We start from the raw sequence: 72,089 nt of genomic DNA, 5'->3' as shown, positions 1-72,089 counted from the left end.
ACACACTCACATCTACAAGCATGGAAAAGAGCAGCAGCAACACCAAAAATACATACACCATCACCAGTCCATGACTGCCCAGGGATCCTGGGTCGCTCAGACCCAGGACCCTGACAGTTTCAGTTGTTTTGTTTTTTTTTCTTTTTTGACTTGCTCTTTCTGATCATGAAAAGCATGTCTAAAATACTCGTATGAAAGCGTATTCTGAGTGAGTTTAACTGTGTGAATGCTGTCAGTATTTGATTTGAGTGACTCTGTGTGATTTGTACCAAATAAGTAAATAGGTAATAATAACATTAAGGAGGTTTTTTAGTAGAGTGAGTGAAAAGATGAGGTTTGGAAGAAAAGGCAGTATGTGAGACGATTACTGAATGACAAAAGAGCTCTGTTTAAAAGTGTGCATCAAATAAAGGTGTATTGTTTTCGGATAAAGAGTTAGTAGAATTACAGAGGGTTTGTAGACCTTAAAAACAAAAACAGTTTGATTAGACTGGAGAAACAGGAAATATGGCTCTGTGTGCCTGTGTGTGTGTGTAACCGGAGCTGCATGCCCATAAAAGGAACGGAGTGTGTGAAGGGAGAACGAGACGAGTTAAACTCTAGGTGGAGAAAGCAAAGAAAAGAAAAGAAATGAAAAGGATATTAATTCCACGCTTTAGTGTGTTAATACAGGTGGACTTCTCTCAACCTGGAACCCTGAGTACAGCGGCAAAAGCATAGATCAACACAATTGGGAAAACAAGCCAGTTTTTGGCTAAAAGTTATAGCTTCACCTGTTACTTTGTCCGGACTCTGAACAGAAGTTCAAAGGCCAGTTAATCTCCGGATGAAGACCGACAGAACATCGTGGATCAACAGCAGACAAAAGACACCGAACCATTAACACTGACGACACCAGCAGCAGCATGTAAGAAATTCACCTGATGACAACATGTACTGTGAATTACAGGCTGGGCAGTTGAACAGTGGGATAAAGAACTGTGGAAAAGCATTGGGCATTGAGTTTCATATTTGCCATGCTTGAAGTAATCTTGAAAGAGAAGACTGAAAAGATGACTGGAGAAGAACGAGAGAGCAAATGAAAATAAGACTGACTGACGACTCGAGAAGCAGAATGAAGGAAACCCCGTGATAAAACATGCAGGGGGAACTGGACGCTGGTCAAGAACAGTGTCACATGACTGGGGGGCACTGAGCTGAAGGCACTGAATGTGATATTTTGCCAGGCTGGAACTTAACGTAAAAGAAGAATACTGAAACATCAAAACAGAGAAGAAACAGACTGTGTTTGCTGGAGATTTGAAGGCCACACAAGGACACTGTGGGAAAAAAAAGGGACAAGGTGTCAGGTGAAGCCGGACGAGTTTGACTGCAAGAATATAGGGTATAATTGGATTGAAAATTGAAGCCGGAACTAATGATTGTTTAGGGGTGTCCACCACATCACAACAAAGAGGTAAACAATACAAAAGGTAAAAAGAATGAAAGAAAATGACTGACAACTATATTAATGAAGAGAAAACACACATGCACAAATTGTTACATGTGAAATTATTTTGAAATGAATCAGAAGTGCGATAGTTTGAATCTAAAGCTCAGTGAAAAGATGCATAAATTAAACATGAATACATAAAAATGCAATGAAGAACACAATATAGAATGCAATGAAGATGCAGCTTACACTTCATTAACATGATCACATGACATGCAACGAAGAAAGCAGCTTACATTCAATTAACATAGATTGTAAGAAAGAAGACGCTTATATTCATATTCATGACATAAACATGACATAATTGGTATTTTTGACCAGAGAAAGAGAAATGGGTCGTTTAGGCACCCGTGATAATAATGAAAATGTCTTAGTTTTGTTATTTTCAGGGGCAAGCAGACCTGGATCAATTTTCCACTCCCGCGGTCGGAAGAAAATTATAGGTTAACATCAATGGATATGGTAAGGCAAGTTTCTGGGTGAACTGTTCACAGAATGATGTGTCCAGGAACCTGAAAAGCAAGCCCTAACTCCTGGCTGAAGACCAGGAGGGCTGTTATTTAAGGTGGGAAATCGAAAAGTTTGTGCTAGTAATTCGGGGAAGGAGAAAACTGACTGTTTAACTGGAGAATTGTGAAGGAGTCTGAAATACTACGAAGCCACATATGCAAAAATAACACACACAAAGGGAGAATGCATTAACCTTACAAAGACAAGCTCATGAGGATTAATGCATAGACATTGATGAAACTTGGCTAAGAACACAAACACATGCAATTAAATCAGCTTGTTAATTGGATGAGTGATAGAATGGTGTGAATGTTTAAAAAAAATAGACTTAAATGCTTGAAGTTGACTCAAAAAAGTTATATGACAGGGGAGTGGGTTACGGAAAAAACAAAAGAGAAGTGATTAAAGTAGTTTTTAAAAGAGTGACTTAGGAGTGCTCTCGTATTGAGTGATCAAAACCAGTGATTATTATAGAAAGAAAATGAAAATAATGTGTTAAGGGTTAAACAGGCATTTCTCTTGTCACGGCAACCTGTTGAGATATGACTCAGTATGCAAATTAGCTGGAGTGAGATTTTGAGGTCGTTGTGTTTTATTTTTAATAGAGGGAGCTTTAATAAACATGGAGATGTGTAAGGGGGGCCCTTAGTTTTGTAACAGTGCACTTAGAAAAACCTGTCAGGTGATTTTGTTTTGTGTTTTGATGAGCTAATAATCAGCTCTCTTTTTCTCATTTTTTGTTCTGAAGCAGGCCTGGAAGAGGGTGAACAGCGCTGACAAAATTCTTGGGAGAACAAAATAAGGTGGGCTTTACAGATTGCAATTGGCGGAGGAGGAGACCTGATTGGCTGTGAGTCCCTGTCTAAAAGGATTGTAGCGATTCAATCCAGTCAAAAGCCTAAAGGACTATTTTCCTAAAAAGGAAAACGAAATAAAACAAATGATTGAGCTCATTTTGCTGATGTGGAGTATCTTATTATTTGCGTGGAAGGCCCCATATCAGCAAATATCTCGTGTGAATGCGTGTGAATGAATGTGAGGGACTGGACCAAGGTGGGGGTGAATAAATGTGGACAAACAATTTACCATGCCAGGAAGAGAAATGGGATGCTCTGGGACTCTCGGCCATTTGACCTTAGAACTGAAGAAGCTTCTCGGATGAGAGGTGAAACATCTTCAAGCAACTCAAAGAAGTCCAGACGCTTTTCTTTCCAAGCTCCTTAGACTACAATGACCTGGATGACTGAGAACCTTCACAGACATATTGCCGTACATTTTGGGAGGAACACCCTTCAACTGGTGCGGGAGTATGAAAGGGAATCTAGAAAACTAGCGGATTATAGGAACCATCTCCGTTTCAACCTGAGATGCAGACAAAGCAGTGTTGTTCCTAAGAGCCTGCGCCTTGGATCCACTGTCAGAGGACACAGAGCGGACTTGATTCTACGGAGAGCACAAAATCAGCTTCTAAGTGAAAGGATAAGACAGGTCCATTTCACTATAGATGCCCTCCAAAGCAAGATTAGCCAGACTCTGCAGGAACTGGAAACCCTTCTACCCTCTCCAATTTTAGAAGAGGTTTACAAGTTTGTGGAGAAGGCTCAGCGGGCCCAACACTCTAAAGGAAAAGAAAGACAACGCAGGAAATTCCACACCTTACTTTCAAAAACACTCACTCACTCAGTCTGAATCTACACAACTCAGAGAAGAACATACACCTAAGGACAGTCAGGAAAAATGGGTGAAGAACTTTTCAGACCGGAATCTCACTGAACCTGAAAAGAACGTTTTAGCCAAAGGACTAAATTTTGCCATTGCTCCGCAACAGTTGCCCATAGTGGACCTCATCACAGCCACAGAAACTGCCATACGGATCAACAAATTATCACAGACAGAAGCAGAACAGATCAGGATGAAAGTCTCAGCCACCCTCTTGTTATGGTTCAAAAATATTGAGGGGGAATCTAAAAATAACCACAGATCCAGCCGGGTGCAATTAGACGACATTTTAATGAATACACATGTGTGAGTCCGACCGCTGTGCAGATTTCAGCGTCGAACTGCTTTACAATAGTCAGACAAAGGCTTTATAGGGTTTCTGTTGTCAGGCAGACTCAAACAAAGCATACGTTACTCCAAAACCACAAACGTTAAGTTAACTTTGAACACAGTTTTAAACAGAACATCATCTTCGCGTCGAAGCCAGGTGCTTCCTGTCTCCATCCTCGAACGCTCGCCTCCGCTGTCGCTTATCTCTGGGACATCTGGTGTACTTCCTGGAACAGACTAACACGTACGCTACACCTTGTAACCTTTCCACTAGACAGAAGGCCAGCACAACTGAAACTCTGTGTGTGTATGTCTCGTCTGTCTGTGCGTGCACGCTGCATGTGCTCTCTGAACCTTAGTTGACCTCAACTTAGGCAACCAGGCTAAGGCCATCCTGTGTGTAATGATCTTGACTTATATGTAAAATATATAAAACAAATGTTTCAATCTAACACAACTACTCAAAGCTTAATCCGCGATAAATGCATAAAAACACCCTACTCTTAACTTGCACTCACTCTGCTTTCGGTTTCACTTCTGCAGAAGCCTGCAACTTCAAAAGCATGTAACTTCAAAAACATGTACTTCCTGTCTTACTTTGGCACAGAGTTACTCTACGTGGGGCCTTTTCTTTCACCATGCCGTCTGCATACAAACAATTAAGATTATAAATTCAACTCAACAGTTTAAAGTGGTTATAACTGCCCCTGTAATAAAGACTAATATAATACCAATATGTTTGAACATCTGAATGCATCTGAATGCAACATCACTATTAATAATGAAATGGTAATGATGATTATAAAAATAGCAGCAAATAATAGCACTAAAATATTTCTCCTCTCGACACTCTCCAGTGCCAAAGTCCCTCCGTCTAACCTCACATTACAAGAAAAGAAGGCCGTCGCATCACTGAGCAAAGACCACAACATCACTATATTGCCAGCGGATAAGGGAAGGTGCACCGTGGTCCTAAACACAACGGATTACCACGCAAAGATCACTACTCTCCTCAGTGACAACAATACCTACGAAGCCTTAAAGCGAGACCCCACAAGCAGCTACAAAAAGAAAGTTATAGCTTGCCTTCAAGACCTTGAAAGGGACAAAATCATCGACCGCCTTACATATCACCGCCTTTATCCAGGAGATGCCATACCCTGCATCTACGGACTTCCCAAGATCCACAAGGAAGGTATCCCTCTCAGACCCATTTTCAGTAGCATAAATTCAGCCACCTACAACATCTCGAAACACCTTGCTACCATCCTTGCACCTCTGGTGGGGAACACCCCACACCACATCAAGAACTCCACCGACTTCACTGACAAGGTCCAGAAACTTACCCTGGATCCAGATGAAACCATGGTGTCCTTTGATGTAGTCTCTCTCTTCACTTGCATACCCACCACGGAGGCAGTGGAGACTGTCAGAAAACGACTACAAGAGGACAGCACCTTGGAGGACAGGACCAACTTCACACCCGATCAGATTTGCACACTGTTAGACCTCTGCCTCACCACTACATATTTCAAATACAACGAAGGCTTCTACAGACAAAAACATGGCTGTGCCATGGGCTCCCCTGTGTCACCTATTGTAGCCAACCTTTACATGGAGGAAGTGGAAAGGAAGGCTCTTGGCTCTTTTACAGGGAGAGTACCCAGCCACTGGTACAGATATGTAGACGACACCTGGGTCAAAATCAAGACACGAGAAGTGGAACCCTTCACTGCGCACATCAACGCCGTGGACAAAAACATCAAGTTCACCAGGGAAGACACAAAGGACAACTGCTTGCCTTTCCTGGACTGCGCTGTGCACATTGAAGAAAATGGCAACCTCAACATTGAAGTGTACCGGAAGCCCACACACACGGACCAGTACCTCCTCTTTGACTCACATCACCCTCTGGAACACAAACTTGGAGTAATTAGGACCCTACACCACCGAGCAGAACATGTTCCCTCTAAGCCAGAAGGGAAAAAGAAGGAACACACACATGTAAAGGAAGCACTTAAAACATGTGGCTATCCTAATTGGGCGTTTATAAAGTCAGCAAAGATGCACAGAAAAGAAGATCAGACACCAGCGAGGGAGGATAAGAAAGACAGACGCAACAACATTGTCATCCCCTATGTAGCCGGTGTATCAGAGAAACTCAGGAGAGTTTTCTCCAAACACGACATACCAGTGTACTTCAGACCCAGCAACACACTCAGACAGAAACTGGTTCACCCGAAAGACAAAACTCCAAAACACAAACTGAACAATGTGGTGTATGCTGTACAGTGCAGCGAGGAATGCCCAGACCTCTACATCGGAGAGACCAAACAGCCACTTCACAAGTGCATGGCACAACATAGAAGAGCCACCTCCACAGGACAAGACTCAGCAGTCCATCTGCAGCTTAAGGATGAAGGTCACTCTTTCGAGGATGCCAATGTTCACAATTTGGACAGAGAGGACAGATGGTTTGAAAGAGGAGTGAAAGAGGCCATCTATGTCCACTGTGAGCGACCATCTTTGAACAGAGGCGGTGGTTTACGACATCAACTGTCTGCCGTTTATAACCCAGTTTGGAGTTCCCTCCCCAGACGCCTTAATGCCCACTCACATCCTGGGCCATCTGACCTCAGGAATTCACATGACAAGGTGGGGCCAGGTTTCACAATGAGCACACCCGAAACCCTGGCTGATTAGGTCCCACACCCACTTTCACACCTTGGCTCATGTGATTAGAGGATCACCAGGGGGTCCTTTGTCCCTCTTTGGGGGGACACTCCCACTGGGTTTAAATCTGGGACTCTCGGCCATTTGACCTTAGAACTGAAGAAGCTTCTCGGATGAGAGGTGAAACGTCTTCAAGCAACTCAAAGAAGTCCAGACGCTTTTCTTTCCAAGCTCCTTAGACTACAATGACCTGGATGACTGAGAACCTTCACAGACAAATGGGATGCTTTGTTTTGCTTTTGTCATAAACAGGAGGAGTGGAAGACTTAATTCTGGGGATGCTGATTTTGAGTTGCTTTGAGGGAATTTCTGTTCAACTGACTGGGGTTAGATTTTGGTATTACATTATATTGTTGGGTGAAGGCTTGATGCTATAGGGGAAACATTTTTTGATATAGCTCATGTTACCATTAACGGAAGAAACACATGTTTCATATTTTGCTGCTATTTCTGCTGCTATTTTTTATAATCTATTCGTTTGATAATTGTGCTGTTTTAAGGTTTCTTTCTTATAACACAGATGGGATCATAAAGGGGAAGTTGGTTATGAAATGTAAAGTACAGTTCTGTTTCCAGGAATTTCCAAGGATCCAGATTTCGAAGGAGCAAGGAGTTTGAGGAGATGTGTCATGATGATTAAATTGATTTTATTCCTTGAACACAGGTTTTAGGGCCGGAGGAAAATACCTGAGAGGAGGATGGCTGAAGTGTTTGGAGAGATGATAAGCCTAACCTTTTTTCCCTTTTAATTTGTTAAGCCCGGGTGATGCATTTTGAGTTTTTATTTGGACACACATGTGATGTGTTCAAATAAAAAAGGGCGGATTGAAATGGGTTTTACTATGATTTTCTATAATTATTGGGGTTGGTTGATAATTTAGACATGGTGGTACTGAGGCAGAAATGGTTAATTCTAAAGAAAGGATTAAAATGAACTGAATTCGGTTTAGAAGATAAATTGCTGATGTTCATAAGAAGTTGTACACCAAACTTAAAGGGAAACTGTGGGAATAATAATAATAATGGGGAAGATTAGTGAAGATTTTACGAGCAAAAAATGTGTGATTTCTTTTGATTTTTAGAATAAGCTGTTATAATGTAGGCTTTAGAAACAGATAGTAAATAGATTTATTTCTAGGGTAGAGGAGAGCTTTTTATGAGGTGCCGCTGTCCCAAATGAATAGATTACACACATAGAAATGATTTCATACACATTGCATTCTGTGCCTTTAAAGGAGTTGTGGCTCAGAAAGTCGTCTCTTGAGGGGTATGAACTTTTGGTTAGCGTTAAGCCAATCTACTGTGAGAATGACCTGAGTTATTGAAGGATTGCACACGCTTACAGACATATGGAGTTCTTAACACACATGACAGTATTGATTTGAGGCCAAGGGCCTGAAATTCCTTTAGCTTCTATCTGAATTTGAGTTGGCCCACTAACAAGTGACAGAAAAGAGGAACTGAATAGGAGTTTGCTTGTAACTAAACTGTGTGACATGTAAAAGATTGAGGTAACACATGCAGCCCCACATGAGTCTTATTATATGAATGCAGTTACAGAATAACAAATGCTTGCTTAAGTGACAAAGTTTTTTGCTTTAAAACAGAAGTAAAGAGGAGAAAGCTTAGATATTGTGGTTAAGTCTGATAGTATGAGTATGAGTATAAATTAGAATGTACCATTACATTAAGAGCAGCAAAATGAAATAAAATGTTATACCAAGAACCGAAATAACACAGGAAATGTGAGTTTTTAAAAATGAAGTTAGGGTTAACACATAGAACTTGTTTTTAGGGAGCTTTTAGCTAGGATGAGTAATTAAGTATATGCTTACACTCACTTGAGTAAAGTGGTTGTTTTTTCTTGTGAAAGGTGACTTTAGGTGAGAGCTCTGTGCAAGCAGTGACAGTACAGGATGTTGATGATCAGATAAGGCGAGCAACAGGAAATATATGTGAAAGCAGTGCTGTAAGACTGTTAAAGTGCTGTAGATTGAGATGAGTGATGTTTAAGATTATATAGGAACAAAAGTCAGAAAGTTAGAAGATAATTACGTTCATGCTCATTCATTAAAGAATCCCAAACATAATAGGGTGAACCAAGGTTGAATAAAGAGAAAAGTGACGAACATAAGTTAGGGAAGTGCATAGTAGGGAGAAGGTGTTTTTATACATAGCAGGAGGAGATTTTCACAAGAGAGGAGGACCAACCACTTAAGCATGAGTGTTCTCAAGTGGGGGTTGGCGTTGTATTAGTGGACCACTTAGGTGACCTGAGGTTGTCTGATTTGCTGAGCCAGAGGATGCCTAGAGAGGGTCAGAGCGAAGGCAGTGGACCTGGGACTGGTGATTTCGGTGCCCATGATGCCATTAATGGATCTAGAGGTGACAGAGTGGGCCGAGGAGTGACCCAACACAATGTATGGCGACCTCTGGTGCGCCAGAGGTCGAGGGAGGGAATTGTAGAATTAAAGAAATTATTTTACTGCTATTGTTCATATTACCATGGCATTTAATCACATAATCTCCAAGTAGGGATAGTGCATTTAGATGTTTAAACATATTGGCACCCAATTAAGCATTTATTGCAGGTCCAGTAAGAACCAATTTAAGCTGTTGAGGTGAATCTATAATTTTAAAAGGCTTTTGAATGTTTTTATATTCTTACACTGAAGACTTCAGTGGGTGAGAGACTGAGTTGCAGGCTGACAGGAAACGCCAGGCTTTGCAAAAGTGAAACCGAAAGCAGAGTCTGAGTGCAAGTATTTTGAGCAGGTTATTTTATTATACATTTATATCTTTGATTAAGCTTTGATTAAGTTTTAAGCAGTTGTATTAGATTGAAATATTTGTTTTATATATTTTACATATAAGTCAAGATCAGTACACACAGGATGGCCTTAGCCTGGTTGCCTAAGCTGAGGTCAATTAAAGTGCAGTGTGAGGATCACACATGCACAGACATACACTCACATACAGACACATATAGTTAGAGAGGTCAAATAAGGTGCAGAGTGAGGGCAACACAGCACACACACACACACGGTAGTAGACTCATTTAGTAGGGGAAAGTTTAAGCATGTTTTGCCAGGGCTGCAGCTTTCAGGTTGTACGTGACTGTTTGAGAAGCAGCTGCTGGATGTTGCAGAGACAAGCGACAGCGAAGGCGAGGATGAGGGGAGCTCTGAAAGGAATCGCAATACCCCTGCTTACATGACATATTTCTCAAGTTATGTTATTATCCTTTATTACTTAGATTCTTTAGAGTCAAGTTTTAAGTTTTAAGAGTTAAGTAGTCTAGTTCATATTTGAGTAGCATCATTTGAGTGTGACATTTAGTCTAGAACTTACACATATGGTTTCAGCTGTGTACGTGCAGGCCTTCTGTCTCAGGATGTCTGTAGGTGTGAGGTGCAGAAGAGGTCACGACACGCATACAGCACTCACACACATACCCACACACACTTACACAGTAGTAGAATTATTTTAGTAGGTTAGAAGTTTAGATGTGTTTTTGCTGTAACCACAAGTGTGCCGAGGCTGTCAGTTGAAACAGGAAGACGCTAGATATGTCATCGAGATAAGAGCGAGTTTGTGGGACGACACCTGGATGGAGACGAGACGTGATGTTCTTTTAAACTGTGTCAAAAGTTAACTGAACAGTTGTGGTTTTGGATTGACGTAGGAGATCTTGAGTCTGCCTGGCAACAGAAGGGGGCTGTACTATTTTACCCCTATAAAGTCTTTGTTCTGACTACTGTAAGTTAGTTCAATGCTGAATCTGCACAGTGTTGGACTCCATTCATGTAACCAATAAATCTCCGTTTTGATCATACCTCGTGGACCAGAATTGTTATTTGCTTGAGAGCCCTCCGTACTCTTTTCTCCAATTTTTGAACCTTAACAGTACTTGGACGCGTGTGATGGAGTATTTTCCTGCATGAAAATCATGTTTTTCTTGAAGGATGCATACTTCTTCCTGTACCACTGCTTGAAGAAGGTGTCTTCCAGAAACTGGCAGTAGGACTGGGAGTTGAGCCTGACTCCATCCTCAACCCGAAAAGGCCCCACAAGCTCATCTTTGATGACACCAGCCCAAACCAGTACTCCACCTCCACCTTGCTGGCGTCTAAGTCGGACTGGAGCTCTCTGCCCTTTACCAATCCAGCCAGGGGCCCACCCATCTGGCCCATCAAGACTCACTCTCATTTCATCAGTCCATAAAACCTAAGAAAAATCAGTCTTGAGATATTTCTTGGCCCAGTCTTGACGTTTCAGCTTGTGTGTCTTGTTCAGTGGTGGTTGTCTTTCAGCCTTTCTTACCTTGGCCATGTCTCTGAGTATTGCACACCTTGTGCTTTTGGGCACTCCAGTGATGTTGCAGCTCTGAAATATGGCCAAACTGGTGGCAAGTGGCATCTTGGCAGCTGCACGCTTGACTTTTCTCAGTTCATGGGCAGTTATTTTGCGCCTTGGTTTTTCCACATGCTTCTTGCGACCCTGTTGACTATTTCGAATGAAACGCTTGATTGTTCAATGATCACGCTTCAGAAGCTTTGCAATTTTAAGACTGCTGCATCCCTCTGCAAGATATCTCACTATTTTTGACTTTTCTGAGCCTGTCAAGTCCTTCTTTTGACCCATTTTGCCAAAGGAAAGGAAGTTGCCTAATATTTATGCACACCTGATATAGGGTGTTGATGTCATTAGACCACACCCCTTCTCATTACAGAGATGCACATCACCTAATATGCTTAATTGGTAGTAGGCTTTCGAGCCTATACAGCTTGGAGTGAGACAACATGCATGAAGAGGATGATGTGGACAAAATACTCATTTGCCTAATAATTCTGCACTCCCTGTATAGAAATCCATTATTGTATATAGTAATTAATAAGTCTAATATATACCCTAGTAAGCTACAGTACAACTTCCTTTGGGAAGGTACCATCTGTGCAGTCTGCAATTCTGTTGAAGAAAGATGTTGAATTTATTTAATTATTGTAGAAAAATAGTTGATTTCTGTGCATTTGTTTTACTTTTGCATCAAATTAAAGTTGATTACATCGATTAAGCATCATGAGGTGGACGGTGGGGGGTGGTTCCCCAATATTTTTGCTGGGAGTTGGCAACCCGATTAGTTAGATAGGTAAGTACTCTTTAAAATACCAGAATAGGGAGGATGGTGTAGGTTTAAATTCATTAGATTGATCAGTGTTGCTGTACTATAAAATGTTTTGGGTGGAGTGTATTTTTTGCATACAGGTATAACAGAATAGCTTCAGTCTCTTGTTTTTTAAAACTTGAGAATGAACTTATACAAAATGCAGCAAGATATTTTTAAAGAAAAAAAAAGTTTTATTGATTACAAAAAACTCTATATTGGATTTATTTCGGTATCGGCAGATATCCAAATTTATGATATCGGAATCAGGACATTAAACAGTGGTGTCGTGCCATCTCTTCTTTCAACACCATCAGGCTGACCCTCCTGGATATTAAGTTAACAGCGATGCAGGTGGATGCTTCTCTGGTGTCCTGGATAGTTGATTACCTGACAGGAAGACCACAATAATCAATTCAATTCAATTTTATTTATATAGCGCCAAATCACAAAAATATATATTGTACGCTTTATATTGTACAGTATATCCTATAATAATAGATACAGAGAAAAACCCAACAATCATATGACCCGCTATGAGCAAGCACTTTGGCAGTGGGACAGTGGGAAGGGAAAGTTCCCTTTTAACAGGAAGAAACCTCCGGCAGAACCAGGCTCAGGGAGGGGCGGGGCCATCTGCTGCAACCGGTTGTGGTGAAAGAAGGAAAACAGGATAAAGACATGCTGTGGAAGAGAGACAGAGATTAACAATAGATATGATTCGATGCAGAGGTCTATTAACACATAGTGATTGAAAAATGTGACTGGAAAGGAAAAACTCAATGCATCATGGGAATCCCCCGGCAGCCTACGTCTATTGCAGCAAAACTAAGGGAGGATTCAGGATCACCTGGTCCAGCCCTAACTATATGCTTTAGCAAAAAAGGAAAGTTTTAAGCCTTATCTTTAAAGTAGAAATAGTGTCTGTCTCCCAAATCCAAGCTGGAAGCTGGTTCCACAGAAGAGGGGCCTGAAAACTGAAGGCTCTGCCTCCCATTCTACTTTTAAATACTCTAGGAAAAACAAATAGGTCTGCGGTGCGAGGGCGAAGTGCTCTAATCGAGTGTTATGGTACTACAAGGTCATTAATATAAGATGGGGCCTGATTATGTCATGGTCCCCGTGTCTGCCCGGCCAGCTCCACAAGGCCACATGTGTTTTGTGTACATTCTCCTCTCTCCTCCCTGCCAGGGCGGAGCTCACTGCAGGCTCCCGCCCTTGGCACACACCTGCATCTCGTCAGGCTCTGATTACGGGTTGGACTCTTAAGGCCGGGATGCAGACAGCTTCACTGGTGGATGATTATGCTAGACACGTTAGTGAACCTCTGCCTTTAATCCTTAAGCTCTGTAGACTTGCTGCGATCTCTGTGTAACCTATTTTCTCCTGTGCACAGTTTTCCCTGGACCCGTGCCTAACCTGTTATTTCAACTGCTGTAAAGAAGAAGAGCTAGCGTGTGTGTGACTCCAATCCCGGACCTCCCTTTCGGACCTAGGACCCCCGTTCCCCTCACTGTATATATCTGAACCTGGTGATTGTGTAAATAAACGTTGTTTTTCCCTGAACTCTGCTCTGCGCCTGAGTCCTACTACACCGCATGACAAATTATTTAAGACCTTGTATGTGAGGAGCAGGATTTTGAATTCAATTCTGGATTTAACTTGAAGCCGATGAAGGGAAGCCAAAACAGGAGAAATCTGCTCTCTCTTTCTAGTCCCTGTCAGTACTCTTGCTGCAGCATTTTGGATTAACTGAAGGCTTTTTAGGGAGTTTTTAGGACATCCTGATAATAATGAATTACAGTCGTCCAGCCTGGAAGTAATAAATGCGTGAACTATTTTTTCAGTGTCACGCTGAGACAGGATATTTCTAATTTTAGAGATGTTGCGCAAATGGAAGAAAGCAGTCTTACATATTTGCTTAATATGTGCGTTGAAGGACATGTCCTGGTCAAAAATGACTCCAAGGTTCCACACAGCATTACTGGAGGCCAAGGTAATGCCATCCAGAGTAAGAATCTGGTTAGATACCATATTTCTAAGATTTTCAGGGCCGAGTACAATAACCTCAGTTTGATCTGAATGAAGAAGCAGAAAGTTAGCGGCCATCCAGGTCTTTATGTCTTTAAGAAATTCCTGCAGTTTAACTAAATGGTGTGTGTTTTCTGGCTTCATGGATAGATAACGCTGGGTGTCATCTGCATAGCAGTGAAAATGTATACTATGTCTTCTGATGATACTGCCTAGGGGAAGCATGTATAATGTAAATAGAATTGGTCCTAGCACTGAACCCTGTGGAACACCATAATTGACCTCAGTGTATGAAGAAGACTCTCCATTTACATGAACGAATTGGAGTCTAATAGAAAGATATGGTACAAACCACTGCAGTGCAGTACCTGTAATACCTACAGTGTGCTCTAATCACTCTAATAGAATATTATAATCAATAGTATCAAACGCTGCACTGAGGTCTAGCAGGACAAGCACAGAGATGAGTCCACTGCCATAAGAAGATCATTTGTTACCTTCACTAAAGCTGTTTCTGTGCTGTGATGAGCTCTGAAACCTGACTGAAACTCTTCACATAAGCCATTCCTCTGCAGATGATCAGTTAGCTGTTTAACAACTACTCTTTCAAGGATGTTTGATATGAAAGGAAGGTTGGAGATTGGCTTATAATTAGCTAAGACAGCTGGGTCTAGAGATGGCTTTTTAAGTAAAGGTTTAACTAGAGCCAGCTTGAAGATAGGTTGATCATATTTAAGATTGAAGCATTAATTAATGGCAGGACTTCTTTGAGCAGTTTTGTAGGAATGGGGTCTAAAAGACACGTTGATGGTTTGGAGGAATTAATTATTGAAGTTAACTCAGAAAGATCAATTGGAGAAAAACACTCTAAATGAATATGAATGGTACTGAAAGTAGCTGTAGATATTATTACATCTGTGGGATGATTATTGGTAATTCTTTCTGTAATGATAAAAATTTTGTTTGTGAAGAAGTTCATGAAGTCATTACTACAGGGAGTGCAGAATTATTAGGCAAGTTGTATTTTTGAGGAATAATCTTATTATTGAACAACAACCATGTTCTCAATGAACCCAAAAACTCATTAATATCAAAGCTGAATGTTTTTTGAAGTAGTTTTTAGTTTGTTTTTAGTTTTAGCTATTTTAGGGGGATATCTGTGTGTGCAGGTGACTATTACTGTGCATAATTATTAGGCAACTTAACAAAAACCAAATATATACCCATTTCAATTATTTATTTTTACCAGTGAAACCAATATAACATCTCCACATTCACAAATATACATTTCTGACATTCAAAAACAAAACAAAAACAAATCAGCGACCAATATAGCCACCTTTCTTTGCAAGGACACTCAAAAGCCTGTCATCCATGGATTCTGTCAGTGTTTTGATCTGTTCACCATCAACATTGCGTGCAGCAGCAACCACAGCCTCCCAGACACTGTTCAGAGAGGTGTACTGTTTTCCCTCCTTGTAAATCTCACATTTGATGATGGACCACAGGTTCTCAATGGGGTTCAGATCAGGTGAACAAGGAGGCCATGTCATTAGTTTTTCTTCTTTTATACCCTTTCTTGCCAGCCATGCTGTGGAGTACTTGGACGCGTGTGATGGAGCATTTTCCTGCATGAAAATCATGTTTTTCTTGAAGGATGCAGACTTCTTCCTGTACCACTGCTTGAAGAAGGTGTCTTCCAGAAACTGGCAGTAGGACTGGGAGTTGAGCTTGTCTCCATCCTCAACCCGAAAAGGCCCCACAAGCTCATCTTTGATGACACCAGCCCAAACCAGTACTCCACCTCCACCTGGCTGGCGTATGAGTCGGACTGGAGCTCTCTGCCCTTTACCAATCCAGCCACGGGCCCATCCATCTGGCAAATCAAGACTCACTCTCATTTCATCAGTCCATAAAACCTTAGAAAAATCAGTCTTGAGATATTTCTTGGCCCAGTCTTGACGTTTCAGCTTGTGTGTCTTGTTCAGTGGTGGTCGTCTTTCAGCCTTTCTTACCTTGGCCATGTCTCTGAGTATTGCACACCTTGTGCTTTTGGGCACTCCAGTGATGTTGCAGCTCTGAAATATGGCCAAACTGTTGGCAAGTGGCATCTTGGCAGCTGCACGCTTGACTTTTCTCAGTTCATGGGCAGTTATTTTGCCCCTTGGATTTTCCACATGCTTCTTGCGACCCTGTTGACTGTTTTGAATGAAACGCTTGATTGTTCGATGATCACGCTTCAGAAGCTTTGCAATTTTAAGACTGCTGCATCCCTCTGCAAGATATCTCACTATTTTTGACTTTTCTGAGCCTGTCAAGTCCTTCTTTTGACCCATTTTGCCAAAGGAAAGGAAGTTGCCTAATAATTATGCACACCTGATATAGGGTGTTGATGTCATTAGACCACACCCCTTCTCATTACAGAGATGCACATCACCTAATATGCTTAATTGGTAGTGGGCTTTCGAGCCTATACAGCTTGGAGTGAGACAACATGCATGAAGAGGATGATGTGGACAAAATACTCATTTGCCTAATAATTCTGCACTCCCTGTAGTTAATGTTAAAGGGATGGTTTGGCTCAATAGAGCTCTGACTTTTTTTCAGCGTGTCTACAGTGCTGAAGAGAAACCTGGGGTTGTTTTTATTTTCTTCAATCAGTGACGAATAGTAAGATGTTCTGGCTTTGCGGAGGGCTTTCTTATAAAGCAGCAAACTATTTGTCCAGGCTAAATGATGATCCTCTAAATTTGTGACACGCCATTTCCACTCCAGCTTATGAGTTATCTGATTTAGGCTATGTGTTTCAGAATTATAGCATGGAGTCAGGTACTTCTGATTTGAGGCCTTAGTTTTCACAGAAGCTACAGTACCCGGAGTCACACGTAGTGAGGAGGTAAAATTATTAACAAGATGATCGACCTCTGTTGGAGTAGTGTTCAGATAGCTGCTCTGCTCTATGTTGGTACAGGGCATTGAGGTGATAACAGTGGGTGGATTATAATGTTAAACTTAGTTACAGTGCTTTCAGAAAGACGTCTACTGTGATAAAGTCTACTCTCCACTGCTGTGTAATCAATTATTGTAAATGTAAATGTTATCAGGAAATGATCAGACAGCAGAGGGTTTTCAGGAGTCACTTTTAAATGTTCCGTTTCTATGCCATATGTTAAAACAAGATCTAGAGTGTGATTAAAGTGGTGGGTGGGTTCTTTTACATTTTGAGAGAAGCCAATTGAGTCTAATAACAGATTAAATGCTTTGTTGAGGCTGTCACTTTTAGCATCTACATGGATGTTAAAATCACCCACAATAATTATTTTATCTGAGCTGAGCACTAAATCAGATAAAAAGTCTGAGAAATCAGAGAGAAACTCTGTGTAAGGCCCAGGTGGAGGATAGATGACAATGAATAAGACTTTTTTTGTGAGTTTAACAGCTAGGGTGGACAATGAATGAAAAGTATGTCTGGGTCTTTGGTTTATTGATAGGCTGCGGTGAAAAATTGCTGCCACACCGCCCCCTCGGTCTGTGCTTCGAGGTTTCTGGTAGTTAGAATGACTCGGGGGTGTTGATTCATTTAACCTAACATAATCATCCTGCTGCAACCAGGTTTCTGTAAGGCAGAGTAAATCAATTTGTTGATAAATTATTAAGTCATGTACTAACAGAAACCTGGAGGAGAGAGACATAATATTTAATAATCCACATTTCACTGTTTTACTCTTTGGTTCAGATGTGGATACTGTATTGTTCTTTCTTTGTGATTTGTTATGTTTAAGTTGTTTGTTTCCTTTTTTAGTTTGCTTTTTGTCTGTTTGGGAGCTGACACAGTCTCTGTGGAGATGGGATTCAGAATCACCCCACCAACTACACATGTTTGGACTGTGGGTGAAGCATGGGGAGAGAACCTCCACACTCAACAAACACATGTACACTCACACATACTCTCACTCACACACACACACACACTGAAAGTGAAAGTAAACAGTGCTGCTGAGAAGTACAGGATTTACTGTAAATCACGTGGTAGACGTGTGTGGGGGTGGAGTCGGGTTTTCTTATATAAGGAGACACTTTGAGTGACTTTGAACAGAAGAAGATCAGTGTTCAGGAAACGTCAAAAGTAGAAGAGCATAGCTTCTGAAGGCTGCAGGTAAATCTTTCTGTCCTCACCATAAACTGCTGTACTGGCTGTATAGGAACATGCATGCTGTCAGATCATTTCTATCTGCAGAGATCTGTTGATTTAAAGCTATTATGTTACTGATTAGCTCTTTAGAGGGCCGCAAAATGTCCTCACCAAAAGGTGTCATGTCATGATTTTTTTAAGAGAGAAGACAAAAAAAAACCTGACAGTATCTATTTTCTTCAATTTATTAAACAGTTAAAGAGAACGAGAGCGATAGTGATCTCTCATGCTCTGTTTGTGTCTAGGTTTTTTGTTATATGTCTACTTTCAACACTCTATTCTATAAATATAGATTTGTGCAGTTAAAGGCATAAATGTCTAATAAAATATTATAAGGTTATTGGGAAACATAAAATAATGAGCTATACATATCAAAGATAAAAAAGTAAATTCTAACAGGCCCCACAACACCCATTAGTATAACTGTATGGCAGTTTTAATACTAAATGTTGACACTTTTCATCTCATACCACCAATAAGCTAGATGGGGAATTTGAGTGTACCTGCACAAACCTGTTCATTCTGTTTTACCGGTTTAACACCTGCTTCTGATTTAGGAAATGCATACACACACATTAATTGGTGGCAGTCGGAGTTCAAAAGCTGTCAGAAGGATATTACCCCCCATATCATTTATATTTTTGACTTTTCCATATCATTTATATTTATAAATGTATATATATATGTGTCATGAAAAGTATATATTGTAAAAATTTTGCTTTTGTAACAGTGAGGATCGCGAGAGTTATAGGACGGAAAACTTTATTACATTTTATTTACGTTTGTTCAATCCGAACTAGGAAATTCAGAATCAAAGTCCGAGTCACAAACTCACATGATCCCGAAAAAAAACCCTAGGATAAGCTCACACCTTCTCCCCGCTAAGCCTTAGGCAAGTTAACAGGCATCTCCCTGCAAAAATCCTCCGTCTTCGTCCAAACTCACAATGCTCCTAACCCCCTAGGATAGCTTCCTATGCTCTCCCCTCTATCCCCAAAACCTTATGCAAGTTAACAGGGTCCCCTCCTACAAAAACCGTAGTCTTTCTTCACAGGATCTTTCTTCTCACATCCAGCGCTCAGGCCAAAACAAGCAATAAACAGAGTTTTCATTTATATAAGATTTATTGCCAGGGAGAATAGGTAGGGCCATAATCCACCAAACAGACATTTCTGGACCTTTTCTTCTACAAGTACATCGTGTTTCACTGTCATATCTCTATAGAACCTCATAATGTGTGTTCTTTTCTTCCATGTGAACCCTTTGTAAAGATGAGGAGCAGATAAGATGGAGCTGGATATCACCACAACAGCAGAAGGTGGAGGACAGCCTGAAATCAAACCTCAGACGCCACCTATCATTGATCCACAAATGAAATGTTGCTATTAAACATTGATTATTAACCAAACATTGATTGTTAACCAGACATTGATCCTGTGTTTTCTTTTTCTTTCTTCAAGAACTTGCAGTAAATTGGAAGAAGGAAAACTCCAACCAAGGTAAGACAGTCTTGCCTGATTAGCTGTAAAATATATTTACATGATTGTGTGGAAGTAATCTGATTTATAGTTGTACATATTGTGTCTGCTGGAAAATCTGAATTGTTGTTGCTGTTGTTGTTTTTTTAATTTGAGTGCTGATGCAAATGTTTGGACACATTGGTTGATAAACTTTAATGCGTTTTATTGACTTCTAAAAAAACATATGATTCGAAGTATGTTGTTTGACACTATGAATCATATAAGAAGAAAAATGCATATATATTATTGTTTAAAGTTATTAATCTCAAATCAGAACAACAGTCACCTCAAGGTATTTCCTATTGGAAGGTTAAGACCCTTCGGTGATATTATAAAAATCTTGAATCATAAAACCTTGTGGGTGACAGCGCTTGGTCATAGTGGATAGGAACCTCTAGCAGAAACAGAAACATTTTGATTTTGATGTCTTTAAAACTGTGTTGCAGCCATCTTTTTCAGAACTGAGGGTTGAAGAAAGCATAAAAGTGTGTTGTGTGTGCTGAGGCCTTTTATCTGGCTACAGTTGTATTTTTTAGTTGTGATTCCCAAACTGCAGGATTGAGATCACAGGGCCAAAATAAGAATTAAGCTGAATGAGTTTTGCATTAAACACTTTGGACCAGATTCTCTAATGCAAAACCTGCTTTGGCATTACAAAGCAAGTTAAGATTTATGGAAGAAGTGCAAGGAAATTTACACAGGGGAAATGTGTGAACAAGAACATTTTCTCAGTGTTATTGTAGGAGCTTTACCTTAAAATTTAAAGATCCTTGAGGCAACTGTGATTGGCACCATACAAATAGAACTGAAACGAATTTATAATTCTTTTGGTAGTATTCATCATAATTAAATCTCTTCATCTGTTAAAATGTAAAAACTGTAACTTTTTTCTTAGCTTTAAGTTAAGACTTAAAGTTAAGAAGAAAATGTAAAATAAATGAACCTACTTCAGACAGTTTGAGCTGTCAAGGTGACTCATGCATGAAAAAAAAGAATTACCATCTTCAATTCGGCCAGCTTCTACCTACCATATGTCAGAAAAAAACAGTCAAAGTTACACATTCCTTCTAATTGTGAAATCTCAAAACAACTAAAGTGCATCAACTAGTGATGGGATTTCCGTCTCTTAATAGAGAACCGGCTCTTTCGGCTCGGCTCACTAAAAAGAGCCGGCTCTTTCGGCTCCCAACCGGCTCTTCAGGTTGTTTTGTTGCTTTAATTAATTAATTATTAACAACAATATAAAATTATGCACAAAAGGAATTACTGATGTAAAAAAAAGTGGTTTTATTTATATATGTTTATATATAAATATATACGGTGGCCCCTAGAGACAAAGGACATACAAACTCCAAAAAGCACGTACAAACTCCAAAGCACGTACAAACCTCCACACACATTTCTAGCGTTAACTGAATTTCCAAAATAGAGCTACCTAGATAATTTAAATTACACAATTGAAAGCATACAGTGGCTTGCAAAAGTATTCGTCCCCCTTGAACTTTTTCACATTTTGTAGTGATGGCCCGCTTGAAGCTGACGCTCCGGTGCGTGTGTCAAAAAAATCAACATGCTGCTTCAGAAGCACTGTGTCGAAGCTTGTTTCGTTTGGCCAGAGTCACATGATCAGTGACGTCCGAAGCTTCCTTTAGAACCTAACTGCTTCGGTATCTTATTCAATGGTTTACAGGGAGTGCAGAATTATTAGGCAAATGAGTATTTTGTCCACATCATCCTCTTCATGCATGTTGTCTCACTCCAAGCTGTATAGGCTCGAAAGCCCACTACCAATTAAGCATATTAGGTGATGTGCATCTCTGTAATGAGAAGGGGTGTGGTCTAATGACATCAACACCCTATATCAGGTGTGCATAATTATTAGGCAACTTCCTTTCCTTTGGCAAAATGGGTCAAAAGAAGGACTTGACAGGCTCAGAAAAGTCAAAAATAGTGAGATATCTTGCAGAGGGATGCAGCAGTCTTAAAAATGCAAATCTTCTGAAGCGTGATCATTGAACAATCAAGCGTTTCATTCGAAATAGTCAACAGGGTGGCAAGAAGCGTGTGGAAAAACCAAGGCGCAAAATAACTGCCCATGAACTGAGAAAAGTCAAGCGTGCAGCTGCCAAGATGCCACTTGCCACCAGTTTGGCCATATTTCAGAGCTGCAACATCACTGGAGTGCCCAAAAGCACAAGGTGTGCAATACTCAGAGACATGGCCAAGGTAAGAAAGGCTGAAAGACGACCACCACTGAACAAGACACACAAGCTGAAACGTAAAGACTGGGCCAAGAAATATCTCAAGACTGATTTTTCTAAGGTTTTATGGACTGATGAAATGAGAGTGAGTCTTGATTTGCCAGATGGATGGGCCCGTGGCCGGATTGGTAAAGGGCAGAGAGCTCCAGTCCCACTCAGACGCCAGCAAGGTGGAGGTGGAGTACTGGTTTGGGCTGGTATCATCAAAGATGAGCTTGTGGGGCCTTTTCGGGTTGAGGATGGAGTCAAGCTCAACTCCCAGTCCTACTGCCAGTTTCTGGAAGACACCTTCTTCAAGCAGTGGTACAGGAAGAAGTCTGCATCCTTCAAGAAAAACATGATTTTCATGCAGGAAAATGCTCCATCACACGCGTCGAAGTACTCCACAGCGTGGCTGGCAAGAAAGGGTATAAAAGAAGAAAAACTAATGACATGGCCTCCTTGTTCACCTGATCTGAACCCCATTGAGAACCTGTGGTCCATCAACAAATGTGAGATTTACAAGGAGGGAAAACAGTACACCTCTCTGAACAGTGTCTGGGAGGCTGTGGTTGCTGCTGCACACATGTTAGGTGCAGGCTGTGTGCAGACAGGAATAGGACCCAAGGTGCAGACTCCGGAGACCAAAGGTGAACTCAAAACAGCTTTAATACTGAACTCAGAAAGGGGTAACATAACATGACTGGAAAAAATCAAAATAAACTTAAACCAGAGGATTAACAGAACACACAGCTAAGTAAACGGTAGATCGCGACAGAGAGCACAGGAAAACACAGGGCTTAAATACACAGAGGGAGCAATCAGGGAATGGGCAACAGGAGGGAAACACAGCTGGGGCAAATCAGGACTAACGAGACAAGGAGAGCAAAACCAGATACACTAACATGAGACATGGACTTTCAAAGTAAAACAGGAAACATAACACAGACTCACAGGCAGGCATAATAACAAAGGGAACAAAGACGTGGGACCAGGGCAGACACAGACACTGACTGGACGTGGGGATACAGCAATCAGGGGAGACAGCAACTCAGAATCACAGACAGAAAACCAGAACACTAAAACTCTAACAGAACCCACCCAGAGAACCTAAACTAAGAATAATCCAAAAACCCAAAAAGCAAAACAAGAATATAATGAAATAACAAACTCAAAGAACCAAAACATAACCCACTGGGTCGATGACCCAGGGATCCTAACAACGCAATGTTGATGGTGAACAGATCCAAACACTGACAGAATCCATGGATGGCAGGCTTTTGAGTGTCCTTGCAAAGAAAGGTGGCTATATTGGTCGCTGATTTGTTTTTGTTTTGTTTTTGAATGTCAGAAATGTATATTTGTGAATGTGGAGATGTTATATTGGTTTCACTGGTAAAAATAAATAATTGAAATGGGTATATATTTGGTTTTTGTTAAGTTGCCTAATAATTATGCACAGTGATAGTCACCTGCACACACAGATATCCCCCTAAAATAGCTAAAACTAAAAACAAACTAAAAACTACTTCCAAAAACATTCAGCTTTGATATTAATGAGTTTTTTGGGTTCATTGAGCACATGGTTGTTGTTCAATAATAAGATTGTTCCTCAAAAATACAACTTGCCTAATAATTCTGCACTCCCTGTATAAGAAAGCAAATCATTCGTGGGATTTGTGGAGTGTCTTAAGATAAGATAAGATAAGATAAGATAAGATAAGATGGCCTTTATTAGTCCCACAGGTGGGAAATTTGTTTTGTTGCAGCAAAAGTGCAAAGTTATGTAGCAGAAATTTGAAAACACTGGAATGCAATAAAATACAATAAAATACAATAAAATACTATATACAATAGAATAAAATAGAATAGAATAATATATACAATAGAATAAAAAAGAATAGAATAATATATACAATAGACTAAAATAGAAATACAATACTATATACAACTGAGTAGGAAAATACAAAAATACAACTTCGTCAGAAGAAGAATTGCACATAGAGCAGTCTTATTGCACATGTGTGGGTTTGTGGGTTTGATCAGCTGCAAAAGTCTTTGTTGTGGAGTCTGACAGCAGTGGGGAAGAAAGACCTGCGAAATCTCTCCGTCCCACACAGTGGGTGAATTGATGGTGACAGATAGCAAACCACTGATATTTATATTGAGAGATTTGGAGTCAGCGAGGAATAGAGGAATTTCTATTGTGTGGGAGTGTATTTTGGTCAATCTGGTGGGTTTTCCAGCTTTGTGTTCTTGTTGTTTGCTTTTGTTTTGTGTGTGTTTATTTTATCTGAAAAAGGGAAAAACTTAAAATGTCAAAAATCTGCTTTTCATAATATAAATATAATTAAATAACTTTAGAAAGACTTCAATTTGACACTTTACATTTAATGTTATAAAACGATATATTTAATTTGTTAAATAATCTTAAACTGTTAGTCTGCAAAATGTGCAGCAATTTAAATTATTTATTCTCTTTAGCTGAAAGTTTGTGGGGCCCAGGTAGACTGTATAACTGCATCTCTACCAGTTTCTCTGCACTCCAGCCTCTTCTGTTCCATGTGAAGGTATTTTCCTTAAGGCAGGAGAAATTATCTCCACAAAAAGGAACAGGTTCGGCCATCACACGGTGGAACAAATTTTCTTCTTAAATTAAAATTAAAAAGGGTTACCTTAAATGCATCATGTTGTAATTTGCAAGTTCATAAGCATTTCCTCTTTCCAGTTCACAAACAATTCTACCCCCAGGTCAAAAATATGTATAGGAAAATTTCCCTAATATAATATTATATATAAATATACCCCTCGTCACTTGGTGTTCGCTCTCTCTGAGGTAGAGTATCACTTCCTCTTCTTGTTCCAACACACAGTGGTGTGTTTGAGTAGCTTATCTACGTAGCAATTCAATTAAAAACTTTTACATAACTTCTTTTTTCATAGTTTAATCTATGATGTGCTTCATCTGAAGCACACTCTCTGTGTACTCACTCCTTAATTTATGCCAAAGTATTCACTCACTGTGTCTCTACTGTTTCGCTTGCTTAGCTTAGCTTGTAGCCGACTTGCCAGTAGCATGGCCTCTTCACCTGGCCCTCTTGCACTTTCTTGTTCATTGTGTCAGCTCTTTAGTTACTCCCCGGCCTCCTTTATCAGTAGTGATACTTGTAACAAATGTAGCATATTTGCAGCACTGGAGGCCAGGATTACTGAATTGGAGACTTGGCTTCGCACCCTTATACACCCGTACCTACCCAGGCCCCTGTAGCCAGTGCAGCCGAAGATAGTGTAGACACCACTAGCTGTCCCCGGCAGGCCCCGAGCAGCAAGGGAAAGAGGATGGCTGGGTGACAGTGAGGAGAAAGCATAGTGTTAAACAGAAGCCCCAGGTACACCACCAACTTGTTCATGTGCCTAACCATTTTTCCCCACTTTACAAAATACCCGCTGGGGATCAAACCAGGGGCCAGATCAGGCAACACTGAAGGAATTTTAAAACTGCTGGCTTAGGGTAAACGTCAATTCAGTAAAATTATAATTCAAATCGGCAGTAATGAAACCCGGTTAGGTCAATTGGAGGTCACTAAAATCAAAATTGAATCGGTGTGAAAATTTTCCAAAACAATGTGGGAATCTGTAGTTTTCTCTGGTCCCAAAAGGTGATGTGGGCTTAGATAATTGGGAAACTTTCTGGAGGAAACCTGGTCTTGTTAAGAGAGACGGCATCCATTCCACTTTGGATTGAGCAGCTCACATTTCTAGAAATCTGGCTAATTTTATTATCTTCTGAATAACTTTGCCTCTTCACTATGATTGACACTGCTCCTGTGAAAAATAAGGCCTCAAATCAGAAGTGCCTGACTCCGTGGTATAATTCTCAAACACGTAGCCTAAAGCAGATAACCCGTAAGCTGGAGAGGAAATGGCGTGTCACAAATTTAGAAGATCATCATTTAGCCTGGACAAATAGTTTGCTGCTTTATAAGAAAGCCCTCAGCAAAGCCAGAACATCTTACTATTCGTCACTGATTGAAGAAAATAAGAACTACCCCAGGTTTCTCTTCAGCACTGTAGCCAGGCTGACAAAAAGTCAGAGCACTGTTGAGCCAACCATCCCTTTAACGTTAACTAGTAATGACTTCATGAACTTCTTCACAAATAAAAATTTTATCATTACAGAAAGAATTACCAATAATCATCCCACAGATGTAATATTATCTACAGCTACTTTCAGTACCATTCATATTCATTTAGAGTGTTTTTCTCCAATTGATCTTTCTGAGTTCACTTCAATAATTAATTCCTCCAAACCATCAACGTGTCTTTTAGACCCCATTCCTACAAAACTGCTCAAAGAAGTCCTGCCATTAATTAATTCTTCAATCTTAAATATGATCAACCTATCCTAATAATTGTCTATGTACCACAGGCCTTCAAGCTGGCAGTACTTAAACCTTTACTTAAAAAGCCATCTCTAGACCCAGCATTCTTAGCTGGGCACAATGACCCCAACACTATAATCTGTTCTATAATCACTGTACATCCTGCTTCATCGTCACTTATGTCTGTGTCTGTGCCGAATCCTCCACAAGGACTCTTAGAGAGAAACAAAAGATTAGCAGTGGAGTATCCTGGAGTTCATGCCTGGGTCAACAGATTCCAGAGGTGCTGCTGTAAATCATGTAGTCAACAAGCTGCCGTAAAAGGAGTGATACTGATTTTAATGCAGTATGTGTCTCACATTGTATACACATTCTCCCCACTGTAACATTTAACATTTTCCCAACAATACAGTGTGAAACCGTAAGCAACAAGCAGCCAGTAAAACAGCTTCCTTCCTGTCAAAATCAGTAACACAGAAAAGTAGCAGCTAAAGGGTTAAGTCTGCAGGGCCCACACACTCTCATGTCAACGTAAACTCTCCCCCTCCTCTGGTTTCTGTCATCCTCCTGCTCCTGGAAAAAAGAAAAACATACATGCATATACCTTTTTGTCAACTCTGCGTAGAGGTGCAATCTTGCATATTGGTGTCAAGTCAGTCAAGCCGGTCAAGCTTTTGTCGGTCCAGTCAGTTCCCCATTTTTTTATTATTATTGCTGATAGCAGAGCTTCTCGTGTCGCATTAAGTTTCTACTGCCAGCAATTTATACTGGATTACCTCGCTGAATCCTTTTTATACAGGGACTCACTATTTGATTGTGTCCCAAATAAGTGGCTTTCTCCAGGGCCCATTTTAAAGTGAAGAAAACCCCCCAAAAAGAAACAAAACCTCCTCATGGTGGGACAAACCACACCTCCTTATGGCGGATTACCCAGACCTTCTTCTGGCGGGAAAAACCAGACCTCCTTCTGGCGAGGAAACCAACCAAAAACTGCTTTCACTCGCACAGGTGTAGAGTCGCCCTCTCTTTACTTACTGTTTTGTTGCTTCTAGTTCACGGGGAGGGTCTCAGCATCCCGGCAATCGTCATCCACCGAGGGGAATAATTGCACTTTTTTTTTGCAATTTATGTAGTTACTATGGGTTTAATGCATAGATATTATTAAAATTTGGGCTATAACAGTTGCATTGATGTATAGCAACTTCAAATGCTCCCAAAAGTGGCACTACAGCATGTAAAAATATAAAGATAAGCTCTGGCGGACTTGGTTAGACAAACATTGATTATTAACCAGACATTGATCCCGTGTTTTCTCTTTCTTTCTTCAAGAAGTTGCAGTAATTGAGAAGAAGGAAAACTCCAACCAAGGTAAGACAGTCTTGCCTGATTCGCTGTAAAATATATTTCTATGAGTATGTGGAAACAATCTGATTTATAGTTTTACTGTTAGGCCTGCACTCACAGGCCTCGCTAACTCAGAGACTTCTCATCATAAACAAAGTAAGACAATCAGAGCTCAATCAGTTTTTACTTGCGTAAGGGAAGCCTGGTCGGGTCTCAGAGTTACAAGCTCTTCAGCCGAGCTCAGCCGACTTCAAAACTCCAGTCTCCCCTCACAGTCTTTTATTGAACGAAAACAGTTACCCAACCCCCCATTGTAAAACCCATATGGTGTGTTGTAAAAGCTAAGGCACTGTGTGAGTGTGTGTGTGTGTGTGTGTGTGTGTGTGAGTGTGTGTGACTGTGCGTGTGTGTGTGTGTGTGTGTGTGTGTGTAGATGACTTCCTGATTACAACCGTTTTAACAACCTCTCCAGTGATAAAAAGGGTCATCTCCCCTCACCCCTTATATGACTTAACCCCTTTAATGGTCCACCATATACAAAGCACAGGTAAGCCCATAAAGGGCAGGGAGTAAACATTCCTTAGCAAATGACGAAACCAGAATCTTACATGCAATTTAGGATAAGGTTTACAAATTTTAAGCACAACAATGACAACTTTTAACAAAATCACTCCAACATTTCCCTCCTGTTTTTCATTTTTGTTGGTCACTCCTATGTAATACATTTTCATCCATGCACCACTTGTGCTTGATATTTTCAGTGCAGGCATCACTTACACACAGGCATCTGCCGTGTCATTCACCTCATATTGCTGCAGAAGCATATAATTAATAAATGTGTTAGCAGTTATCCTACTTATCATTGATCTGAAACACACGGCAAATTGCACCCTTCAAAAAAGCAAAACAAAGTTAACAGTCCAAAAACAGGAGTTAACACTTTCAAATTCATATGCCACCATGGTCCAGACAACAACCAAGCGGTCCAGCCTTGTGGTGCGTTTCCTCCCCGTGTGTGGACACATATTTGTGCAGAGGGTTTAAGTTCTGCAGTGCTTCAGAAATGTCTCCTTCAGTCGTATATCCATAATTGTCCGTATGGCCAGAGTCCAAATGTGTGTAGACAGGGGCATGTGGACCCAGACATAGCAGTTGGACACTTCTATAAAGTCCATGTGTATAACCTGAAAGGTGTGACTGCAAACATTTTTTGAAAAGGGATTGAATCCTACTGTATGAAAATGTTGTTCTAGTGCTGTTATCATCTCTCCTGTTGAGACATGACATACAAGACTGCTGCAATTTTGAGCCATGGGCGATAAGTTCTTATGATGCAAGCTTGCTCCTTTTGTGAGCCACATCTGTTTTCCTGCTGTAGGTTGAAGGGCAGAACACGTTGTACACCCCTGTAGTCTTCCTCAACGTCACCGTAGGATCACTTTCCACCTTTGTTTTTGGATTTTGCTGTTGTTCAAAATCTCCTCATGACAATCTCTAGGAAGCCAAGTCGTACAGCCCTCTGCCTTAACTCCTCTCTGGGTTGTCAGCTGTGCTGGAAATGGTCCTTGCTTCTCACTGGTTCTCTTGAAGCCTTCTCACCTGGGCATCTGCACCTCAGTCTCTCCTTCCATACCACTCACGTCATGGTACCTGCAATTTAATAATGAAAACTACCCCGGAAAGCCCTCTTTTGCCACATGGTCCTTGCCATGCGTCACATCAACACAATTAAAGATGCACAATAAAGTTGCACATTCTCTCTTAAAAATTCCAGGCCTTCTCCCCCGTAGTAGCTCCGCTCCAGGCCTGTAAATCTGTGTTATGGAAAAAAACATTAGCCAGTGGTATTCATGTTAAGTCTGTGTAACTCCTAGCTCCGCCTGGAGCCTGCATCCACACCACTATTGCCTGGAAAACACTTGCACAGGTGTAGAGTCGCCCTCTCTTTACTTACTGTTTTGTTGCTTCTAGTTCACGGGGAGGGTCTCAGCATCCCTGCAATCGTCATCCACCGAGGGGAATAATTGCACTTTTTTTGCAATTTATGTAGTTACTATGGGTTTAATGCATATATATTATAAAAAATTTGGGCTATAACAGTTGCATTGATGTATAGCAACTTCAAATGCTCCCAAAAGTGGCACTACAGCATGTAAAAATATAAAGATAAGCTCTGGCGGACTTGGTTAGACAAACATTGATTATTAACCAGACATTGATCCCGTGTTTTCTCTTTCTTTCTTCAAGAAGTTGCAGTAATTGAGAAGAAGGACAACTCCACCCAAGGTAAGACAGTTTTGCCTGATTTGCTGCAAAATATATTTCTATGAGTATGTGGAGTCAAAGGAGTTTGCAAAGAAAAGCGTCTGGACCTCTTTGAGTTGCTTGAAGACGTTTCACCTCTCATCCGAGAAGCTTCTTCAGTTCTAAGGTCAAATGGCCGAGAGTCCCAGATTTAAACCCAGTGGGAGTATCCCCCCAAGGAGGGACAAAGGACCCCCTGGTGATCCTCTAATCACATGCGCCCAGGTGTGAAAGCGGGTGTGGGACCTAATCAGCCAGGGTTTCGGGTGAGCTCATTGTGAAACCTGGCCCCACCCTATCATGTGATTTCCTGAGGTCAGATGGCCCAGGATGTGAGTGGGCGTTAAGGCGTCTGGGGAGGGAACTCAAAACTGGATTATAGATGGCAGACAGTTGGTGTCGTAAACCACCGCCTCTGTTCAAAGATGGTCGCTCACAGTGGACATAGATGGCCTCTTTCACTCCTCTTTCAAACCATCTGTCCTCTCTGTCCAATATGTGAACATTGGCATCCTCGAAAGAGTGACCTTTATCCTTAAGATGCAGGTGGACTGCTGAGTCTTGTCCTGTGGAGGTGGCTCTTCTATGTTGTGCCATGCGCTTGTGAAGTGGCTGTTTGGTCTCTCCAATGTAGAGGTCTGGGCATTCCTCACTGCACTGTACAGCATACACCACGTTGTTCAGTCTGTGTTTTGGAGTTTTGTCTTTCGGGTCTCAGAGTACAGATATCTACATATCTGTACCAGTGGCTGGGTACTCTCTGGCTGGTACAGATATGTAGACGACACCTGGGTCAAAATCAAGACACAAGAAGTGGAATCCTTCACTGCGCACATTAACGGCGTGGATAAAAACATCAAGTTCACCAGGGAAGACACTAAGGATAACTGTTTGCCTTTCCTGGACTGCGCTGTGCACATTGAAGAGAATGGCAACCTCAACATTGAAGTTTACCGGAAGCCCACACACACGGACCAGTACCTCCTCTTTGACTCCCATCACCCTCTGGAACACAAACTTGGAGTAATTAGGACCCTACACCACCGGGCAGAACTTGTTCCCTCTAAGCCTGAAGGGAAAAAGAAGGAACACACACATGTAAAGGAAGCACTGAAAACATGTGGTTATCCTAACTGGGCGTTCATAAAGTCAGCAAAGAGGCACAGAAAAGAAGATCAGACACCAGCGAGGGAGGATAAGAAAGACAGACGCAACAACATTGTCATCCCCTATGTAGCCGGTGTATCAGAGAAACTCAGGAGAGTTTTCTCCAAGCACGACATCCCAGTGTACTTTAGACCCAGCAACACACTCAGACACAAACTGGTTCACCCGAAAGACAAAACTCCAAAACACAGACTGAACAACGTGGTGTATGCTGTACAGTGCAGTGAGGAATGCCCAGACCTCTACATCGGAGAGACCAAACAGCCACTTCACAAGCGCATGGCACAACATAGAAGAGCCACCTCCACAGGACAAGACTCAGCAGTCCACCTGCATCTTAAGGATAAAGGTCACTCTTTCGAGGATGCCAATGTTCACATATTGGACAGAAAGGACAGATGGTTTGAAAGAGGAGTGAAAGAGGCCATCTATGTCCACTGTGAGTGACCATCTTTGAACAGAGGCGGTGGTTTACGACACCAACTGTCTGCCATCTATAATCCAGTTTTGAGTTCCCTCCCCAGACGCATTAACGGCCACTCACATCCTGGGCCATCTGACCTCAGGAAATCACATGATAGGGTGGGGCCAGGTTTCACAATGAGCTCACCCGAAACCCTGGCTGATTAGGTCCCACACCCGCTTTCACACCTGGGCGCATGAGATTAGAGGATCACCGCGGGTCCTTTGTCCCTCCTTGGGGGGATACTCCCACTGGGTTTAAATCTGGGACTCTCGGCCATTTGACCTTAGAACTGAAGAAGCTTCTCGGATGAGAGGTGAAACGTCTTCAAGCAACTCAAAGAAGTCCAGACGCTTTTCTTTGCAAACTCCTTTGACTACGATGACCTGGATGACTGAGAACCTTCACAGACATGAGTATGTGGAAACAATCTGATTTATAGTTGTACTGTTAGGCCTGCACTCACAGGCCTTGCTAACTCAGAGACTTCTCATCATAAACAAAGTAAGACAATCAGAGCTCAATCAGTTTTTACTTGCGTAAGGGAAGCCTGGTCGGGTCTCAGAGTTACAAGCTCTTCAGCCGAGCTCAGCCGACTTCAAAACTCCAGTCTCCCCTCACAGTCTTTTATTGAACGAAAACAGTTACCCAACCCCCCATTGCAAAACCCATATGTTGTGTTGTAAAAGCTAAGGCACTGTGTGTGTGTGTGTGTGTGTCTGTGTGTGTGTGTGTGTGTCTGTGTGTGTGTGTGTGTGTCTGTGTGTGTGTCTGTGTGTGTATAGATGACTTCCTGGTTACAACCGTTTTAGCAACATCTCCAGTGATAAAAAGGGTCATCTCCCCTCACCCCGTGTATGGCTTAACCCCTTTAATGGTCCACCATTTAAAAATCACAGGTAAGCCCATAAAGGGCAGGGAGTAAACATTCCTTAGCAAATAAGAAAATCAGAATTTTACCTGCAATTTACTACAAGGTTTACAAATTTTAAGATTTGATCACATCGATCATCTTTATTACTTTTTTTTTTGTTGTCTTCTAAAAAATCTTATGATTCCAAATATGTTGTTTGACATTTTGAATCATATAAGAAGAAAATTCCAAATATAGGATTGTTTAAAGTTATGAAATTCTGTCAAATTTTATTTACATCTTTTCAAATAACATCAACAGTCTCCTCAAGGCATTTTATATTTTAAGGTAAGTATATGGAGACAATATAATATGGAGAAAACCCAAACAATCACAAAACGTTGTGTGTTACTGCATTTGGTCACAGTGGAAATGAACCTCCTGAAGAAACAGGCTCAGCGAGGGGCAGTCATCTGAGAGAGTGGTTGAGGTTGGCATGAACGCTCTATTTATATTCAAACCTGGTCAGTGATAGTGTGCCCTGGTGGTTTTCCTCCAGTACAATCTAAGCACTTGTTAGTTGTTTTTATGTGTCCTTTATGGTTAATCGAGAACCTCGGGATGTTTGTTTCTTATTGTGCTGCTGAATTACAAATGTTGGTACTACTGAGATGTGGGTAACTGTGGCACATTTTTCTTTTATTAGAATGTTAAGGTGAATCTGCTAGCTAAACACAAAACACTAGTAGTATCCTGAGCAGTCACATTATCTGTCTTTCTGCTTTTCATCTTGCAGGTCCCTCAGATGATGACGAGATTGGAATGAGGGTAGGAAAGTGCACATCTCACAAGATCTTAAAGACTACATTTTATCGTTTTTTAAAATGTTGTATTCTGTAATCTATATTCTTCCTTACATCTAAATTTGTAAGTTCAGGGTGCATTCACTGCCTGCATTCATGGCCTCTTGCCATCTTCCGGGCTGGGAAGGGTGGGTTTGGAGATAAGGCCTGTTTCACTTAGTGCAGACATAATGTTCTTCTGTCATTTAGGGCTGTTAAACAGTGCTGCAGTACAACATATCCGTTTTTTTTTTTTGTTTGTTTTTTGCCTGTCCCGTTTGGTTCTTTTGCCATTAGAATTATTGTCTAAAGGACAATGGTTTTATTTTACCAAATGCAGGACAACATATCCACTGATTCAGGTTCTTCTAGTATTCCTGACAATGTAGCAGATTTTGTAGGAGAACCTGATTAAAGTCCTGACTAAAACTACAAAAAGTGTGACTCACGAGGAACTGTTTAACTTGCCAAGTCCTTCTTTATTGATGGACAATTATTAAATGCTGGCCTATATTACTGATGCTTTAGTGATCCAGCTGTAATGTTCTCACCTTTTTCACACTTAAAATGAAAAAGAAAACAAAACTATGCTCTTACTGGTTCATTTTCAAAACACCAGTAATAGCAAGAACTTTCAGGGGATACACTCAGAGTTGCAGGGCTCTAGAGTGCGACTAATTTGTTCGCAAATGCGACCAATTTATCAATGGTGTGACTAAAATAAATCTTTGGTCGCACCAGAGCGACCAACTGTTTGGGTAACACGAAAATTAAAAAAAAAAAAAAATCTCTGCAACTCTCCGTGTGGTCAACAACAGACACATATTTTGCCCCTATCGTGGACTAAACCAATCAGAAATAGTCAGGGGCAGGACCTCTCGGATTGGCCGTGGTCCAGTTGAAAGTGCAGGTGGAAGAGAGAGGTGAGTAGCTTGAATAAAGCGATATCAATTAATTAAATCCTGAATTGACTTTTAAATATAACTGTGTTTTGCCAGAGACGCCAGATTCTTAGATTAAAGCTCACAAAACTATTTCAACAACCACCAAACAGCAAATGAGAGCAGTACACGGATACCACACAAAGACTTAAACACAGAGCTGACCTGACGCATCAGAATCAGCTTTCTCTTTTTCGGCTTTCTCACCCAATGGTCCATAGACGGACACGGTGTCGGAGCTCACCAATTCTGATGCGTCGGGTCTGCTCTGTGTTTACGTCTTTTTGCTCTAGATTCTGAGCTGCAGGTTTTGTCTCTCTCCAACTAAATTTCACCGAGCCAGCAGCAAAAGAGCAGCAAACTACGCTTCACATTTGATAGATGTCGTCATGAATTCCCTCTCACTATTGCTGTTTTGCTTTCACCACGAAAAAAATCACACTTCATGCACAGCTCTCTCTCTGTGTACTTCAAGAACAGTTTCCCGTCTTACATCTCTGTTTTCTGCATTATTCATTCGCTTATTACCCACCAGTCTACCACTTTTTACAGCGCTGTTGGCCACTGTCTTTTTCTTTTCTTTTTTTCACTTAAATGACCTCGGAGAAGAAAGCCTAATTTCTGCTGTTCAATACTGAAGAAATTTAAACTTTTTAAAATCATGCTAGATTGCAGAATATCAGTACCAATATGTATCGGTACTGATACATGATCAGAATTATAATATTTCTGACTGTCTGAGGCAAAATTGAATCGAATTAGGACTTTGAGAACTGGAATTGAATGGATTATAGAAATCAGTGATGATACCCAACCCTAGTGAGTAGCTTAGGCCCAACAGAAGAGGCTGTAGCTGTAGATAATAAGAAAAGCTGAAAAGAACTATTGATAACTTTTTTGTTAAGTTAAGGCCTGATCAGTCTGAAATTCATAGGCAGTGCTTTGACATGGAGCCATCAATCTTTCAACGCTGAAAAAACACAGTGTATCCAGAAAACACATTATATGCTGCAATAAATGCACTTCCCAAGTGCCCCCTCTCCCCACTGCTTTTCAGCAGCAGGCAGCAGCAAACAGGTTGTCAGAAGAGGCCGATGTGATGATTAAGTTTAACATTGTCTACAATATTGCCAAAGAGTGCCAAAGCACTTTAAGCACAAGATTGTTAGTTAATCATTCACAAATGAATATTGTCTGTATGGACCTCAATTTCCCCCCCCCAAAAAGTGCACATGTAAAACTGCAGCATTAAGGGATGCAGTTGAAAAATTTGAGTTTGCCTAACTTTTTGCCACGGTGCACCGCGCACCGTGGCAAAAAGTTAGTCTAGAGCCCTGTGGTGGGTCGAGTATCCAAAACTTGTACTCAAGTAAGAGTAGCATTACTTTAAAATATTATTACTCAAGTTAAAATGAAAATTAGTCATCAGAAAAGTTACTCAAGTAAGAGTAAGAAAGTAGTTGGTGAAAAGACTACTTAAGTAGTAACTGGTTGTAATGTACAATTTATTATTTAAATAAACGCCATCAGACAAACAAAAATAAATAAATATACACATTTTAGTATTTTCAAATAGAATATATTCTAATTCTAATTTCCAGATTTCAGTTTTTCACAACATAAAGCCTTTTTAACCAATATCTACAGTAAGTAATAAAAATATAGAAACAGTGCAAACCATTTCAAGTGACAAGATACGGTGTAAACCTCATATTTATTTTTGCTCCAAATGGCACAGCAGCCTCAGAGAAAACATTAGAACAAGGCAACTTCAACATATGTACATACAAGGCAGCTCAGTTTACCATAAATCTTATGGGTGTGCATCTGTTTCTGCATATTTAGCAAAAGTGTGCCATTTCTTCACTCAGTGATGGTTAAGCTTCAGCAGCAGTTTGCTCTCAAGGTTATTTCTGTGAAGCTGTGACTGCTTAGCAGTGAACAGGAGTCCTGCATGACTGAGAAGTCCTTCATAGGCTTCAGATGCAGGACGAGCTGTATTGACTTTGATCAACAGCTTCTTGATGTGGGAAAAGTAATACAATACATCCACACCTCCAATGAACGGACATGAAAGATACCTCTCCAGCTACCCTGCTTCTGGCTTTCCTGATCCAGTGGATCCATTATCTCTGTTGGTTAGGCTGCTGTTTGTGCTGGCCTCATCCAGCTCTGTGTCTAGGTCATGTCTGATGAAGTTGAGACCTGTGGAAAGATCTATGGTTTTCAAAAGAATTAGGTCTAGGCATTATAGTGTTGTATACACTGCCAAGCTACAGATGTTTGGCATGAAAATTTGATCACACTGGAGATGTTTTTTTTACTAACTCTCATTGAAAAACAAAATCTTGTCAATCACATCCCGCAGAAATAATTTGCAATGAATTCCAGATTAGGTTCAAAATAAGAATGTGTGCAAGGCTAAGCAGTGCTAGCCAATAGATCCTCCTTGCACCGTTTGGCTGTTACTCTGGGGAAAGACGAGAAAGACAGTGATGGAAGCGTGACTGGAGCTGCGATGTAGCCTCTAATCTCTCCATGGCTGTCCTGAGCAGGCAAACACCTCAGTCTGCGTGGCTGCAAAAAGATGAAACATGCCCCTTCCAACCACAGGGGAGGGAGACGGATGAAGCTAGCCTAGACTGTTTAAAGTAAACAAGCTGTTGTTTCACATAATAAACCCTGTCAACCGCAGTTTTGCTTATGTTTTAACAGTTAAAGCAGTAGAGACCAGCTGTGTTTACATGTTCGTGGAACTCTAGCTTCATTAACCAGGCTAGCTGTTAGCTTATTGCTCACGCTAGCTGATGGGTCTGTCTAGCACATCCCCTCGCTGGAACGAGACAATTCAACTACAACAGCAAAAAGCAAGACGCAAGTCACCAGAGCTCTTTGTGTTACTCGTGCATGAGGGAGAGAACTATGACAAGCGCTGTTCCTTCGCTTGAGACCCAGAGGGTCTGTTCCCTCGTAACACTGCTCTTTATTGAGCTTACATGAATATGCATAAGTTCATTAACATATGACGTCTTACATAGGCGTACACGTGAACAAAAGGTACCAGTCTGTGCATAGTGTGTGTGTGTGTGTGTGTGTGTGTGTGTGTGTGTGTGTGTGTGTGTGTGTGTGTGTTTGTGTGTGTTTGTGTGAACGACTTTCCTAAACCTGCTGGCCTGGAAGTCCAGCAGTTCATCTAAACAAAAGGCACTTATACTAAAACACACCTATGTGTGTTTACCATACCACATATCAGCAAGAGAAGATACAACCTCTCTCATGACCCTAGGAGGTGTGTGATCTATGCCAGAATACTCTGAAGAGGAGTGAACACACTCCCCTCTTCAAGCTACACAGACTTGTTCCAGACTCCATAGGATGAGACATTCTTTCAATCTACAAATGATTTTACTTCTAAGCATATGTAAATATATATTTCTAAGCATAAATGACAATCCAACAATATAAACATAACACTAGCTAGCCAGCGAGCAGTTAAAAGCCACGGAAACAACACCCACAAACTTATCTCACTATAACGTAGCGCCGAAAATATGACGTGATTCTAGTTTAATCAAACTCGGGGCTCGAGCTCGACACAGCTGCTGTAACATAAGACTGATATCCAACTGACCACAGCTAAAAAGATATTTAGAGTAAACTTACCGCAACACATTTCCTCAAGTTACATGAGTTGAGTTTTTTTCACGCTGAAAAGTCAGGTTATTTTGGCTCACACTGAAGAAACCGACACTGAAGAGATGGCTGTTCTTTTGTACTGCTTTTAAGCAAAGCATTCTTTGTATATGAGGCCAAGGGTGCTCATCCTCTTCAGTTCTAGCGTAGACAATTGACTCTGCCATGTTTTCATATATGTCTTCTTTCCGTATGTCTGCTACTTTAAAACATTTGGGCCGCTCTGCCCGCCACAGTTTCAAACTGGTCATGTAACTGCATGGCCAGATCTGATTGGTAAAAGAGTTACAGGAAACTTCACTTGCAGCATGATCCATTATTAGCAGTATTATCTAATGTGTTAAACTAATTATTTTTAAAAAAGTAACCAGTCGAATTTTGCCAAATGTAGCGGCTTAAAAGTACGGTTTCTTCTTCACAAATGTACTGAAGTAAAAGTAAAAAGTATCGTACAAAAAAGGTACTTTGAAAGTACAATTTTTTCATAACCTTACTCAACTAAATGTAACGGAGTAAATGTAACTCGTTACTACCCACCTCTGGATACACTAAAAAATTACCCATATGTTTCCAAAGTTAGTCACCTACAGGTGGCAGGACACAACTGCAATATAGTGGTATCGTGGGGGTTACGTTCCAAAAATAACCCGCGATAGATGAAATCCACGAAGTAGCAAACTTTATATTTTACAATTATTATAGATGTTTTAAGGCTTTAAAACACCTTACTACACGCTTTATACATTTTTCTCAGACAGGCATGAACATTTGCACACTTTTCTCTCTTGTTTAAACACTCTGAAAGTTCAAGCCTTCATAGAAAAAACAGTCTAGTATTACAGAATGAAACCAAACACACTCACGGTTGCCTTTGACATTGCGAAACATTTTGTCAACATTGTTGTATTCATTGTGTATAAAACAAACATACATGTGGCACGGCTGCAGTACAAGCCAACACACCAGAGCTGCATTGGCTCAGCACGTTGCTCTGCATAAGTTGTACTGGGTCCTGAGTGGGAGTGTTGTTGTTGTGGTTGATGTGTGCGGCTGACAGCGGGTAGAATAAGTCAATAAAGAGAATTGCAATTGAAATGAAGTTGCTTTATAACTAAGGCTGTCATCATTAACGCGTCGTTAACAGTTAAAGCAATTAAAATTATTAATGCATTTAACCGATCTGGAGTGCAGAATGGACCAACTTTGTTCAAAGTGCTCAAAATGCATTCACAGAGACATTTCAGGGATTTTGAGTCATTCTGTGCACCAGATGGGTTAATTGCGTTAAAATTTTTAATTGCCTTAATTGTGATCACAGATTAATCCACATTAATGCTTTAACGTTGACAGTAGGGGTGGAGCTGAACCCGAGTACGGTATTCGGAAAGGCACAAATAACATGTTTTTTTTACGAATATTTATTTCAAACAAATACTTTTAAAAATATCTGTATTCGGGAAAAAGGGAAAACTTTATATCAAACAGCTGAGTTTCCTTATGATACCGCAGTGCATGACCAGATGAGTGAGTGACGTGTAAAAGAGGTGACTGACACAGGCTGCTCCACACAGCAGCAGAGAGGGCTCGGCTGAGCGAAACAAGACTGAACTGCATCACTATTTTTGTTGAATACATTTTTTTTCTATCATAACTGGGTTCCAGAGGCTGTTTATAACTTTCGCAAAGATCGGGAGATTGTTTCATTGTGCTGCATTATTGACAGCTGCAATCGGGTGCTCTCATGTTCGCTCTTTTTACGTAGCTCTTTTAGCTTGGTAATTTAGACAATAGGCTGTTGACAGAGTAACGCTAACGTTTAGTTAAAAAGGTTAAAACAATGCTTGTGTAGGTGTATGCACTTGTGCGAGTTATATGGTATATTTAAGTTACTTTTTGTTTTGCAGACAGCAAGATGTAGGCTATAGGCCAGTTAACCTTAGCATAGCTTCCCGTCACTCATTGACTTAGCTGAAGGTCCCCACCAGGATTTGGGAAGCCAAATAGAAAGGAGTGTTGCTGCAGCTGAGCCATCTCTTGGTCCTCCAGCAGCCAAAAAACGTGCTCAATTTCTGTGTGGAAGCATTTTACAGTCAGTGCTGCAGATGAAACCAAAGTTATATGTAATGTGTGCAAAAGTCAAATGAGCAGAGGCAGACATAATGTTCACAATGGTATTATATTAACAATGGATGAGGCAATGTCTGTTATGTTATTTTCTTTTCAATAACGTCACATGTTCATTGCTGGATTTATGGAAAAACATCAACTAATACTGCTTATCCATAATTATTATAATGGATGTAATGAAAGAATACTTATACTATAACGTTAATTAGAAGTGCAATGCAAAAAAATAAAAAGGATTTTTTAGCCTATTTTGAATTTTACTAAAGTACAAATACAAATACTTTCCCCCCCTCAACAGATACAGATACAAATATCGGCTGTTTTGCACATCTCTAGTTGACAGCCCTAGTTAGAACCAATGTTTTTATTGTCTTCCATGTATTTATTGTGCTTTAAACTTTACACCAACACCATCATTAAACAAAACAAAATCAACAGAACAGAACAAAACAAAATAAATAGAACAAAATAAACAACCCAACTGAAGAATACAAATAAATAAATAGAAAATCCACGAACTTCGGTTATGAGATAATAGGACACATATTCCAGTACCGTCCAGTTCCATGAAGGCCTAGATGGGGCCGTGAACATGATCCAGTTCAAAAGGATACATTTCCTTGCACAGAACGTTAACAGTGCGTAGAGCTGATTTCCAAACGTCCCCCTAATCTTGTCATTCGCCAATCCAAATGCATAATGGATTGCATTCAGTGTCAGTGGTAAAGATATTATCCAGTTCAAACTTGATGACCAACCAAAATTGTTGTATTTTCCAGCAGGACTATGGACAGTGTGTGAGGTTGCCCACCTCTATTTTACATTTAGGGCACCATGGAGAAAGGCCTGAATTGTATTTATGGCGTTGAGAAGGTGATATGTCGGCTCTGTGTAGAATTTTAATTTGGATAGCCTTTACTTTAATACATTAAGAGATTTAGCATTCTCCCAGACTTTGTCCCAGGCCTCGTCACTAATCCCTATAAGTAATTCCTTTTCCCAAGTCCTCTTCAAAGAAGTTGTGTCCATGACACCAAATTCTCTAAACAGGTCATAACAATTTTTTATAGAAGTTATATTAAAAGTGATATTTGGCTGAAGTATCTGCTTTTCACAGTTAGAGATGGTTTGATTATTATGTATTGTTATAGCCCTTTGGATATGGTCCCACACTTGTAAATATCTAAAGAAGTCACATCTAAAAGCCACCTTTCTAACACTTCAGTGACTGGAACACAAGTGAAGAGAGATGTAACGTCGTACGAGACCGTGGTTTCATCTGCCTCCATAATGACATCTCTCACCTTCTCAACAAAATCCAAGGTGTTCTGGATGTGGTGTTCAGTGCTGTCTACCAACGGGTTGAGGATCAAAGTCAGAAATGTACAGGTTTTATAGATGACCGAGTTGATTATACAATTTACCTAAAATTTACACCCTGTTTATGTACAGTACTGGTAAAAAAATATGCAGTCAGGTGAGACTGAGAAAGTAACTTGGATGATGATGAAACCTTTCTCAAAACAGATGAACCGAATCAATTTCATGGAATTTCCTGGATGGTAAATGGCCAGTAAATGGCCTGTATTTGTATACCGCTTTACTAGTCCCTAAGGACCCCAAAGCGCTTTACACAACCAGTCATCCACCTATTCACACGCACATTCACACACTGGATGATCAACTATGCATCAAAATGGTATAATTGAAACATTCTCCTTTAGTATAAGTTTTTTTGTGCATGACCCACAGCACCCTGCACCACACTGTGGTGCCACATACCTACAATTACACACACCATTATGTTCAACTTCACAGTTTACTTTTGTCATTATCCATATTCTCGTAGGAGTAATGCAGTGGCAATTTTCATCAAAACCTTACATCCATGCTTATTGTTTAGTGTGTCGAGTCACAGTGTACAGTGCTTACCAGCTGGGCTCATTTCCTTATTTTAGGTTTGATAGCATTTTTTTAGTAGATAAAAGCAAATGGCTTAAACATAAATTGAGCTGTAGTTTGGGGAAGGACTTGGAGGAGACTGGCGTCAACTTCTGAGCCAGACAGATCCCCAAAGAAGGCATCTCCTAAAAACAGCAATAACTGTGTGTTATTAAGGTCAACGACCTCTGCAGTAATATAATTAGTAGGTGCAGTACTTTGTGATTCTGTCTAGAAAGGTGCTATGTAAATAAAATTGTATTTATTATTTATTATTTAAGTTTTAAATAGAAACACGGCTGCATTTTAACATATCTGTCTGCTTAACAACATAAATAATGATTAATAGTTCTGTGTAGGACGTAAAACCCCAGTTCCCTCAATCTGGGGACACAGAAAAAAATATTTTTAAATCTCTTAAAACCATATCTTTCTCACAACAGAAAACAGAAAACGCATGAAATGTTCAATATGAGAAAAGGAATCACTTTAAGATATATGAGTACATTTCAAAGTTGATGGTAGTGTGTATGCAATATGTCACCAGCAAGAAAACTATCTGATGATGCTTTAATGTCTTTTTAGTTTGGCTTATACAATTCCTTCTTATGTTAGGTTAGTTTTAATTGCAGGCCAGTGCAGGCAGCTTGAGTTACCTATCAGAGCTCAGCAGGTTATGTACAACAATGTCGTTAAAACTTTCAGTCAGCTGAGACTGAAGAAGTCACTTGGATGAGTGATGAAAGCTTTCTCACACAAAAACTGCTACGTCCAGATGAACAGAATCAACCTTTTGGGATTTTCTTACCTAGATGATTGAGCATGCATCAAGACATTGTTAAAAATCATTACCATATTTTCATTAGCAAACAAACCTTTAAAACCACATTCAATAAAGTGCACACAGCAGATCCTCCAGAGAGAAAAAAAGGAAAAAACAATTACATTTATACTATTGAAAGATAGAAGAGATTTATGTACATGTAAATACAAATTTTAAATTGAAGGTTTACTGGTACTGTTTATATAACAGTCAGTTTCTTTATATCTTTGAACTAATTAGTTCATGTCCAAATGCCTTAAATAACATTTAAACCCTTTATCACAAACTTTGATCTTAATGTAACCACTTTTAAATCCAAAGTTTTGTTATCAGAAATCTTTGAGAGTAAAACTGACCTACAATTTGGACTGATGAGTGAGAAGGAGCAGCAAGGATTAAGCACCACGCCTCTAAAACACAATCAAACTTTACCCATAAAATGAAAACACTCCACTAAGCTATCAGCACTGTTACAAGTTGCTTCTGTTTGTTACTGAATTGATGTTCACATTTTCATGTTTTTTTTAAATGCAGATGACAGAAGCAGAGATTAAAGTCCTTGGAAAATTAAAGCCTATGGTAACACAAGACTTTTTTCAGTGTATGTATGGCTACACTCATTTGATGAGTTCAAAAACAAATATTTTTCCTCCATTTATGTTTTTTTTAATAAATAGTATTATTATGTGTATGTTATTTATCATTTGAAATGTTGTGATTGAGTGTCTTTTCTTTGTAGATGCTGAAAATTTAATGAAGAAGAAATCAGTTAACCATAATGAACTAATGATCCTCTGCAATTATTTTGTGGAACAACTACAACAAGCACGCAAAGGTGAGTTTGAAACTAACATAACACTGCAAAAAGGTTCCACTCCAACATCTGGCTAGGGCATTTCAGTGTGGAGTTTCTATGGTCTCCCACCAATTTGCATTGCAATAATAAATACCAAACATATTTGAAAGTGGTTGTGACATGCTCAAAGACATTAAAGTAAGAATCAACCTCACTTTCTCTGAAAGGTGGCACTAAGGCAGTTGTTTTTTTCAATTCAATTCCATTCAGTTTCATTTAAATAGCACCAAATCACAACAACAGTCACCCCAATGCACTTTATATTGTAAGGTAGACCCAAAGATAATACATTCAGAGAAAAACCCAACAATCATATGATCCCCTATGAGCAAGGACTTTGGCGACAGTGGGAAGGAAAAACTCCCTTTTAACAGGAAGAAACCTCCGGCAGAACCAGGCTCAGGGAGGGGCGGGGCCATCTGCTGCAACCGGTTGGGGTGAGAGAAGGAAAACAGGATAAAGACATGCTGTGGAAGAGAGACAGAGATTAATAACAAGTACGATTCAATGCAGAGAGGTCTATTAACACATAGTGAGTGAGAAAGGTGACTGGAAACAAAAAACTCAGTGCATCATGGGAATCTCCCGGCAGCCTAAGTCTATTGCAGCAAAACTAAGGGAGGATTCAGGGTTACCTGGTCCAAAAGTAGAGATAGTGTCTGTCTCCCGAATCCAAACTGGAAACAGGTTCCTTAGAAGAGGGGCCTGAAAACTATAGACTCTCACTCGCATTCTACTTTTAAATACTCTAGGAACGACAACTATGCATGCAGTGCAAGAGCGAAGTGCTCTAATGGGGTTATATAGTACTACAAGGTCATTAAGATAAGATGGGACCTGATTATTTAATACGCTGTATGTGAGGAGCAGGATTTTAGCCAAGACAGGAGAAATATCCTCTCTCTTTCTAATCCCTGTCACTACTCTTGCTGCAGCATTTTGGATTAATTGAAGGCTTTTCATGGCGTTTTAGGACATCCTGATAATAATGAATTACAGTAGTCCAGCCTAGAAGTAATAAATGCATGAACTAGTTTTTCAGCATCACTCTGAGACAGGATATTTCTAATTTTAGAGATGTTGTGCAAATGGAAAAAAAGCAGTCCTGCATATTTGTGTGCATTGAAGGACATATCCTTGTCAAAAATGACTCCAAGGTTCATCACAATGTTTGTGGAGGCCAAGGTAATGCCATCCAGAGTAAGGATCTGGTTAGATACCATATTTCTAAGATTTTCAGGGCCGAGTAAAATAACCTCCTTTGTATCTTAATTAAGAAGCAGAAAGTTAGAGGCCATACAGGTCTTTATGTCTTTAGGACATTCCTGCAGGACAACTAATTGGTGTGTGTTATCTATGAGCAAGCACTTTGGCGACAGTTGGAAGGAAAAACTCCCTTTTAACAGGAAGAAACCTCTGGCAGAACCAGGTGTTGGGTTTATTAAAGCATAAAAACCCCATTGGAACACAAGACCAACAACTGCATGGCAAAACAAGACACAAGACAGAGCTGTTTTATATTTAGTCCTGCGAGGGAGGCCGGCCAAGGTCAAGAACTGTTCCCTTCATTTGAACCCAGCCAACCTCGGAATGGACTCCTAGTACCGCTTCTTTTATTGAGCACAGGCAATTCATGAATACATGAATATGCAATTACAAATACACGTGACAGTCTTAAGAAGGCATGTGTGTGTGTGTGTGTGTGTGTAAAGTATATGCCTGTGTGTGTAGGTGTGTGTGTGTGTGTGTGTGTGTGTGTGTCACTTCCTGTCACCATTTATGGTGTGACCCTTTAACGAGTGTGATCGTCTTGCTGAACTATAAAAACAGGAATTTGTATCTGGCTATACTCGCAGTGGAAATGAGCAAATCTGAAAATAAATCTTCTAATCGGCTAGAAGATTTATGGTGCACAATGACAACCGTATTAGGACATATAGAAGCAATGGTCATGTGACTTCCTATATTCTGTCCTTCCAGAACATGTCTTTCTTGTGAGATGACAGGAACTGGCAGGCGCAGTTTCAGTTCCTCTATCTTGCAGGACTGTGAGTTTTTAAAAGGTTACAACATGAAACAGTCTGGCAGGTTCAATAGGTTATGTCTTAAAAGTTTTGGGGCATTTATTTTTGATCATGTGTTCTTTACACATAAATCATTTTCATTAATGACAATTAATTTGTCAAACACCAGGCTCAGGGAGGGGCGGTCCATCTGCGGTGACATGCTGTGGAAGAGAGCCAGAGATTAATAACAAGTAGGGCTGCAACGATTAGTGGACTAGTCACGATTACGTCGACTATCAAAATCGTTGACGATTGATTTAATAGTTGACACGTCGTTTGAAGCTTTGTAAGATCCCAAAAGATGTAGTAGGATTTAAGCGTGTAATAACGGACTGAAACAAAAGATGGCAGCACTGCATGTACAAAGATACCAGCTGCCGTTAAACCCCGAAGAAGAAGAAGCTGTGTCCCAGAATTTATAGTGCGGTTCAGCACTGCCCTGCTCAGTTTCTAACAATGGCAGTAGCTAATTAGTTTTAATATTACTCTTGTTATTCTTTCTGGGTCACAAAATAAACGTTTAACATATTTTCAGGCAAGAATGTAGTTGTGTAAACCTGGAAAATCTGCTCAGTTTATTAGGACACCACATATTTTCAAAGACGCTCCAATGTTTTCGGATATGTCTGTTACCCACCTGCTCAATAACTAGCCGGGTTTCAACACTCACTAGAGCCGGTGAGAACACCGAACTTTGGGCAAATCGTTATCAAACCCAATGCCGTCTTTCGCTAATCAGGTTAAACATGAAATATAAGTCACTTAGATAACTTACAATGATATGGTTTGCCTTTTTTTTTTAGTATTTTATTTGTTCCTGAGTAAATCCGTTTAGCTGAAATTAAAGTTTTTACACAGCTGAATAAACATCAAGCAGACAACTGATTATCAGAAGTGTGAGATGCTCGAGAATATACTCCAGTGTCCTGTTATATTTTAGATAGCAAGGAGCAGACGGCTGAGTTTATTAAACTGACCAAAACAATCTGCAAATTTCATTAAAATTTAATAAACTATAATGTTGTCTTTATTTTTAGTTAGCACATACCTTAAACACTTAAAGCTGTAAGCTAATGATAGTTATATAAGAGCAGATGCATGCTGGTGAAATAAGCTGTATGATTTACGTCCAATGGATGCATGATCTGATTAGTCGACTAATCACAAAAATAATCGGTGACTAGTCGACTATCAAAATAATCCTTTGTGGAAGCCCTAATAACAAGTATGATTCACTGCAGAGAGGCCTTACAGAAACCTGGTTGCAGCAGGATGATTATGTTACTTTAACTGAATCACCAAAGACCAGGACAGATGTTTAATTCATTTGAAAGCCTGATGCTTAGCTTTGTCCACCATGGCTGCAAAACACAAAAACCAGTCTTATTTGTCTTGATGCATACTCAATCATCCAGGTAATTAAATCTCCAAAAGTTGATTCTGTTCATCTGTATGTAACGTTTTCAATTGGGGAAATGTTTCCTCAGTCATCCAAGTGACTTCTTCAGTTTCAGCTGACTGCAGGTTTCCCCAATCTTATAAACAGTACATTTGCATAATGACTGAAAGTAGCACCAGTGAAGGAACAATGGGCTGGGAGGTCAGTTCCTTCATCATAATTATGCAAATTCTCATGACCATTGATCAACAACCGCTGATCAAAGAACACTGATCAATGGCCATTAGTACCATTCGCAGAGAGTTGCAGAATGGCTGCAATCACAGCATTGTAAGATAGCGAAAGATGTACCCTTAGGCCCCCTCATCAATTGAGAAATGGTCTTTCCCTTTTCATTTAAATGGCCTCCTTGACTCCACGCTCTAACCAGCGTTCCTCCCTGTCTAGGATGTGTACATCCTCATCATTGAACGAGGGTCCACTGGCCTGTAGGTGGAATGTAACTAGACTGCAGAGTCCTGGCCTGACGAGGTAGCTCTTCTGTGTTGCGCCATCCTCTTCGCCAGAGGTTGTTTGGTTTCCACTATGTATAAATCCTGCAAATCCTCCTGGCACTTAACAGCGTACACTAATTTACTCTGTTTGTGTCGGGGAGTGGACCAATTTTTGGCGCAGCATGTTTTGGGGTTTAAAAGCCACAGAGACACAGTGTTTAGGAAAAATGCGTCTCAACTGTTCCGATACACCTAACACGTATGGGATCAGTACAAGTTTTCACTTAGGTGCGTGGGTTTGCGATACACATCAGCTTTTAGATGTCCCCCATTACTGATGGAAATCTCACAGTCTAAGAAGGCTAACCTGCACTTTTTCATATTTTCCCTGGTGATTTTGATGTGTCGGTCCACCAAGTTAATGTGATCCATGAAATGTGATACGTCCTGAGATTTGATTTTCACCCAGGTGTCATCCACATACCTGAAACAATGACTTGGTGGTGTTCCAGGGTAGGATAGCAAAACCCTCATTTTCCGCTTCTTCCATGTACAAATTGGCCATGATGGGTGAAACTGGGGAACCATGTTTCTGCCTGTAGAACTGACCCTTGTATGTGCAATTGGTGGAATGAACACACAGTTCCAAAAGCAGACACACTTGATGCTGAGAGTGGTCCTGTTGCTGAGGTTGGGGTCATCCTGTAATCGCTTACAAAATACCTCCAACGCTTCCGTGATTGGGATGCAAGAGAAGAGAGATGTAACATTGTACGAGACCATGGTTTCATCTGCCTCCATAATGACATCTCTCACCTTGTCAACAAAATCCAAGGTGTTCTGGATGTGGTGTTCAGAGCTGCCCACCAGCGGGTTGAAGATCGAAGCCAGAAACTTGGAGATGTTATAGGTGACAGAGTTGATCATGCAGACAATCGGTCTTAAAGGTGCACCCTGCTTATGTATTTTTGGTAAACCATACAGACTTGGTGTAGATTCCCCTGGGTACAGCCTGTGGTATGAGGTACTGTCAATAGCATTGTCTTGTTCTAACTGCTTCAGAGAGTCTATCACCTCTTTCTGTAAACACTACCTTGGTCTTGTTTTCAGGGCACATAAGTATTTTAGTCACTGAGCAGTGATAAAATTTCTCATGAGAAAATTTCCTCACTGCCCACTCACAAAAATACTCAAATCAGAACCATTTGACTCCGTGGTATAATTCTCAAACATGTAGCCTAAAGAAGATAACTCAAAAGCTGGAGAGGAAATGGCATGACACAAATTTAGAAGAAGATCATTTAGCCTGGAGAAATAGTTTGTTGCTTTTTAAGAAAGCTCTCCGTAATAGTGATGGGTTGTTCGCGAACGAAATGGCTCTTAGAGCCGGATCTTTGACGTGAACGACGCGAGCCGGCTCCTTATCGCGAGCCGTCACGTGGGTTTTTTTTTTGTTTTTCCTTTCTCTTAGCCTCTCTCTCGCACTTTTTTTCTGCTTCACTCAGCACGCGAGCCTTGTGCTTTACGCTGGACAGAGGGGTGAGGGGCGGTAGTTACACTCAGTAGCACAGGAACAGAGCGGGAGGGAGAGAGAAAGAGAGCCAGGGACAACAATGTCACATTAGACAGGTATAGTAATCATCCACAACTATTTTCAGTTGCAGATGATAAAGGATTCAGAAAGTTTATTCATGCGGGCCCATATGACAGAGAATATGCGTGTTCTTTTTGTTTTCATATTTTAATTTATATTTAATTGTGTTGTGGTTTGCAGTGTTTTGTGTTGTTTCACTTTAAATTTGTAAAAGGAAAAAGCTGAAAATTTAAATAGTTAAAAGTTGAAATGTGAATAGTTGATTTTTGTATTATAGAGACAAAGCACATACAAACTTCAAATCACGTACAAACCCTGAAGCACGTACAAACCCTGAAGCACGTACAAACTCCAAAACACGAAAAAACACGTACAAACTCCGAAGCACATAAAAACTCAAAACACGTACAAAAGACAACAGAAGTGCTCCAGGATGCTCGGCGCAGTGTTGAGCTTTTGTTACCTAGTGGCTACACAAGCCAGCAAGTACCAACGACCGGATTTGGTGTGTGGTAGTAACAGCTAAATGAACATTGTTTTTAAATTATTTGAATATATATGAGTGCCTGTGTATAAATACACAAACAATACACATATGCTTTCAATTGTGTAATTTAAGTGATCTAGTAGCTCTGCTTTGGAAGTTCAGTTAACGCTAGAAATGTGTTTTGGAGTTTGTACGTGTTTTGACTCTAGGGGCCACCGCATATATTTATATATAAACATATATAAATAAAACCACTTTTGTTACGTTAGTAATTCCTTTTGTGCATAATTTTATATTATTGTTAATAATAAATTAATTAAAGCAACTAAACAACCTGAAGAGCCGGTTGGGAGCCGAAAGAGCCGGCTCTTTTTAGTGAGCCGAACCGAAAGAGCCGGATCAATAAAAAGAGCCAGAAATCCCATCACTACTCCGTAAAGCTAGAACATCTTACCATTCCTCACTGATTGAAGAAAACAAGAACAACCCTACGTTTCTCTTCAGCACTGTAGCCAGTCTGAAAAAAAGTCAAAGCACTGTTGAGCCAATTATTCCTTTAGCGCTAAATTGTAATGAATTCTTGAACTTCTTTACAAATAAAATTTTTAGAGAAAAAAAAATAATCACAAAAAATAATCACAATAATCACAATCATCTCACAGTTGTAACATTATCTCTAGCTACTTTTTATATAATCACATATATACAATCATAATCAATTTAACAATTAACAATTATACATTTATCCATTCATACTCTTTCTCTCCAATTGATCTTTCTGAGTTAACTTCAGTAATTACTTCCTCCAAACCATCAACGTGTCTTTAAGACCGCATTCCTACAAAACTGCTCAAAGAAGTCCTGCCATTAATTAATCCTAGAAATCTTAAATATGATCAACCTTCCTCTAATAATCGGCTATGTACCACAGGCCTTAAAGCTGGCAGTAGTTAAACGTTTACTTAAAAAGCCATCTCTAGGCCCAGCAGTCTTAGCTAAATACAACCTCCCTTTTATATCAAAAATTCTTGAAAGAGTAGTTGTCAAACACCTGAAGAGTTTCAGTCAGGTTTCAGAGCTCATCACAGCACAGAAACAGCTTTAGTGAATGATCTTCTTATGGCCTCTGACAGTGGACTCATCTCTGTGCTTGTGCTGGTGGAGCGTTCGATACTGTTGACCATAATATTCGATTAGAGTGATTAAAGCATGCTGTAGGTATTACAGGTACTGCACTGCAGTTCTTTGTATCATATCTGTCTAATAGACTCTGATTTGTTCGTGTAAATGGAGAGTCCTCTTTACACACTGAGGTTAACTATGACGTTCCACGGGGTTTAGTGCTAGGACCAATTCTGTATTCATTATACATGCTTCCCTTAGGCAGTATCATTAGAAGACATAGCAGCCTGGATTTCTGCGTCTTAACTCAGATACGTTATTGTATTCAGCTGTGAAAATCTTAGAAATATGTTATCTAACCAAATTCTTACTTCTTACTCATTACCGTGGCCTCCAGTATCACTGTGAGGAACCTTGGAGTCATTATTGACAAAGACATGTCATTAGATGTACGTATTAAACAAATATGTAGCACTGCTTTCTTCCATTTGTGCAATTTCTCTAAAATGAGAAATATCCTGTCTCAGAGTGGTGCTGAAAAACTAGTGCATGCATTTATTATTTCTAGGCTGGACTACTGTAATTCTTTATTGTCACGAAGTCCTAAAAACTCCCTGAAAAGTCTTCAATTAATCCAAAGTTCTCCAGCAGGAGTAGATTTCTCCCATATTGGCTTTCCTTCATTGGCTTCCGGTTAAACCACAATTGAATTCAAAATCCTGCTCCTCACATACAAGGTCTTAAATAATCAGGCCCATCTTATCTTGATGACTTTGTAGTACCATATTACCCCATTAGAGCACTTTGCTCTCGCACCGCAGGCTTACTTCTTGTTCCCAGAGTATTTAAATGTAAAATGGGAGGGACAGCCTTCAGTTTTCAGGCCCCTCTTCTGTGGAACCAACTTCCATTTTGGATTCGCGAGACAGACACTATCTCTACTTTAAAGATTAGGCTTAAAACTTTCCTTTTTGCTAAAGCATATAGTTAGGGCTGGATCAGGTGACCCTGAATCCTCCCTTAGTTATGCTGCACTAAGCGGAGGCTGCTGGGGGATTCCCGTGATGCATTGAGTTTTTCCTTTCCAGTCACCTTTCTCACTCAACATGTGTTAACAGACCTCTCTGTATTTAATCATACTTGTTATTAATCTCTGGCTCTCTTGCATGAGAAGTTGACAGAAGTTTTACTCACAGGGGTAGAAGTAGCATTGCATTGCCGGGAAGAATCCAGCTCCATAGCTCTTATGCGCAGATGCATAAGCGTAACTTCTTTGGTCTTATTCTCAAGCTCCACCTCTTTCAGGCGAAGCGCGAGATTGAGATCCCCTCCAACCATTCCTGCTTGTAACTGACTGGCTGGGTTGTTCTTTGGGACCTGAATAGCAAGCTTTCAGTGGTGTCTTCAGTCCCTTGAAAGGTTGTGGGATGGTTGTGGCAGCTTCTACTCCTACATCCATCACCAAGCCTCCAGAAACATCAACCATTTGCAGTTACCCCCATTTCCACCAGTTGCTCTGCCAGACATTTCTTAATCTATGTCTTTTGTTTCGTTTTTGTCTTTCACCCAGGGTTTGGATAGCACCTCCCTTTTTGGAATAAGCTTGTTTTGCTTGTTATTTTGGCATTTGTTCACCCCGAAGTAAAGCTTTCAGATTAGTCATAACAAAATCACCTTGATTTCTAAATAGGCTCCTGGATATGGCTTCATGGACTGGGGTGGGATCACTTTCCTTTTAACCCTTTTGTTCCACTCCTGTACCCCTAGATCAGGACGTAACAAAAAGTGGGGGCATGTCCGCTCTTTTTTTTGTCATTCTTTTTGCTCATTGCATTTGGTAGGTTGTCTATAGCCTTTGGTTGGCACTGCAGGTACACTGGCCACAATGACTTTTTGAATGCATGGAAGACACACGCTACCCCTAACTCCCTATTTACACGTGAAAAGTATCCGCAATGTATTTACACAACTCAGTGATCCTCAAGGAGCACACACACACAAAACCCGTAGAATGTTTCGAGGCCAAGGACGGGTCTGCTGCAGTCTGTTGCTGTCTCAGGACAACTGCTGGAGAGGGTTCTTCAAATCAGCCCCATGATCAGGAAACCAATCAGCAGCTGCCAGTTCTCCAAGAAAGGACCTGCAGGCTCTTAAATATGCAGAACACACAGAACAAAATCCAGCCACCAAGATCCAAATTTTGGCCAGGGTCGTAACACATGATAAAACTTGGCTAAACAGAAGGAATGATGATTCATCCACCCATCCATTTGCTTCCGCATAACCTTTTCAGGGTCACGGGGGGTGCTGGAGCTAATCCCTGTCCAGCTGTCATACTGCAAGAGGGGTACACCCTGGACAGGTCACCAGTCGATCACAGGGCTAACACAGGGACAGACAACAATTCGCGCTCACATTCACAACTATGGGCAATTTAGATTTTTCAATTAACCTATCCCCACAAAGTGCATGTCTTTGGACTGTGAGAGGAAGCCGGAATACCCGCAGAGAACCCACGCAAACATGGGGAGGAAATGCAAACTCCACACAGAAAGACCCTGGCCTGATGGTGGAATTGAACTCAGGACCTTATTGCTATGCAGCAACAGTGCTAACATCCGGGCCACCGTGCTGCCCCGGAGCAAAGTATCCGATAGAGAATATTTTATTTTAAAAGTCTCAAAGTCCCCGCAGAGTCCAGTGTCAGAGTTCAGGTTAAACAGTGATGAATTATCACAAAACACCATCTTTCATTCATTTATTTTTTTAGGAAAAAATCAGAATCCACCCTGGTTACGGATGCATCCCACAGTCAAGGTCTACACTGTTGTTACTGGTCGGACCTTTGGCATTGAGACATCCATAATGAACCAAGTGAAGAAACAGAAGTTCACAAGAAAGTCAGTGGAGGAGACCACGAGCTTGAAGGACTGTGACGTCATCATGGTCTTCTGTCCAATCACGTCCCGTATTGTGTCAGATGTGGCAGCAGCACTGAGAAGAGAGGAGGGTAATAATGAGATTTTTGTTTCTTGCAGGAACCATGTTCATAGTGAACAGTGAAAGATTTACTTATGTCTGCAAAATTGACTTATGCTGCTAGAGGTGTTCTTCTTTTTGTGCCTTAGTCTGTTTCAAGGTGGATGTCTTCCTCAATCTCGGAGTCTGCCTCCTTTTTATGATATTGTTATTGCTGCTTACTGAAGTTCTGATCATGAAAACTAGGCTGTAAAATGAACTCAACTTGCAATACATGCCTGTGTTAAGTGGAATGATGTTTTCAACTCCAAGTTCCAAGAAATAAAAACACAAACCTTATTTTTTAAATCTTTTTTGTCTTTTAGTGTCATTGAGTGATAAGCCCGTCATTCTGGTGCTGATGCATCACACCCGAGATGTCAAGTACTCAACTGGAGGAAGAAACAGGGCTGAACTGGGTCCAAAGGTCAAACTGCAGGTCGATGTTCTCTTTCATGACACTCAGCGTGGATTACTGGATTGTGACAAAAACAAACAGTCTGTTGAAATAATAAAACGAGCTATACAAACACTGTAAATAGTTTAATGGTTTTGAATGATTTTGAAAATATCCAATACTAAGAAAAAAAGCAGGAACATATAAAATCACATTATTAGCATTTATTAATCACAAAGAAAGACAAATTAAATTAAAAACTGATTGCTTACTGTATGTAGGGATGGGTATTGTTTAGGTGTTATCCCATACCAGTACCAAACCGGTACTTTTGAAACGGTGCTGGTGCTTAAAGGGTGCTCGAACCGGTGCTTAAAGAATGGAGAACACAAACTTTGTCTAAAAACCTCTCATGTTTAGCTGTTTTTTGTAAAAAGATAACAATGTTAGCCTTTTTTGCAGCTATAGGGCATATATGGTATCACTCTTGGCTGGAAGCAGTGCTTAAACAATGGAAAAAAAACACCAACTTTGTCCAAAAACCTCTCATGTTTAGCTGTTTCCCACTTTTTCTTTGGTCATTTTAGCCTTTTTGGCCAGGGTGAAGGGAGCATCTGCCATCAAACAAGAAGACAGCCGAATGTAACTACAACAGTGTTTGCTAGTTCACCTTTCATGCATTAATGTAATAACATGGTTAGGCTATTCAACGTAAATTGCACACGAACAACATTAAGCTACTGACCCAGAGAAGAACGGCTGCTGCTGCCATCATCATCCATCATCATTTCTGCTACGCTGACAGGGCTAGGGGCCAGGACTCTACTCTTCGGGGTCTTGGGGGATGTTGCTGACTCCGGGTCCGATAACAGGCACCAAACCCGCAGTAGATGTGCACGGTGTGAAGTCTCGCAGTAAGCTATCAAATACGGTGCATTTCTCGGCTTCTGTTTCTGTTTCTGTTTCATTAGATTCGAGGAGTTACCTCCTTTGCACAGTATCACCTTAAAGCACTTGTTGCAGGCTACTGAGTTTGCATCTTTTGCTGTGAAGTACAGCCAGACTTTTGACCGCTTCGCCTTGGGCATTTTTAATCTGTAGCTCCCCATATGGAAAAGATATAAATAAATCTTATAAAGTTTGTATCTGTCTTGTGTGAAACTTGTATGAAAAGCATACAAGAGTGAAAACAGATATAAGATCCCTTGAAAATTATATAAATGAAACTTGTATGTTTTGGATACTTACTAAAACAATATATGAAAGTAATGAGAAAGTGGCCACTTTCATGAGTAAATCATATATGTTTTTATGATTTCTTTTCCATATGGGTCTGCTCTAAAATAACGTACATACCTGGGCCCGCCTACTACGCTTGCAAAGGTAAAATGATTGGCTAGAATCCAAAGTGTATGACATCTCAAGAAAAAAAAAGCACCGAAATAAAGCACCGAAATGTGCGTTGCTTTTCGGTCTGGTTACTACTACCGTTTATGTCACAACCGGGGCCGTAATGGCACCGGATACCGGTACCCATCCCTAACTGTATGTTATAAATCATGCTGGTAAAAGTTGTTCATAAACATAAGTTTATCATGGAGGTTCATCCTGTAAACATGTGATGGTAAGTCTGCTTGTTTCACTGAGTAAAAATAATCCAGACTTGTTAAAATCATCATCATCTTAACTGTGTGGATACTGAAGACTTCTTATAAAAATAAAAATCTGTTTAAATAAAGTAAATATATATGTGATTAAAGAAAGGTGAAATATGACTGTTATTGATCATTTATTAGTGTTAGCCTCATTGTGTTTTCATGTTTTTAAAAACAGAAGTTCAAAGTTCAGTTTGTAAAATTTGCTTCGTCTTCTTCTTGATGTTTACTGGCAGTTGTCAAATGGGGAAATGTTGCATTACTGTCATCAATTAGAGGCAATAATATCCTTCCAGTGCCTGGAGAGAGCAAAGCTGCAGTACATCAAGGCTGCTTTCCCACCCAAACTGCACCCCACCAATATGTATAAAGAATAAAACAGCAGACAATCCTTCCTGCCCTAAAAGCTATTCTGGTCCAAAATGGATCAACCTTGGACATATGCAAGGTTGTTATTCATGGACTCCATCTCTGCCATCATACTTCTGAATAGACTGTTCCAGAAGACCAAGGTGTAAACCACATCTCCCTTTGGGCACACTACAGTCCGTTTAGATTGGCCTCCACATTTATCTTATTCATTTTTGTTTTCTTTCCCACCTGTCCCGTTTGGTTCTTTTGCCATCAGAATTATTGTCTAAAAGGCCAAGAAAGATGCCCAACGGATTTACTTTACCAAATGGACCATCGTGGCCTTGCCGTATTGGTCCCTTCGATTGACCTTTGCTACACACGGGACAGACATGACTGGGGGAAAGAAAAGGGAGAAAGAAAGAGAGGTAGGGAAAGAAAAACAGCGGGTAAGAGGAACTGTGATAAAGTGCAAAAAACAAACAAAACAAACAGACAAAAAATATATATCAATCACCTGGATCACCTGTTGAGAAAGAGAAAAGAGAAAACAAGCAAAAAAAGAGATCAATATAATAAACAATATCATCGCGATAATCTATGTGAATATAGCAGTAAATACTAAATATTGAACATTATTGTGCAGCACATAAGATCGACAGCGCACAGTGTGCTTTGAGGTAGGAGCCAAAAAGGGTTAGGTGTAGACCCCACACTCTCTAGCAGACTGTTACATATAAACCTTTTTACCCCAAGTGCGCTCACACACACAGGTGTACACACGGGTGCTCACATACACTAACTATATCTTCCTTGTAGAGATGTGCAAAGCAGCCGGTATTTGTATTTGTTTTAGTGGGAAAAGTATTTGTTATACTTTTATATAGTATTTAGTAACATCAAGATGGCGGCGCGAGCAGTCGCAGTGGCCCGGCGCTCTCCTCAACTTAGCGGTTTTCTTTTTAGTTTGTGTATTTTTTTTTTTTCACTTTTACTCTGATATGCAGGAGCACATATGCAGTACAGTAAAACTGAACTGCTTGCGGTTCTAAACCACAAAAACCTGCACACCTTTGCTGACAATGACTGGGACTCAATTCCCCCTGAGATCCAGACGGTCACCGACTCTAATTTCACCATACCACCGCTGAAGTGGCGTAGGCGACGGAGGCACAGGAAACAGAAGAGAGGGAAGAGAACGGGGCTGAAGGCTAGGCTACGTGCTACCCCACATGGACCGGCTATTCCGAGTCTCTTCCTCACCAACTCACGGTCACTAAATAACAAGATGGACGAGCTAAGACTGCAGATCACCTCACGCTGTCTGGATTGCTGTGTTATGATCATCACAGAGACTTTGCTGGACTCTTTTACCCCAGACACTGCGATTGAGCTAGAGGGCCACGCTACGTTCAGAGCGGACAGGAGAAATGCGGGGGAGGTCTGCTAGTGTTTGTAAACCAAATGATTCAATTCAATTCAGTTTTATTTATACAGCACAACAGTTGGCTCAAGGGACTTTATATAGCAAGGTAAAGACCCTACAATAATCAGGTCCAACATGAACTGTCCTGACTGCTGTTTATAAAGAAACAATCACTCCAATTACAACAAATATGTCCATAAATGTACAATGACATTAGTTTCACTTAATCATGCTGAAATGTCTGTGATAAACTGCAGATAGTATTTTCTCAGTCTCAATGTTATACATACACAGTTTCACTTTTATTTTGCAAACTGACAAAAACAAATAGAATTCAGATAATAAGACATTTTTATTTGTCTTTAGTTAGGCTGGTTAAAAGAAATGAAATCAGCTTTTTTGTACCTGAAAAGTGCAAATCTGTGCATTTTGAACCTCTGAGTTTGACTATATGTCATACACGGCTGTATGTTAAATACAGGAAGTACAGAGTTCAACTACCACTGCTGATGGTCTCAGCGATGCCACTGACAGCAGCAGAAGACTCAGTACTGGAAAAAATCCACAAATGTGGCCAAAAGCAAACTGATTTGACTCATCCATAGTCCTGTGGTAGCAGTTAAAACTTTAAACAGTTTCCTATGAAGGACAGCAAGAGAGTGAGGAGATAACTGTAAGTCCACACAAGTCACTCTCTATCTTACTCACACACACACACTTTCTCTGAAAGTGAAAGCAAGCAGTGCTGCTGAGACGTACAGGATTTACTGTAAATCACCTGGTAGACAGGCTCTGGGAAAATATTTCTGTCCTCTCGCTAAACTGCTTCACTGAATGTATATGAACTGTTTTAATACATGCTGCTGATTTGGAAAACACACATGTTAACCCAGTGACAGTTGCAGTTCAGGAGCAGTCTCCTCAAGATAACCAAACAGCATCACATTATTCTGTGTAAAATAAGCAAACATGCCCAATCTTGACCTCAGACACAGCCGTGATGCTGATGCTTGCGTTCTCCTCAGAATGTTCAAATTTCTTCAGGAGGAAGTACAGGAGAAATATCTGTCATTTAAAAAGATTTATTTTGCTTCAGCAGTTGATATTATAAGTTACAATGCTGGACATCAATGTGAACACAGCCATCTGTCATCACACCAAGGATAACCCTGAATTGAGCCTTAAACTTTTATACCGCAGACCTGAGTGATGTTGCAGGAGTGTACCAATTTAAAAGATCCGAGAGATATGAGGGCGCTAAGCCCCAATTAAGAGAAAAACTTTGGAGTAGTTCAAATCTTACCTGTGTTAAAATCTCACAGTTCTTTTAATCCTTGGGCTGAAGGAAGGACAATACTCGGTGTATCAATGCTCAATCAACAATACTTTATTTCCATATAATTCAACACTTAGGAGCATAAGAACGTCCGGACGGGAGAGATGCTTGCAGAAGGTCACAGCATGTCTCAAAATGGTGACGGGTTACTCAGCCTTTTATAGCCTCTAGTAGCCCCCACCTAGTCGTAAAAGCCTATACATTCACATTCTTTTCTCTCTTACGGCGCCTAAGTTATGACCTCGGCTCCCTGTCTTTCTGCTCTCTGTAAAGGTGGGGGTATGGAATGTGGTCGTCTCTTCTGCTATCAGAACAACAAGGCCTTCTGCACCCAACATTCTCTTCATGATTCAGCAGTATGAAATGTCAAGAAACAGTGTAACACGTTCAACAGTGTCGAATAATACAGGTCAATCCAATAGATCTAATGATTTTCACACTCTTTTAAGTCAGAAGTATAATGCAAACTAAAACTACATACTGATCACACACTCTATATTAAGGGGTATAATATGATCCACAGCAGTATCATAATTCAACCACTTTGATTACATATATATGGTAACATATGATAACAGAATAATCTCACACCTGTCCAACCAATGTAGTCCCTTTTCGACACAGTGTTCAAGCCGACAGATAAGAATCCTATGATCTATGGTATCAAAGACAGCAGTGAGGTCTAATAGTATTAAAATGGTAGAATCTCCCAAGTCAGTAAAAAACAAAAGGTCATTAAAAACTTTTAAAAGAGCAGATTCAATGCTGTGGTGCGCTTTAAGACCAGACTGAAATATTTCACTAATGCCATTTTTATGTAGAAAGGTCTCGAGCTGAAGAAGGTCAACTTTCTCAAGGACTTTAGAAAGAAAGGGCACTTTAGAAATTGGTCTGTAGTTGGATAAAACTGATGGATCCAGGTCTTGCTTTTAAAGAAGAGGTTCCACCACAGCATGTTTAAAGTCGGCTGGGACACACCCAGACTTAAGCCTGCTAATGACAATAGACAGAAAACTTATACCCACAGTGTCAAAAACATCTTTCAATAAACGAGATGGAACAATATCCAGAGTACATCTTGTGGGTATCAAGTTACTGACCACTTTACTCAGTAATGAAAAGGACAAGCTCAAAATGGTCAAATCCACCTGAAGTTGGTGTATGAACAGATGGGTCGGCAGTAGGAGGGATAAAATGAGACCTGGTATCCACAATCCTATTAATGAAGACGTCTTGATGCATGCTCAATCATCCAGATCTCCAAAGGTTGATTCTGCAAAGGACTATTAATGAAGAATTTCATTAAGTTATCACATGTTGCTTTCGATGCTACATTGGGAGCAGCAGTAGGTGGATTAAGAAGAGTTAAGAGTTAACAATGCTGAATGAGGTTTTGTATAATCATTAAATGGTAAAAATGGTAAATGGCCTGCATTTGTAAAGGGCTTTCCTAGTCCCTAAGGACCCCAAAGCGCTTTACACATTCAGTCATCCACATCCACCCATTCACACACACATTCACACACTGGTGATGGCAAGCTACATTGTAGCCACAGCCACCCTGGGGCACACTGACAGAGGCGAGGCTGCTGGACACTTGTCGCTGCTCTTATGGCTTTCTGATAATTTAACAAAGATTCTCTAAGTACATCATACAATACCTGAAGTCTTTCTTTCTTACATTTTTGCTCAGCTTTTCTACACACCTGTCTGAGTTCTCTGGTGGCATTATTCAACCAGGGCTGGATTTTAGGTTTTAGACACCTGGTTGTGAGCAGAGCAATGGAATTCAGTATTTCCAAGCAGGTTGAATTAAACAGAGAATCATGCCTAAGGCAGAAAACACTGGTGGGCGTCTTAGCAACAGGGGGAGCAGGCTTGGGGTATGTCCCAAAGGCCCAGGTCAACAGGGCACAGGGAAAGAAGTGACACCAGCTACTCCAGGAAGAGGTCCGAGCAGGTGTGGAGGAGGAGTGAGTAAGCAGAGCTTTAGGCAAGGCAAGGCAAATTTATTTATATAGCACAATTCAACAACAAGGTGATTCAAAGTGCTTTACAGAGACATTAAAAACAAAATAGATAAAAAGCATGATTTAAAATTGATTAAGACAAGCAAACAAACAAACAAACAAAACAGTATATAAAATCAAAAATCAAAACAGTAGATAAAATCAGTAGTTAAAATGTAAGTTTTGGAATTTAAACTTAAAAGTGTGGATTTGGTGCTTTATTCAAAAGCAGCAGAGAACAGGTGAGTCTTCAACCTGGATTTAAATAAACTGAGTGTTTCAGCTGATGTGAGGTTTTCTGGGAGTTTGTTCCAGATATAAGGAGCATAAAAGCTGAATGCAGCTTCTCCGTGTCTGGTTCTGACTCTGGGAACTGATAAAAGACCGGATCCAGATGATCTGAGAGATCTGGAAGGTTCATACTGGGTCAGGAGGTCACTGATGTATTTTGGTCCTAAACCATTCAGAGCTTTATAGACTAGCATCAGAACTTTAAAGTCTATCCTCTGACAGACAGGCAGCCAGTGTAAAGACCTCAGAGCTGGACTGATGTGGTCCACTTTTTTTTGTCTTAGTGAGGACTCGAGCAGCAGAGTTCTGAATGAGCTGTAGCTGTCTGACTGATTTTTTAGGTAGACCTGTAAAGATGCTGTTACAGTAATCAAGCCTACTGAAGATGAATGCATGGACTAGTTTTTCCAGGTCCTGTTGAGACATCAGATCTTTTATCCTTGAAATATTCTTGAGGTGATGGTAAGCTGATTTTGTTATTGTCTTAATGTGTTTTTCTAAGTTTAGGTCTGCATCCATCACTACACCCAAATTTCTCACCTGGTTTGTGGTTTTTAGGTGTATAGATTGAAGTTCTCTGGTGACCTGTAATCGTTTTTCTTTGGCACCAAAGACTATTACTTCAGGTTTGTTTTTGTTTAGCTGGAGAAAATTGTGGCACAGCCAGTCATTAATTTCCTCAATGCATTTACCAAGAGCCTGTACAGGGCCTCGGTCTCCTGGTGACATTGTGATATATATTTGTGTGTCATCTGCATAGCTATGATAGTTTATTTTGTTGTTCTTTATAATCTGTGCCAGTGGGAGCATGTAAATGTTAAACAGAAGGGGTCCCAAGATGGAACCTTGGGGAACTCCACATGTGATACTTGTCTGCTCAGATGTGAAGTTACCTATTGATACAAAGTATTTCCTGTTTTCTAAGTATGTTTTGAACCAGTTTAGTACAGTTCCTGAAAGACCTGCCCAGTTCTCCAGTCGTTTGAGTAATATGTTGTGGTCAACTGTGTCAAATGCTGCACTGAGATCCAGTAAAACTAAGACTGACATTTTTCCACTGTCTGTATTCAGACATATGTCATTAAACACTTTGGTCAGCGCGGTTTCAGTGCTGTGGTTCTGTCTAAAACCTGACTGGAAGGCATCATAGCAGTTATTCTGTGTTAAGAAGTAATTGAGCTGTTGAGAAACTGCTTTTTCTATGATCTTACTTAAAATTGGGAGATTTGAGATCGGCCTGTAGTTATTCATTTGTGTCTTGTCAAGATTGTCCTTTTTCAGTATAGGTTTAATTACAGCAGTTTTTAGTGGTTCTGAAAACACACCTGATATTAAAGAAAAGTTTACGATCTGTAACAGGTCTGACTCCAAAGTCTTTGAGACCTTTTTGAAAAAACTTGTTGGCAGGACATCTAAACAGCAAGAGGAGGAGTTCAGTTGACCTAAGATGTCCTCCAGGTCTTCGCTGTTAATAGGGTGAAACTGGTTCATGGTATTTAAACAGTTTTTCGGTGGACACAGTACATATCCTGGATCTGCTGTTGATGTAACAATTGCTTGTCTAATCTTTTGGATTTTGTCTGTGAAGAATTTGGCAAAGTCATTGCAGGCCATGGTCGAATGAAGTTCAGCTGCCACTGTCACAGGAGGGTTTGTTAGCCTGTCAACAGTAGAAAATAAGACCCGAGCATTATGACTGTTTTTGGTGATGATGTCAGAGAAATAGGACCTCCTTGCACTCCTCAGTTGTAAATTATAATTGTGAAGTTTCTCTTTATAGATGTCATAATTAACCTGGAGGTTTGTTTTTCTCCATCTGCGCTCAGCTTTCCTACACTCTCTTTTTTCATTTTTCACCAGTGTGGAGTTTCTCCATGGAGACTTCTTCCTTCCAGAGATAACCTTCACCTTAATGGGAGCAATAGTGTCCATTACATTTAACATTTTAGCATTGAAGCTAGTGACGAGCTCATTGACTGAACCTCTGGACAGGTCAGGTGTTAATGGGAAGACCTGGTTAAAGATCTCACTACTGTGTTCAGTTATACACCGTTTTGTGATCACTGCTGTTGATATATTTGTGTGGGCTGAGATTTTACTTTCAAAGAAAACACAGTAATGATCAGACAGGCCCACATCAGATACAGTAACCTTTGAAATGCTCAGGCCCTTGGAGATCAGTAGGTCAAGAGTGTGTCCTCTATTATGTGTGGCCTCTGTTACATGCTGAGTCAGCCCAAAGGCCTTAAGTGGTAGGGAGCATGGACAAGGTGGGAGAGTGCCTTGCAGCGTAAGGTCACCTGGGCGAACATCGTGCAGGCAGACTTCCACCACATCCGATTCCTTGTGCAGGCATTATATGACACTCTGCCAAGCCCAGCAAACCTCTATCTGTGGGGGAAGAGCGAGACACCTGCCTATTTCCTGTGCTTTGAAAGAGGGACCAGGCCCTGACCAATGGTCGGTATCGTTGGCGACACGACTGGGTGCTCAGAGTAATTGCTGGAATGATTGTCTCAGCAATCAGCATCAGCAAGCACCAGCATGCTCAGAGGAAGGCGATCTCTTTCATTAAGGCTGGAGAGAAACCCCAGGCGTGCCCACACTTAACAACCGGCCTCCTCAACACAGCCTCTGATTGGCAGCTGCAGGTTGACCTGGGTAAACAGCTTAAGTTCCCACAGCACATTGTAAAAACATCCCTCCAGCCAGATATGATCATTATTTCTAAGGCGCGAACTCACAGTGCCCTGGGAAGAGCGGATCGAGGAGGCCAACAAGAGGAAACGCGCAAAGTACCAGGAACTAGTGCAGGAGTGCAGGGGAAGGTGCTGGAAGACTATCTATGAGCCCATAGAAGTGTTTTGTAGGGGCTTTGCAGGACGATCACTCTGCAAAGTCCTGGACTGGCCGGGTGTGGCTGAGGCAGCCAAGAAGAGGGCCATTCAGGGTGTGAGCGAAGCAGCAGAGAAAGCCACAAGGTGGTTGTCAAATAAGAGGGCTGATCCGTGGGTAGCTACTGGTATGCAAGTCGGGGCCTGATCACCCCCAGCTGGGTCACCTGGGCCAGGGTGTATGACGTTGCAAGACCTGAAACACCTGATGACCCCAGATACATCACTGAAGATGCGTGCCAGTGCACCCAGCAGATGTGTCTTGCATAGAGAAATACCTCTCATTTAAAAATATTTATTTGCTTCTGCAGTTGGAATGATAAGTTACAATGCCGGACATCAATGTGAACACATCCGGATGGGTTCCCAAAGAAGATAGTCATAATAATAATGTATTATTGTTGGGGTATAAAAGTTTACGGCTTGATTCAGAGTTATCCTTGGTGTGAAGACAGATGGCTATCTCTGTTGGAGACACTCACTCCCCATTCAATCCGACCTTGTTATGGTAAATGGACTGAGTCTTATATAGCGCTTTCTATTCTCCCGGAGTACTCAAAGCGCTCTCTACAATGTGAGTGCAAATTGGAGTTAGTATTTTGCCCAAGGATACTTGACAGTAACATGGAGGAGCCAGGGATCAAACCACCAACCTTCTGTATAGTACATACTTATAATTGTAGCATATTCATAACATACCTTTGACATGTACATTGTAACATACCCATAATAGACCCCTATTTTTGTACCCTCATCCCTACAACAGACCCATTTATGTAATGCTCCGATTACCACGGGGACCACCGTTACCTTCATCCTCCACATCCTCTCGAGCTCTTCTCTGAGCCCTTGGTATTTCTCCAGCTTCTCGTGTTCCTTCTTTCTCTTGTTGCTGTCATTCGGAACTGCTACATCGATCACTACGGCCGTCTTCTTGCTGGACATCAATCGGACCACTATGTCCGGTTGGTTAGCCACCACCATTTTGTCCGTCTGTATCTGGAAGTCCCACAGGATCTTAGCTCGGTCATTCTCCACCACCCTTGAGGGCATCTCCCATTTTGACCTCGGAACTTTCAGGCCATATTCGGCACAGATGTTTCTGTATACTATGCCGGCCACTTGGTTATGGCGTTCCATGTATGCCCTGCCTGCCAGCATCTTGCACCCTGCTGTTATGTGCTGGATTGTCTCAGGGGCATCTTTACACAGCCTGCACCTGGGGTCTTGCCTGGTGGAGACAAACATAGAGAGACACTGTACACACAATCACACTCCCCAAGCGTACTCTACGCCCCGGGTCTAGGTACCCTTGCCCCTGGAGGGGGAAACTGCACCCAGACCCAGGTGGTGTTACACTTTTCCCTGGGGTGGGGAGAGGCAGACCGCCGCGGGGAAACCTTCATCTTAAATGACGTCTTCCTCAGCTCTCGGCTTGATGCTCTGTTACTGACTGAAACTTGGATTTGTCCTGGTGAGTCCTCTTCCTTTCCAGAGCTACTTCCCCCAGATTGTGTGTTCTTCAGTTGACCGAGACCCTCGGGAAGAGGTAGCCTCTGTTTTAAAAAAACAAACTTAAAGTTCGGCAACTGCCCTCTCCTACCTATTCTATTTTTGAGGTTCAATTTTTGGAGCTTGCTGGACCCCCAACGATTCTATGTGCTGTGATTTATCGACCACCCAAATATAATAAGTCTTTAATTTGTGTATTTGCTGACTTCTTACGTTCATTTTTATTAAGTTATGATCAAACTCTTATTACTGGAGATTTTAACATACATATTTGTTGTGCTGATGAACCGCTAACCAAGGATTTCCTTGCCCTAATTGACTCTTTTAATAAACTTACACAGTGGGTCAGGGAACCAACTCATCTTAAAAACCATACCTTGGATTTGGTCCTCTTATATGCTTTGGATATTTGTACTATGGACATCGATAATGCTGGTATTTTTGACCATTTTTTGGTCATGTTTGATGTTGAGCTACATGCAATTGAATTAAATTCTAAAGGCTGTCATCGCCCTGTACGTATCATTAACTCTGAGACTGTGGCTAACTTCATTACGGTCTTTTTAAACTGCCTTTTTTGATCCAGATTGTACGGATACTAACTGTTATACACCTCCCTTGGTTGACAATTTTGCCAATGCTATGTTATCCACCTGTTGCTCCATCTGAGATACTGTGGCCCCTATAAAGATGAAACGTCCCAGAACTTCTCATCAACCATGGCTAAATGACACTATACGAGCCTTACGACGTTTCTGCCGTCAATCTGAAAGGAGGTGGAAAAAAGACAGGCTTCAGATATCCTATGACATTCCTTGAAGGAGCCGCTTTCTATACCAGAACTCTGTTAAGGCAGCTAAAGCAGCTTTCCTATCAGACATTATTGAGACTAATAGCCACAACCCCCGAATGTTATTCCAAATTTTTAATTCAACGATAAATCCCTGTCCTGGATCTTCGAGCTCGGCCTCCCAGGTTCTCTGTGAGCAATTTCTTTATCATTTTATTGGAAAAGTTTTAATACTGAAGGCTTCACACTCTCACTCTCTTGTGTTGAATCCTGTTCCGGTTTTAGGATGCATGTCGACCTTTTCTCACTTTGAGCTGTTATCACTCCCCAATCTTAAGGGATTAATTGAACGATTGAGAAGCTCAAATTCTATGCATGATATCCTTCCATCCCATATTATCAAGGAAGGTTTTGAGGAAATTGGGCCTTGCATCTAATTTTTAATGAATTTATCATTGTTAGTGGGCTGTGTCCCGACTGCTTTTAAACATGCGGTAGTGCACCCTGTTCTTAAAAAAAGTAATTTTGACCAGAAAGACCCTGCAAATTATAGGCCAATCTCAAAACTTCCGTTTTTATCAAAAATTTTAGAGAAAGCCGTCTTTCTCCAAATTCAGGCCTACTTAGTTGCAAATAATATTACTGACAAATACCAGTCTGGCTTTAAGCCAAACCATAGTACTGAAACGTCCCTGCTAAGAGTCTATAATGATCTTCTTGTATTTGCTGACTCTGGTTGCCCTGCCGTTTTAGTTTTATTGGATCTGTCTTCAGCCTTTGACATGGTTGATCATAATATTCTCTTGATATCCACGCCATCCCTGCAATGTATCAGTTCAGACAGTCACGCTAAACGAAGCTTAAGACCTTCTTAAAGCTGAGTGCTTAACAACTCTTTATGAGCACATTTGCAATGTGTGTATGAAAAATGATTATAAATGCTTATTTACTTTACTTATTTACTTAATCTTAATTTACTTAATCTCAATGCTCTTTATGTGTGTGAGTGAAACTTTTAATTTTATTACACACACCCAGGGTAAGATATACACCATCCCCAAATCAGCATAAATCTCCGCTAGAGAGCACACTCCAAAATTTTGTCTATCAGGATTTACGCCTCTTTTTGCTTCAAGCAGATACATAACATACAGATATGTAGACAACACCTGGGTCAAAATCAAAACCCAAGAAGTGGAATCCTTCACTGCGGACATTAACGCCGTGGATAAAAACATCAAATTCACCAGGGAAGACACAAAGGACAGCTGCTTGCCTTTCCTGGACTGCGCTGTGCACATTGAAGAGAATGGTAACCTCAACATTGAAGTTTACCGGAAGCCCACACACACAGACCAGGACCTTCTCTTTGACTCCCATCACCCTCTGGAACACAAACTTGGAGTAATTAGGACCCTACACCACCGGGCAGAACATTTTCCCTCTAAGCATGAAGGGAAAAAGAAGGAACACACACATGTAAAGAAAGCACTTAAAACATGTGGCTATCCTAATTGGGCGTTTATAAAGTCAGCAAAGATGCACAGAAAAGAAAATCAGACACTAGCGAGGGAGAATAAGAAAGACAGACGCAACAACATTGTCATCCCCTATGTCATGTATCAGAGAAACTCAGGAGAGTTTTCTCCAAACAAGACATCCCAGTGTACTTCAGACCCAGCAACACACTCAGACACAAACTGGTTCACCCGAAAGACAAAACTCCTAAACACAAACTTAACAATGTGGTGTATGCTGTACAGTGCAGCGAGGAATGCCCAGACCTCTACATCGGAGAGACCAAACAGCCACTTCACAAGCGCATGGCACAACATAGAAGAGCCACCTCCACGGGACAAGACTCAACAGTTCATCTGCATCTAAATGACAAAGGTCACTCTTTCAAGGATGCCAACGTTCATATTTTGGACAGAAAGGACAGATGGTTTGAAAGAGGAGTGAAAGAAGCCATTTACATCCACTGTGAGCGACCATCTCTGAACAGAAGCGGTGGTTTACGACACCAACTGTCTGCCATCTATATTCCAGTTTTGAGATCCCTTCCCAGACGCCTTAACGCCCACTCACGTCCTGGGCCATCTGAGCTCAGGAAATCACATGATAGGGTGGGGCTAGGTTTCACAATGAGCTCACCCGAAACCCTGGCTGATTGGGACCCACACCCAGTTTCAAACCTTGGCTCAGGATGGTAAGTGACCGAAGTGACGGGTAAGGTAAGCGACCCATGTTATAGGTGACGTTAGACACCAGAGATTTGGCGGAAAAAAACTTAATGGTAGCGTAGAATCTAACAAAGTTTCTTTAGTTTCACTATTACCAAATATACTAATCAATTGTCATATCTCTAACAACATCTGTCCTATCATCTCTAACACCCTGGACGACAACAGGGAGAGTTTAGACGCTCTCCAAGATTACATCGATCGCTGTTTCCAAGATTTAGTAATGAAGACCACGTCCAATTGTGGCCAAATTCAGTCAATTCACACAGAAGGAACAGGTGAAGATCCGCGGCAGGGAGCTGAAAGGAACGGACTTCAGCGTGAACGACCAGTTCCCCAAAGAGATCCTGGAACGACGCAAGGTCCTGTTTCCAGTTCGACGTAGCTTCATCCAGAGAGGCTCCCGTGCTGTCATCGCCGTGGACGGGCTCTACGTGGACGGACAGCTCGACCGCGACCCTGGCACCACTCCGTGGTTATATTGACTGCACTCCAGATAAGAACCCGCTACACTCTTTTCTTATTCACTCACACTCTCTCCTTTAACATGTGTTTAACCTAGTAATAACAGTATGATGTCAGAATCAGAATCAGAATCAGAATCGTGTTTATTGGCCAAGTATATGTGCAGACACATACAAGGAATTTGGTTTCCGGTAGGTGGTGGCTCTCAAGCACAGCAATGTAAATCACACACACACACACACACACACACACACACACACACACACACACACACACACACACAAAATACAAAAAAATACAGAAATGAAATGAGGTGGAATGAATACTACAGAATGTACATAAGGTGCAGTTGCAGTCTGGCAGTGGGAGCAGTGTGACAGGTCAACTGTTCAGAAGGGAGATGGTGAGTGGAAAGAAACTGTTCCTATGTCGGGTGGTCCTGGTCTGCAGGCTTCTGTACCATCTGCCAGAGGGCAGCAGATCAAAAAGTCTGTGTCCAGGGTGTGAGGGGTCTGTGATTATTTTCCCTGCCCGTTTTCTGGTTCTTGAGAGGTACAGATCCTGGATGGAGGGCAGGGGGGCGCCGATGATCCTTTCTGCTGCCCGTACAGTCCGCTGCAGTCTGCTCCTGTCCTGTTTAGTGGCTGCACCATACCAGACTGTGATGGAGGAGCACAGGACAGACTCAATGACCGCAGCGTAGAACTGGATTAGCAGCTCCTGTGGAAGACTGTACTTCCCCAGTTGTCTCAGGAAGTACATCCTCTGCTGGGTCTTTTTGAGGGTGGAGTTGATGTTGGTCTCCCACTTCAGGTCCTGGGAGATGGTGGTACCCAGGAACTTGAAGATCTTCACAGTCGACACAGGGCTGTCTGATATGGTGAGGGGGAGCAGAGTTGAGGGATGTCTCCTGAAGTCCACTGTCATCTCTACAGTTTTAAGAGTGTTCAGCTCCAGATTGTGCTGACTGCACCAGAGTACCAGCCGCTCAACTTCCTGCCGGTATGCAGATTCATCACCATCCTGAATGAGACCAATGACAGTGGTGTCATCTACAAACTTTAGGAGTTTAACAGCCGAGTTCTTGGAGGTGCAGTCGTTAGTGTAGAGGGAGAACAGAAGTGGTGAGAGGACACATCCTTGAGGGGCTCCAATACTGAGGGACCGAGTTTCAGAGGTGATCTCCCCCAGCCTCACTTGATGCTTTCTATCTGTCAGGAAGCTGGTGATCCACTGACAGGTAGCTGGTGACACGCTGAGCTGGGAGAGTTTAGAGGAGAGAAGTTCAGGCACGATGGCGTTAAAAGCCGAACTAAAGTCCACAAACAGGACCCTGGCATAAGTTCCCGGGCGGTCGAGGTGTTGCAGGATGTAATGCAGCCCCATGTTCACTGCATCATCCACCGACCTGTTTGCCCGGTAGGCAAACTGCAGAGGGTCCAGCTGGTGGCCTGTAATGTCATAGCAGATATAACACCGTCACCCTCCGTCATTGCTTTAATTGGAATGTTTCCGTTTCTTTTCTTTTTTGTTGTTGTCGCTCACAGTTCATGTGGTTTCTTTCTTTTTCTTTTCTTTCACTGCTGTGATCACCTACTTCCCCACTCACCTACAAACAACACCCTCTATTTCTGCATATTCACACACCACGATCACGCAAACACATGCACTCAACAACAGCACATTTACAACAGCCTCACAGCGCACACAGACTTACAGGACACATACGCAATCCACGCTTGTTCATATTAGTGAATATTCACACACATAGTCAGACTTATGGAGCCTCTCACCACACTTTTTTTCTCTTTCTATTTACAAACAAGTGATGTTTCCATATTCTCTTCACCCGTCTAAAGGAAACACCCAGCGTACGTCATTAGACATACACACACAATTATGGGCACACTGAGGTTTGTCACATGGAATGTAAATGGAGCTGGCACCAGAGGAAAGAGGTTAAAGATATTTAACCAGCTTAAAAAACTACAGGCAGATGTTGTTTTATTACAAGAAACTCACAGACCTGTCACAGGTTTAAATGAACTTAAAACACTTGACTTTCCTAATGTGTTTGCAGCCTGTTATAATTCTAGACAAAGGGGAGTAGCAATTTTAATACATAAAAATGTTAATTTTACAGTACTCGATACAGTTATAGATCCAGAGGGTAGATTTCTAATTATTAAACTATCAATATTGAACAAAAAGCTATGTAATGTAAGTATATACGTAAATGTTGATGAACCCTCATTCTTCCACGTTTTTTTTAGTGCACTCTCTGAACACCTTGATTGCACACTTATTCTTGGAGGTGACCTCAACCTTGGACTAAATGAAGAAATGGATAGGCTCAATACAGCAGGAACTCAGCGTAATTGGCAGTCCACAAATATAATCAAACAGTATATGAGCGACTATGGCCTTTGCGATGCATGGGGCTCCCTTCACCCCACCAGTAAGGAATATTCTTTCTTCTCACATGTTCATCACTCCTACTCTCGTCTGGATTATTTTTTGGTCAGCAGCTCACTGCTGAGTGACATTTCAGACACTGAGATTCACCCTATAGCTGTCAGCGATCATGCTCCTGTATCTTTAACACTAATGCACAAGAATAATACTACGCCAAGTAAAAACTGGAGATTTAACACATCACTGCTCAAAGATGAAGACTTTATTAAATATTTTAAAAAAGAATGGACTTCATATTTAGACTTTAATGACACTCCCAGAACATCTGCTTCTGTTCTATGGGAAGCAGGGAAAGCTGTGATGAGAGGTAAAATAATTTCTTTCTCATCACACAAAAAGAAAAAAGAAAACAAAAATATTCAGGAATTAGAAAAAACCATCAAATCCTTAGAAGAAGC

At 40.9% G+C, this 72,089-nt stretch overlaps 1 protein-coding gene across 1 annotated transcript; it reads left to right on the top strand.

The window, feature by feature from the left end:
* The first annotated feature begins 18,080 nt into the window (after positions 1-18,080).
* Positions 18,081-57,700, top strand: LOC134622792 (uncharacterized). The gene is made up of 12 exons (XM_063468136.2): positions 18,081-18,135; positions 19,443-19,489; positions 19,632-19,670; positions 27,643-27,681; positions 29,905-29,943; positions 33,241-33,272; positions 43,346-43,412; positions 43,551-43,646; positions 53,600-53,839; positions 54,174-54,345; positions 54,832-54,845; positions 57,258-57,700. The coding sequence occupies exons 2-12, from the start codon at positions 19,459-19,461 to the stop codon at positions 57,698-57,700; spliced, it is 1,212 nt and encodes a 403-aa protein (XP_063324206.2). The 5' UTR covers positions 18,081-18,135; positions 19,443-19,458.
* Positions 57,701-72,089: the final 14,389 nt, after the last annotated feature.

The sequence above is a fragment of the Pelmatolapia mariae genome, linkage group LG3_W, assembly GCF_036321145.2.
Source record: "Pelmatolapia mariae isolate MD_Pm_ZW linkage group LG3_W, Pm_UMD_F_2, whole genome shotgun sequence".
Classification (NCBI taxonomy): domain Eukaryota; kingdom Metazoa; phylum Chordata; class Actinopteri; order Cichliformes; family Cichlidae; genus Pelmatolapia; species Pelmatolapia mariae.
Note: the sequence above shows the minus strand (reverse complement) of the source record. Positions and strands in the feature narration are given on the sequence as shown.

Bases quoted from the DNA above. Each gene is read 5' to 3' on its own strand.
- LOC134622792 (XM_063468136.2), top strand. From the start codon at position 19,459: ATGGAGCTGGATATCACCACAACAGCAGAAG. The intron at 19,490-19,631 runs GTGGAGGACAGC...TCTTTCTTCAAG, and splicing joins TATCACCACAACAGCAGAAG to AACTTGCAGTAAATTGGAAG. The intron at 29,944-33,240 runs GTAAGACAGTTT...TTCATCTTGCAG, and splicing joins GAAGGACAACTCCACCCAAG to GTCCCTCAGATGATGACGAG.